The following is a 72,089-nucleotide window of genomic DNA, read 5'->3' as shown; positions in this document are numbered from 1 at the left end:
CCAAAAGGACCATGCACAACCGGGTCAAATACTTGCCTAATATAGTTGCAGCCTTAGACACTATTCCAACAGTACTTTGGATAGGAAAAGTACGAGTGGTGGATGTCAACTATTGGATGGGAAGTTGGTGAGTTGGCAATCAAAGAAACAAACTTGTGTGGCTATATCAACCGCTGAGGCAGAATACATTGTTGGTGCTGCTTGCACTTCGCAAATTATTTGGATTCAGAGTCAACTTTGTGACTATGCAATAAACATGAAAAAGATTCCTTTGTATTGTGATTCGCAAGGTGCAATTCGCATTTGTCATAATCCAGTACAACATTCAAAGACAAAACACATTGCTTTTCGATATCATTTTATCAAAGATCATGTGGAAGATGGGAATATTGAAATTCATTTTGTTAAAACAACTGAGCAACTTGCTGATATTTTTACAAAACCTCTTGATGAAAAATCATTTGTTAGAATTTTAGCAAGTTTGGGGATGATTAATGCGAATTCAATTTCAACAACACACGCCTAAAAGTCTTGTTCAGCAGTTATGAGTCAAATTTGTTCAGAGGTTACTGTTCATTCAGAGGCTTCGCATGGCTTCGCATCCACATCTTTTCGCATCTGAGATCATAACAACTAAGGTAAGGTTTACGACTAATTTTTTTTTTTTAACTTTTGAAAAATCAAAAATCCAAAAAGATTTTATTTTGTTATGTTTTTCATTTTGAAAAATTAAAAATCCAAAAAGATTTTTTTTTTTTTTTGTTTTGTTCTTTAATTTTGAAAAATTCAAAAATCACAAAAATATTTTTGTTTTCTTTGTTCTTTAAACTTTGTGTGCTGAGAATTTAATACAAGGCTAAAATGTGAAGAGGTCATACTTATGTGTTTCTACGGGAAGGTATCAAATTTTTTTAAAAAAACAAAAAAAAAAAAAAAAAAACCCTTGTTAGGATGTCCCTAGAAGCATGCTGCTGTATGTAGACCAAAAGCCTCAACATGACTCTATGTGTGTAAAGAAAGCCTTAATGAAATTATCACATGAAAATTTCTTCCCAAAAAGGCTTATATTCGCATAAGTCAACAGAGCTACCTTACTCTTCTCAAATGAGTTAAGAGTTTTCTATTTTGTCCATTATAACAGAGCTACACTTCGATTCTTATCCAATCTTTTTATACCAAACAATTCTTACACTCCAAATTTTTGAAGAGATTTGTCCTTGAGGTCTTTGATCAAACCAATCAAAACCTAGACAGATCACAAGTCTGTGTTTCTAATCTAACATCATGAGTCTGTGATGGAAGTGAAACCCAAAAATCATAAACCTTAAGGAATTGTCGGGGAACTTTGTTCGAGATTTTTACGAAACCTTTGTTTCAGTATCAAAAATTTCGAAACTTCAAATCATATTCAATTCGCATGTGTGGTCTTGATCAAATATTCACAACCAAGAATGTTTGTTACCCAACAAGATCCAGAACAAATTTTCTTTTGAATATGATTTCAGTGTAAGTTTCATTCGCAAATCCTTGTCATGATAAATATTTTCACAAGCCAACTTGTCACTGACTACACTGGTCAAACAAGTAATTTCATTTACAATTTCTCACCTTATGTTAAGGCTGATATGTAATGAAATTTCAAACCAATCCACAATGTCTTTTCAAAAGAAGCCCTTCGATACTTCTCTACAAGTATTTGATTGTAAATCACGGGATACTACACAGGCTGTTGATTATCTCTCTTGATGATTAACGAAGCAACCTTTGCCTGGGGTTTTACTGCATTCATGTCAAATTAAATTTTTGACATCACAACATTCCAAATTTTTTTGTTTCTCATCTTATTTTGTTGACACAATGCACACACGAAATCCTTTCAGTTCTGAGTAAAACCAACTCAGACTGATGATTTCGCAAATCTGGCATATGACTTCACTTTATATCCCAAAAGTGAAAGAGCCTTGACTCCATGCGAAGGGTTTTAACGGTTCAGATTCTATAACGGGAAACTTGACAGGCTGTATACTCAAAATGGTTGATATTCTATCCGGTTTTCAAGGAGATGGGACAGTTACTTTTTGAAGCATGGTTCTCTTTTGCAGTCATGATCCGATTTTCAAGGTGCCACATCGGATAACATTAAATGTATCCCGCTTTAATTTCAAATCAATTTGAGTAACCTATAAAAGGGGGATCAAGAACACTATATACGGTTACGCAAACAGAACTCTCACAAATATTCAAAGTCTAAACCTTGATCAAAACTTCATCTTTTTCAAACCCTAACAATGGCAGCCACTCAATCCAACACTGATGAAGTTCTTTCTCAATCCCTGATGAAAATCCAAAGTACAAACTATCAAGTTGATCCAAATGTATCTTGTATCCTGAAGAATTGAAGATGCTTATCGTTGCCTTGAAACGATCACCTCTGTCAACTACCATGTTCAGTTCCTTCTCTGTTCCAATGATATGGTTATCCTTGGCAGCTTCAACGGCATCATACAATCACACAGCGGATGTGATAACCTTCAATTTAACCAACAACAAACGGGTTAAACTGTCCAAGAAGATGTTTGTTGAAATCTTGCAGATTCCAAACAACCCTCCGTTTGTCAAACATGTCAACTCGCAAATCATTCACATGTTCAACGAGATGGGTCATCAACCAGAGCTTGAGAAAATCAGTGACTTTAGAAAGTCTGGGTTGCCGTGTATCTGGAATTTCTTATTTGGAATTTTTCTAAGATGTCTTACAGGAGGATCCGTTGGACTGGATAGAGGAAGAATGGAAGTATATGCCATGGTTATGGGCATATACTATGATATAAACGTAGATTATGCAACCCAGTTATGGAAGGAATTTGTTAAAAGTCTCGAAAACACAAATTCAGAAAAGGGGATCTCCTGTGCAAGATATTGGAGCTTGATTTTGGAGAAGATCTATGTAAAAGAATCAATTCCAGTAATGGAGGATGTTGAAGTTGTAGAATTTTCTTTGTATCAGTTTCCAAAGACAGTAGAAGATGATGAACCCATCTTTACTCATGTGGCTCGCATTCTAGATGCGATGCTTCGCAAAGTGTCTCAAACTCACAAAGTTTTGGTGAGATATTTGCGAACTGTTGATCCATCAGAGCAGACTGGAGTATTACTGGATGTTGCTGCTCCGTCAAAGAAGAAGAAGATTATAAAGAAGGATGCGAAAGGTTCTTCTCCACAAAAAGTTCAAGACGAAGATATTCAGATTGAAGAAACTTCATCGAAATCAAAGAAAGACATAATACCTTCCAATTCTGGGGTATTGAAGAAAATTTGCAAGGCTAAAGTGAGTAGTAAAGGCGTTACTATTCGCAGTACTCCAGCTCCGGTTTCTCCAGGCAAGAAAAGACAAAGAGCTGAAGATGTTGCCAAAAACATGCAATGTACACTTGTCAAAAAAAGGAAGATGGTGATTCGTAATGAGTCATCTGATGAAGAAATTGTACCAGAAACTCCACCAGTCACATCTACGGTAAATGTTTCATTACCGATCATTCAAACTTCGCAAATTTCTACCACTTTACGACTTTCCAAACCACTCGAAATAGTCACTACCAAATCAGTTTCTGAGGAGGCACCTATTTCTGATACGGTTGTCAACGTATCTAATACGGGGGCACCTATCCTGAGTGTTGCAACCACAATCCCAATCTCCTTACCAATTTCATTACCAGTTGTTTCAATTCCAGTTACCACTTTATCCACCACTTCCTCAATTTTTGATCATGCTCTTCAAAACCCATTCACAACACTTTTTCCATCTCAATCACCCGAAAATCCTCAACCTTCGCAACCTTTATCTGATAATGAAACTAAAGGAGGTGACTTTGGAGGGATCATTGAAGATGTTCGTTTTGATTCAGAGGAGGAGGATATTCCTGATTATATGCTTATGATAGGAAAACAATTTAAAATCCTGAATCAGAAATTAAATGCTATTATTCAGTCACAAGCTGATTCTGGCAGGATGTCCTCTATTTCTGCTATAAAGGTTGATGTAATGATCAAAGGGGCTGAGAAGCGGATTATGGAGAAGGTTGATCAATCCGATAAAAATAATGAGCTTCGCATTCAAGCACAAGGGAGCAATTTTTCTTCAGCAGTCAAGGATTTGAAAGCTGTTGCAAAAGAACGTCATGTTCTTTTTGTACATGATGTGAAGAAAGTTCGCAAAGATGTCAACTATAAGATTCAAGAGTTGAAATCTGAACTTGCGAAGGAGCTTCAGGATATTCATTCACAAAATGCTGAAGTTCAAAAACAGATTGTGGAGGTTTCTTCACGAGTACAAAAGTTTGTTGATATTCCTGTTCGTGAAGCTCATACTGAAGAAACAAAGGAAAAACTTGATCAGCTAACCATGTTGGTGTCTGAGCTTAAAGTGATGGTTTCGCAATCTTCAACAACACAAATTCTCACTCCTGAGTTCTTGTCTCTAAAGATTAATACTTTAGAACAAGCAATTCAGAAAGCTCTTGCTCCACTCGCAAATTTTACTTCTTTACTACCAAGGAGTGTCCCACCTGCTTTCATAGGGGTGCAAGGGGGAGAGAAAAAATCAAGTAAAGAAGAAGATGCAAAGACAGTTGGGAAAGTTATATCTACTCAACTTATAACTACTCTTCCCATACTTACGAAGCCAATTTCCTCAACCACAGTAACCACAAAAACGATTGCCAAAGGAATCGTTATTGGAGAAAAAGAAGGAGGTTCAAGTTCAAAACCTCAAACAGATACGGTGGGAAAAGGAAAAGGGATTTTATATGAAAAATCAAAGGAGGAGAAGAAAGCTGAGGCTGAAGCGGAGTTGGAAAGAATGAGGCAAGTTCAGAGCATTATGAGGCAGAGAGCAAGTGATCCTCCCACAATGAACAAAGGAGATCCTGCAAAGCTTTACTCTTATGAAACAATAGAGTCAAAAGTTGTAGGAAGGGAGATGTACGAATTTGAGAAGAAGCCGAAGAGGAGTTATGATATTGCGAACTCAGATAATTGTCAGCTGGATTTTCCAATAAATGAAATGCTGTACATTACTGCTCAGTACAAGATAAGTTTGAAGTTTGATAATCCTGATGATTATACTCACATGAAAATCAGATTTCATGCTGTCTTGGGGAAGAATCCAGATGAATTTTGGTCTTTAATGAAGATCAAAAAGGTGCTAACAATCAAGAAAGACGTATTGTTTGAAGATATGCTTCAAAAATTTCGTTATTTTGTTATCAGAGCAGACAACAAGCAGTATGACTTCACGGTAGCTGACTTTCCATTGTTGAACTTCAATGATTTAATTCAAGTGGCTCTGATCTTGAAGCATATGGAAGAAAATAATCTCAAAGGCTCTGAGACTGAAGTGTTCAAGGTAGGCTTCGCACATGTGAAGACATTCATCGACAACTACTTCGATTGTTTGGCCCTTACAGATGATGAACTGGCTAATGTGCTAGGAAGAGAAGTAAAAGTTCCTTGGGAAGAAACTTTAACCCAATCAGCTTTGTCGAAATATGTAGTTGGAGAAATATGCCTAAAACCGTTCGGCATGGTGTTTTCTGGAAGAGACACAAAAGGGAAACCCAAGAAAGTCTTGTTCAAAGTCTCAGAGATTGAAAGATATAATTCTTCACAATATACGCACTTTATTGTCCGTATGAATAATTACAAAAAGAATAATGAAGGAGACAAGAAAGATCTCAAGAAGGTGATCTCCTGGTACAGAGAAGTGCGAAGGACAATCCACTCTGCTGTTCAAAAGCTTATGGGATGAATAGCGTCGACTGTTTACAAAGGGGGAGAATGTAGATGTAAAATTGTAAAAGTTGAATAAAGTGTATTGTATTGTTTCGCATTTTATGTTATTTTACTAAGTCATCTGTTTCGCGAAGTGAAAATGTCTAGACTTAGTATATTTTTTGTACACTCATGTTCCCTATAAATAGAGACTGAGGTTAGAAGTAGAAAGAGACTTTTACGTAACAGATATCTCTTTTCTGCTTATTTTGTAATCAGACTTTTACTAACATGGTGGAACGGCCATGTTAACTATCTGACTTTGGTGGTGGCGTATTCCATCCGCTGGGAACAGTTAAAGGACATGCTGATGAAAGAGTATTGTCCTCGAGGTGAAGTACAGAAACTCGAACACGAATTCTGGGGTCTACAAATGGTTGGATCCGACATCACAACCTATACAAATAGGTTCTGTGATCTGGCAAACCTATCCCCTGATATGGTTGCTTAAGGGAGCAAGAAGATAGAGAGATATATCTGGGGACTATCGCCCCAGATCCAGGCAAGTGTGTTAGCTTCCAGGCCTATTACTTTCGATAGCGCCAAGGAACTGGCACAATCTCTCATAGATCACATGAAACCTCAGAACCCAACAATCCCTGCACCCGTACCACAAAAGTCCAACCCCGACCACAACATGAAGGGGTGGAATAAGAGGAAAAGAGGGGCTTCGCAAGATCCTCCAAGAAACAACAACTTGTGGCGATCAATGCTGCCATAGTGACTCCCGTTGTCCCTACAAACCCTTTACCAGCAAAAACATATGCTGGAATGCTCCCGAAGTGCACCAAGTGTAATTTCCACCACCACGGACCTTGCAAGGAGATGCAGTGCTCTAACTGCAACAGGAAGGGGCACACAGTCCGTTTCTGCAAAACTCCAAAAGCTCAGGCCGCCCAAGTTCCTAATGTCGGTATGGGCCAAACTTGCTACGGTTGTGGCGAAGTGGGCCACTACAAGAGGAACTACCCTAAGGCGGGGATGGCTGGAGGAGTAGGAAGAGTTATGGCCCAAGGCCACAAGGAAGCGGTAGCTGATCCTGCAATAGTTAATGGTACGTTTCTCCTCGATAACTCATATGCTTGCATACTATCCGATAGTGGAGCAGAGAAAAGTTTCGTAAGTCACAAATTTGCACACCTGCTTAAACAAAAACCATGTGCGTTAGATAGTTCATTCACGGTAGAAATGGCTAACGGGAAAACAGAGAGTACTAACTGCATATACGTAGGTTGTAACTTAACTTTAGATGGCCATACTTTCAAGATAGATCTCATGCCAGTCCTAATTAAATGTTTCGACGTTATCATCAGCATGGATTGGTTGAGTCTTCTTCGCGCCGACATCCTGTGCTTTGAAAAAGCAGTTCGTCTTAACCTTCCTAACAACGAAACCTTAGTTATCTATGGCGACAAACCTAGTATGAGCCTTCGCATCATTTCGTGCATTCAAGCCCGGAAGTGCTTGCGAAAGGAATATCATGCATTTCTCGCACACGTCGTCGATACAAGTCAAGAAATGAAAGACATTCAGAACATCCCAGAAGTACGCGACTTTCCCGACATCTTCCCAGAAGAACTTCCTGGTTTACCACCACAACGCCAAGTCGATTTCAGAATCGACTTAGTGCTAGGAGCTACCCCCGTAGCCAAATCTCCTTATCGTCTGGCACCGGCCGAGATGTAGGAACTTTCCAGTCAACTTAACGAACTTCTCAAGAAGGGATTCATTCGACCAAGCTTCTCACCATGGGGAGCACCGGTCTTGTTCGTCAAGAAGAAAGATGGATCGTTTCGCATGTGCATCGACTATAGAGAACTCAACAAACTTACCATTAAAAATCGTTATCCTTTGCCCGCATTGACGATTTATTTGATCAACTTCAAGGAGCCATCTACTTCTCGAAGATAGATCTACGATCCGGATATCACCAACTACGAGTGTCAGAGGAGGATGTTCCCAGGACAGCCTTCCGAACTCGTTATGGATACTACGAGTTTGTGGTGATGCCGTTTGGATTGACCAACGCACCTGCAGTATTCATGGATCTAATGAATAGGGTGTGTCATCCTTACTTGGATTAGTTCGTCATCGTCTTCATTGATGACATACTCATCTACTCTCGAAGTAAGGAGGAACATAGTCAACACCTCCGTAGAATCTTAGAAACATTACGGTCGGAGAAGCTCTATGCAAAGTTCTCCAAGTGTGAATTTTGGATTCGGCGAGTCGAATTCTTGGGACATGTTGTTAGCGAAGAATGAATACACGTGGACCCTTCCAAAATTAAGGCCATCGAGAACTGGTCAACACTGAAGACACCTACAGAAATTCGTCAATTTCTAGGTCTAGTTGGCTACTATCACAGGTTCATTCAAAACTTCTCCAGCATAGCGAAACCTCTTACAACCCTGACCCAGAAAGGCGTGGCCTTTGACTGGGAAGAGAAACAGGAAAGAGCATTCCAAACGCTCAAACGAGCCTTGTGCACCGCACCGATACTATCCCTCCCCGAAGGGATAGAAGACTTAATTGTCTATTGCGATGCATCCAATCAAGGACTCGGATATGTTCTGATGCAGCGAGGTAAAGTCATAGCCTATGCCTCGAGACAGCTGAAGACAGATGAAGTTAACTACACCACCCATGATCTTGAACTAGGAGCAGTCGTATTTGTTCTGAAGATCTGGACACACTACCTGTATGGTACTAAAAGCATGATCTTTACAGACCACAAGAGTCTACAACACATCTTCGACCAGAAAGAGCTCAACATGAGACAACGACGGTGGGTAGAGCTACTCAGTGATTACGAGTGTGAAATTCGTTATCATCCAGGTAAAGCCAATGTAGTAGCCGACGCCCTGAGTCGGAAAGAATATACTGGTCGTAGAGTCAAATCTTTGACTCTAACTATCCATTCACACTTGTCCACGTAAATTAGGGAGGCTCAGCTCGACGCGTTGAAACCTGAAAACATGGCTGGTGAATCCCTTAGAGGGATGGATAAGAACTTGGAAGTCAAGGGTGGCGGAGCCTTATACCTCATGGATCGAATCTGGACACTGAAAGATGGTGGCTTCAGAGAGTTGGTCATGACGGAAGCTCACAACACTCGTTATTCCATCCACCCGGGTTCGGATAAGATGTATCTGGATCTTAAAAAGTTATACTGGTGGCCTAACATGAAAGCAGATATTGCTACCTTCGTGAGTAAATGCCTTACTTACGCAAAGGTCAAGGTCGAATACCAGAAACCCTCCGGTCTTCTACAGCAACTGGAGATACCAGAATGGAAGTGGGAGCGGATCACTATGGACTTCATAACCAAGTTGCCCAAGACGACGGGTGGACTTGATTCCATATAGGTCATCATCGATAGACTGACCAACTCTGCACACTTCTTGCCAATCAAAGAAACAGACAAGATGGAGAAACTTACAAGAACTTACATTAGGGAGATTGTAAGACTGCACAGTGTTCCGTTATCTATTATCTCGAACAGAGATAGTAAATTCACTTCGAGGTTCTGGCAGTCATTACAAAGTTCCCTAGGAAGTAGGCTGGACATGAGTATAGCCTACCATCCACAGACCGACGGGCAAAGTGAGAGAACTATCCAGACCTTAGAAGATATGTTGCATGCCTGTGTGATTGACTTTGGAAAAGCTTGGGATACCCATTTACCCCTCGTCGAATTTCCCTACAAAAACAGTTATCACACGAGCATAAAGGCAGCTCCATTCGAGGCCCTCTATGGCCGAAAGTGCAGATCCCCTCTATGCTGGGCTGAGGTGGGTGATACCCAGTTAGCTAAGGGACGAGTTCCCGAGAGCACTCTCACGGGTCCGGAGATCATTCGGGAAACGATAGAGAAGATCGTTCAAATTCATGAACGATTGAAAGCCTCTAGAGACCAACACAAAAGCTACGCTGACAAGCGAAGGAAACCATTGGAATTCCAGGTGGGCGACCGAGTCCTACTGAAGGTCTCACCCTGGAAGGGCTTGATACGCTTCGGAAAGCGTGGGAAGCTCAATCCAAGATACATAGGGCCTTTCGAGATTCTCGCGAGAATCGGCCCTATAGCTTACAAACTCAATCTACCGCACGAACTCAGTAATGTACATCCTACCTTCCACGTCTCGAACTTGTAAAAGTGTCTGTCCGACGAGACTCTTGTTATTCCACTCGACGAGATCGAGATCAACGAGAGCCTCAACTTCGTGGAGGAACCAGTAGAGATCATGGACCGAGAGGTCAAGCAAACAAAGCAGAGCCGTATCCCAATAGTGAAGGTTCGCTGGAACGCAAGGCGTGGACCTGAATTCACTTGGGAACGAGAGGATCAGATGAAACTGAAATACCCTCATCTTTTCGCTTAGTTATTTGTAATTTCTTATTTGCTTAAATTCTAATTTCGGGACGAAATTCCTTCTAACGGGGGGATGATGTGACAACCCAGAATTTTCATTATGTACAAACAATATCAATTCAATAGAAGTTATAACAGTCACAGTTAATTTTCAGACTTTTTCGTGTAAGTTTGAGTAATTCAGGGTTTACACTTCAGGAGATATCAGGAGAGTGGATGCACTAGGGTTTAGTGCAAAACTGTTATTCCAACACTCTGTTATATGAGAAATCATTTCAGGAATAAAAATATTTTCTGCCAAAAATATCTCAAGACTATAAATAGAATTCTGAACCAAATTCATTCATTATTCGCATTTCCAACTAGAGAAAAGCCATTTTCTCTCTCACGGATCTTTAGGTTTTTATACCAAAACGTGAGTAACTCTTTCTAGTAGTGTTAGAAAGCTTATTATGTGTTTATAACATGATTTAGATGGCTAAATCACTAGATTTAGGAGTTTACTCCCCAAGGTGTTCTTGGGCGGTAAACTCCCGAAACAATGTCGATACCTTCCCTTATGATATGATACTACCTTGGACTCATATATAGGTGTGTTAGGGACATTAAAACAACCAAGAATCATCAATTTTTGGGTGTTCATGGCCCAAGAAGATCTTGGACCGTGAACTCCAAAATCATGGACAAAAGGGTGCTTTTAAGGCACCTAAAGCCTTAGACATTTACTAGAAATTGTTTCCACTTAAATGAAGGACCAAAACACATCAAAATCACCCCTCAAAGTGAGTTCACGGCCCTAATAAGGTTCTTGGGCTGTGAACATCAAACAAAGGCACCAAAGTGTGCCTAAGGCCTTCATATGCTTAGGATAAAAGTCTAAGACCTATACCACATGTACACGAGACTTGAAAGCATCAAAAACACCATTCCAAGGAAGTTTACGACAGTAAACTCCAAAGGAATTGGCCTTAGGGCCGTAAACTCCTCTAAGGAGTGTTTCTAGGCCTTAAACCCTTCCAAGGATTTAACCACCAAGTTGGAATAATTCTAGGAATCATTTAGAACATCAAAACACAAAATACCACCAAGTTTGGGAGTTTACAACCGTAAACTCCATGTGTGAGGATATACGGAGAGTAAACTCATATATGGGGTCCTTTGGAACCCTAAACCTAAGTACCTTGTCCCACAATAGCTTAGATGCAATCCTTAGGGCTTAAAACACTTATATAAAGTGTTTATTATATTCAAGGATGTCTTAACATTATCAATTAGTAATTTAAGACTAATTGAGTGCATATATGTGTGATTATATGTTCATTAGGATCGTAGTGTGTGTACAAGTCCTCACTTGACACCTAAAAAACCTACACCGTCCAGTTCATCCAAACCACCATCTATAGGTGAGTTCATACCCCTAAATGAATATTTTAAATGTTTTTAAATGCTTTAATGGGGAGGGGGGAATACAAGTAGAAAACAGTATGTTACTAAATCACTCATATGTATTTTATAACTGTGTTTTCATCCAGCAGATTTCACATACTTCAAAATGTGATGCATGAAATGGTTTTCTATCTTAAAATACTTTGAAGAACAAAAGTATTAGTTTTGAAATGTTTATAGAAATGACATCAAGTCACTATTAATTATTGTTCAAAACTCTTAGATATCTTGCAAAACCATTACGTTTACCTTCTTGAACAACCAATTACCTTTCAGTTAATTATCATAGGGATAGTTAGAAGATACAAAACATTATTCCTATTACAAGGAATCACACAAGAGTCAGTTCATTCATGATTCTATAGCAGTACATTACATGATACATGAGTACACTTACATATGCTTACATGATACATGAACACATTTACCTAGCCTTACATGATGCATGAGTACGTTTACATAGATACAATTATCTGAATACGCTTACATGAATACCGTACGTGAGTACTGTTACATAGATACATTATCCTGTATTCACTTACCTGGATACTTGTACCTAGAGTTACGAGGAAGATTTATTCGTACATTCTATGTAAATTTTCCTGCCTATCCCTGTTCGACGGGATGTCTAGCCGGGACTAACCATTCCAGAACCTAGCTGTTAGCACCACTGGGTGATGAACATCTACGGATGTCTAAGGTTATCACTTATAATAGATAGATTGATATCGGAACTAACCATTCCTCCATCCTGCTGTTGCAACAGAGAATGAGATGAAAATCTTCAGATGATCATTAGTTTACCACTTATATTAGGAGTCGGCTACGTGACTAACCCTTCCTCCAACCTGCTGCTGCTACAAAGGACAATTGGACCATCTTCGGAGGTTCATTAGGTTATACATATCGCTTACTGCAATGGCGTGTTAGTCCTGGTATCCAGGGATAACACTTACATGGTTATATTTTTCCTATTTACTTTATTTTGTGATATATTCACAAAAACGATGAGTTAGACTAATTACTATATGTGGTAGTCAAAAAGAAGGAAAAACTATCATTTTACTTACAAAACATCCGAGTCTTGGTGGAAGACTACATTTCATACTAGTAGGAAATAAGGGATTTCTTAGGGTTTTTCATACTTATATCAACTGTCTTACTTAAAGGATTTACATGACATTCATAACAGCTTTACAAAGCAAGGCAATGACACTTAAATACTTATGAATTCACCAACTTTAAAGTTGATACTCTCTTTCAAAATAACTTGTATTCTCTGGTCATCAGTACACAGGTATGGTGGCCAGGTTTTGAGAAGACGGAGCAGACAAGTCTTGTCTTTTATTTTGATTATATATTTTTGGTGTCTTATTACAATGAAAGAACACATGTATTAAAACTTTACTTATAATGCAATGGATGATGTTGTTGCTTGTTTACTATTTTACACTGTTGTGATACTGTACATGACGTCCTCCACCCCTGAACGTTTCCGCCGTTCGTGGTTTTGGGGTGTGACAAATACCACCCATGGGGGTTTACGACCGTAAACCCAATAGGAAATGGTCTTTGGACCGTAAACTCCAATTAGGAGTGAATTGGTGCCCTAACTTCTTCCATAGGCTTATACTTCAAGTAGAAAAGCTTCTAGGGACTTTTAAGACTTTAACCAACAAATGGTCAAAAGTGTATGAGCTTACGGCCGTAAACTCAAGGGTTTACAACCGTAAACTCTTTAGTTAGTGACCACAAAACCGTAAACTCTCTAATGGAGTTTTCTTGAACCCAAAGCATACTAGCCTTTCCCTACAACACTTAGAAGCAATCTATGGGACTTTTAACACTTGTATGAGGTGTTTAGCATGTCCTAGTGTGTCTTAAACTTTTTTATTAGTTGTTTAAATACTAATTGGATACATATATGTGATATTATATGTTAACTAGGATCATAGAGGGTGTTCAAGTCTTCACTTGACACCTAGCAATCCTACAGCTTCAGTTCATCCAAACCACCAACTACAGGTGAGTTCATACCCCTTAAATTTACCTTTTAAATGTTTTTAAATGTTTATAAATGCTTTATGGGGGGATACAAGTTGAATCATGTTTAGTTAATATATCAATCACATGTGATTAATAATTAACATGCAAATGGCTTTACTTTACGTTAACTGTTTTACCAATCAGATTTCTTCAAATGTTTATCTTAAACGTTTTTAGGTGTTTAAAACACTTCATTAAACTGTTTATTAAACACCGTATGTTCATTTCAAAACCCTGTTACATTTGTGTTTCAAAAAAAGGTTCCTTTATACTTAAACTGTTTTTTCAAACAAATACTTTCAAAACATTTTATAAACTGACATCAAGTCGATCTTTTCTTAGGTATTAATCTTTTTCAAAGGTTCTATAAAACTCCTTATATGCTTTTATATTATCAATTGCATGCCTGTATATGTATAGTTATATAAGTAATGTTTAAAGGACTTAGGATGGCTAACCCGCTTTATTTCCTTTTCCCCGTTGGGATGTGGTCTGGTAGGGTATCGGGTATCTGTCTGAATGTCGTTTAACTATCAGTTATATATCATGTATACATATAGAGACATAAAAGTTTACCTCAGTCAGTTCAGTACCTTTGGGTAGCAAAGGTATACTTCAGGTTATACACGTACATGGTTAGTAACTATTATAGGTATAGTTAGGAGATACCACTTACCATTCCAAGTACATCGAATCACACAAGAGTCAGTTCATTCATGAGTCTATACTAGTACATTACATGTTACATGAGTACGTTTACATAGATACGCTTACATGAGTACGTTTACATAGATACACTTACATGAGTACGTTCACATAGATACGCTTACATGAGTACATTTTCATAGATAATATATGATGAGTTACTATTACATATTATATGTATAGATACTATTATATAATACTCATTCTTATCTTTATTTTGTGATTCAATCACATAATCGACGAGATAGATTGGACTTAATATCCTAGTACCAAAGGATACTTTGCGGGATTAACCATTCCTAGAACCACTGTTAGCTACAGAGGTAAATGCACATCTACAGATGTCTACGGTTGATACCATTATAGGTATACTTTAAGGGACTAACTATTCCTACACCCAGCTGTTAGCTACATAGGTAAATGTACATCTACGGATGTCTTCAGTTAACACTGTTAGTTATCCTAGTACAAAAGGATAATACTTATGTTATTTATATTATTATTACCTTTATCTTGTGAGTCATTCACATAATCGACGAGGTGAATTATATTTATGTATCCTAGTTCCAAAGGATACAATTCCTTATATTAATAATAATAGTCGTACAGTCGGGTCTTGGTAGAAGACTACTTTCAAAACAGTCGGGTCTTGGTAGAAGACTACTTTTAAAATAGTCTAGTCTTGGTAGAAGACTACTTTCAAAACAGTCAGGTCTTGGTAGAAGACTACTTTCAAAACAGTCGGGTCCTGGTCTTGGTAGAAGGCTACTTTCAAAGCAGTCGGGTCTTGGTAGAAGACTACTTTCAAAACAATCGGGTCTTGCTAGAAGATTACTTTCAAAACAGTCGGGTCTTGGTAGAAGGCTGCTTTCAAAGCAGTTAGGAATCATAGGGATTTCTAGGGTTTATCAAACGCTTTCACTTACTTTCAAACATTTCCACACTTATACAAATTTTCTTTCAGAACAATGTCAAGTCTTTCATTTCAAGTTTTACAAATCTAAGACACATTAATACTTATGAATTCACCAGCTTTTTTTGGCTGATACTCGCTTTCAAAATAACTTGTATTCTCAGGTCACAAATAGAAAAGTACGACGACCAGGTTTTGTGAAGACGGAGCAGTCCAGACTCGTCTTATTTTCTGATTATTCATTTTATTGTTGTATATTATGAAAGAACATACTTGTAATTAAAATTATACTATTAATGCAATGGATGATGTTGTTGCTTGTTTACTACTTTACATTGTTGTGGTACATTACATGATGTCCTCCGCCCCAGAATGTTTCCGCCGTTTTTGGTTTTGGGGTGTGACAAATGAGTATGGTATGTTCATAACTTCTCCTAGTGAATCAGTGGCCTCTGTAACAAATCGCTACTGGATTCCGGTGAACAACATAACAACCCATGGCATAACAAGAACTCCAATTTATTATAATTTGAAGTGTATCAACAACCTTTGAAAAGTCTAGGGTAATCTTAAGTAATGTTTTCAAAGTAATAGTTCTCTCAATAAGTTAACCATCTTCCTACTTTTTGATGAACTTCAAGTACATGAATCAAACATTTCTGAAACTCTTCATGAATTGTCTTGAGGACCACTGGATCTTATGAGCACCGTTAGCACACCACCTCCAAACTATGCTCCTTCGGATCCATCTCTTTCGAATTATCTTTTCAAAGAGAACTATAGTCCTAAATTTGCAGCAGATGAACTGTGGATTCAAAAAACCCTCATCAAATAAATAACTACCCTTTCCTAAAACCACCTGAAAAAACCCTCATCCTATCAAACAAGTTATCCGAACAATCCACCTTAGGTTTCCCATTCTAACCCTTTTGCAGATAAACCCAAGATTGTGTGTAAAAAATGTGGGCTAAAAATCACTACATAATGGATTCCCAAGTCAATCCTCCTTCGAACCTATAGTTAAGGATTCTGCTTACTATGCTAGAAAGGCTCAAGAGCTAGCCGATAGTAAGAAGGAATTCATTGCAACTATCTCAAGCAATGTTGATGGATAGTAGTCGTCTCGTGACGAAAAACAATATGGCGATGAAAGGAATTTGTGTCTTAAGGCTCAACATGATTTGGAATGTGATGAAGGGGATTGGTCATCCGGCTATGATGATGATGATTTTGTTGAATAAATACTATTACATGGCCACAAATGACCCACCTAGCCGAAGCATCATCCAATGGGTACGAGATATAACCTAAGGCGATCATTTTGATATTATTGTTTATGAACCTTACTTGACGAAAATTCAGGTAGATGTGACAATTGTCCTGGAAAATTCTAAAAGTGTCACAGATGACAGATACAAGATGAACAATGAAATAATTAGACATAGATTATGTTTTCAAGACTGCAAGCTTAAGATAGAATCCTTATATAAAAAACTTGTAATAGCTAAGGAAGAACGTATTATCTTAAGTGACAAATGTGCACTTTATGTTAGTGAAAGAAATGTTCTTGTTGGTGATAATATGCGTTTTAATGTCTCTATTGATAAATTGCATAATTCCATTAATATGATTGAGTCCCATGAATATATGACTCACCATTTACATCATTCTTCGTCGAAAAGACCCTCCCTCGAATCTGAGTTTCCAAACCAATTGTCACTCCTATAAAGCATCTTTATAACTTGACTTATATGGGTGACATTCCAAATCATACTTATTCAGACACCCCTATCTCTCCATTGTTATCTGTGCGGGAATCATCTAAGAACTTGCAATATTTGGTCTCTAACTTCACACTTATCACTATTTCAAGGGATCTCCAGAGGCACATGAGGTACAAGAGTTTACTTTCCAAAATCTTGTCCTCTCAACAACTATGTCATTGAGTAAATCATCCCTAAGATCATTGGACTCCAATGTGATAAGTTAAGGTCCCATTTGAGCAACGATCTATACTGATTATGAAAAAGAGTCTATCCATGAAAGTGTTAAAGAATTCTCCTTAGAATCATCTATTCCGAACTCTAATGTTGTTTTTAAAATCTACCTTAGTTATGATTAAAAATTTCTTTGACAAACCCATTGTAGGACAATCATCCAAGTCCATTGTTCTCAATAAAAAGAAAAAACCCTAGCTAAAAAAGAAGGATATTGTTCATCCAAAAATTGAAGCAAGAAAGGCCCTAGAGTCTGAAACTAGATCCAGAAATGACTCTAGATTCCTTGAAAATAGTAAGAAGATTGGGTCCTCAATAGTAGTGAGATCGACCACTAGGAATCACAATACATTTTCTCCTACCAAGATGTTAAAAATAACTTTTGTTGTTAATACATCTGCATGGACTAGTCATAGCTAGAAAAAGCCTCAAAAGCTTATGGCTGCTTCTATCATTCCAAATTCCGATTATGATCACTCTCCTTGGGCATCATCATTTTTTAGATCTCTGACTGTCACTCGCTCTCCTCGAAAATCATTATTTCCAAAATAATCATCAGTTAATTCCTCAATGCAATTGACATCTCAGAAATTTACTACCACATCTGAACAAAAAATTTACAAGAATGGACCCTCATCTAACTCGAAAGTTTCTCTAATTGTCCAAGTAAAAGTAAAAATGTTAGATTATTAGATAAAAAGCCTTTGATGAAATCCACTCCGATTTATGAATAGAGAGTCAAAGAAATAGTTAGTCCACTAAAGGTTGAATACAATGTTTGGACAAATGAAAAGACTCTTGACTTTTGTATATTTCGAAAAGAACATCAGAAAAATGCTATCCAAAAGTCCCATTATTCCGAAATACTTCACTAAGTCCAATGCCAAACTTAAGGACCATGTTGCTAACAAGGAGCTTAAGAACTCCAAATCACTCTGATTGTATGCATGCTTTATGTGCAGAGGAAAAAGAAAAGTATGTTATATTAACAGTACTTTTTCCATGCACATGACAGGAAAGATAAACTTCTTGCATGAATATAAGCTTTCTCCAAAAGGTGGTTATGTTACTTTCAGAAAATAACTCAAAAGGCATCATCTGAGGTTATGGTATCCTCACCAATAGAAATTTTCTTATTTCAGATGTGGCCTATGTTGTTGGACGAAAATACAATCTCGTCAGTGTGGCCCAACTCAGCGATGCACATCACCATGTTGAATTTTGCAACAAGCACAGTTGCATCATGACTGAATATCGATCAAAATGTCTTATTAAGTCCGATTGGAACAAGAGCATGTATCATATGGATATCAACCTCATTTTTGGAAAACCTTAAATGTGCTTTCTAGACAAAGCAGTTTCTGATGTCAGCTAGCTATGGAATGGATGACTTGCTCATTCAAACTTATGATATATGAATTATCTTGTAGCGGTGAAATGGTATGAGGTCTACCTCTCCTCAAATTCAAAAGCGAGCACGTGTATGCTGCATGTGATTGTGGGAAGCAATCAAAGAAATGTCATCTTATGCTTATTGAAAAATCAATTTCTGAACCTCTTGAACTTATGTATATCGACCCTTGTGTTCCTTCAGTTGTTGAGACTATTCCCTATAAAAAGTATATTTTGGTGTTTGTTGATGATTATACTCGGTTCTCTTGGGTCATCTTTCTTTAATTAAAGTCTAACACCACATCCAAGCCTATCAACTTCATTAAGGGAATCAATATATTGACCAAACTTCCATTCGGAAGAGTTCAGAGTGACAACGCAAGAAACTCATTAATGCTACTTTTGAGAAGTTATTCAATGACATATGTATTCATCACAACCTCTCTGCTCCCTACACTCCACATCAAAATGGTGTTGTCAAACAAAGAAATAGAACTATGTTCGATGCTATTCAATTTATGTTAAACTTTGCCAATTTACATCTTTATCATTAGGTTGAAGTTGTCAGTACTAGTTTCTTCACTCAAAATCGAAGCATCATCAATCATCATCTCAACAAACTCCTTATGAAGCCATGCCCAGTAGAAAACCTAGCATTACTTTTTAGACGTTTTTGGTTGCATGTGTTTTATTAAGAACAACATAGACCAACTGGCCAAATTTCAACCAAAAGCCAATAAAGCAATCTTCTTGGGTTATTCTACAAAATCTAAGGATGCTAGAGTTCTAAATCCATGCACAAGGGTGATCAAAGAAATGTTTGACATTACATTTGTTGATAACTTTGTTTTCCAATCAGAACCGGTTCATATCACAATGCACGTCATGGAGTTTGATGCTCCACCTCCTGATTCTTCAAATCGGCAAATCATCTATGAAGTTGATTTTCAAAGTCTTTTTGGTGATCCAGAAACCACTTTAAATTCTGAGATTTTTCATCAATGGGATCTTGCAACATTTCTGGTCCACCACCATCCATTTTAATCTGAAGTGTACTCCTATTAGGTTGAAGGGGTGAATGGTAATTCAAGTAGTCCAACCTTCAAGTCAAATAATGATTGGTTCCAAGATTCCGTAGATAAATTTCTAGATGTGGATGTCATTCCTAACAACAATGATGTTGATCTAAACTTCTTTGATTTTCTGAACAATGATGATGAGATATCTACTTTATAAGTTCAGGGGGAGCATCATCCGATTATTGAAGAAATTCAAGGTGAGCAATATAACCCTGTAATTGATGTCAGATCATCTACTGATGAACAACTTCCAAGACTTCACATCTGGAAAATAGGATCATCCCCTTAATCAAGTTATTGGTAATCCGAACACAAGAGTACACATAAGATCCATAGTTGATATTCAAAATGAATGTAATCATGAAACTTTTATCTCTCTTACTAAACGAAAGTACATCAAGGAGGCTTTGGGTCATTTAGATTAGGTAATTATCATGAAACAAGAGTTAGCAAAGTTCAAACGAAATAAATTTTGGACTTTGGTTCTCCCTCCATCGAATTATCCCGTGGTTAGTACAAGATAGGTTTTCTGAAACAAGCTAGACGACACTAGGGTAATCATACACAACAAAGCAAGACTTGTGGCTAAAGGATTCACCTAAATTGAAGGTGTGGTTCATGATGAAACCTTTGCTACTGTTTCTCGAATTGAAGCCATTCAGATCTTCTTCGCCTATGCTTCACTCCAGGCCTTCAAAGTATATCATATAGACATTAAAAGTGCCTTTATGAATGGAGAACTTAAAGAAGATGTTTATCTTCATTAGCTACATGGGTTTTCAATCTTGCTTTCCCTAATGACTAATTTAAAGGTCAAAAAGTTATGTATATTCTTAAACATGCATCTTGAGCATGGTATAATACTCTTGCATGTTTTCTCAAGTGTTTAGGATTTGAATATGGAATTTTAGATCCAACTTTTTCTAGAATATTATGTGAGAAGCATCTTATGATGGTTCAAATATATGTGGACGAAATTATCTATAGGTCGACAGACTCAACAATGGTTCAAATTTTTTCCAAGTTGATGGTGAGAAAATTTTGGATGAATATGAATCGAGAGCTAACATTTTTTATCGGAATACATGCAAAACAAACCAACCGATGCATATTCATTCATCAACATAAATATGTTTCGAGCTCTTGAAGAAATACTACATGGATACATCTACCTCTGCCAATGTGACAACACGAAAATTTTTTGCTTTAAAGACCCAGTCAATCAACTCGAATGAGTGTCAAACTCATTTCTGCTATCATTTAGCCTTGTTTAGAGTCCATTTAAAGGTCCAAAGGTCATTACATTCAAGCATTGAGCATAGGAATGGATTGCGTACACTTATAGCACCAAAATCGAGCCTTACACTCCAACATAAGGAGTGTACGGCCGCACACATGGGTGTGCGGCCGCACACCCACTCTCCTGGCAGCACACTCACGTGTATAAGTATAGATCTAAGCCTCCTTTAATCCCTTTTGACACTCCCAAGCCTAGAACTCAATTTCTCTCTCAACTATCATCTGATTTTCAACTTAGATCTTCAAGAATGTAAGTGTTCTTCCCTTGATTTGTTGTTAATCTTCTTAAACTGGTTACATCCTTTGATTTCATCCATTTGAAATCATGTTTTGGCTAGATCTTCAAATCTTCAACCATTTCACCAAGAACACACACTTGTTCTTGGTGATTTTGAGCCTTCTTGAGCCTCCAGATCGTAAGTACTCCTTCCCAATATATGAATCTTTTTTAGAACACTAGTTTAAGATCTTAAAAATGCCCAGAACTCATGAACAAAAGGTGTGTGCGGCCGCACACCCATGTGTGGCCGTACACCCCTCAAAACACCCCTAAAGGACCTCCAAAGTGCCTTTCTAGCTTCACTACATGTTGAACAATCGTCCCACAAGCCTCCCTACCATTTGGAAAACGTTTTTTGAACTCTTTACCATGAGTGTGTGGACGCACACTCCCTGGCCGCACACCCATGGCCGCACACTCCTCAAAGTGGCCATACACTCCCTTTTAGTGAATCACATGTGATTCCAACACTTGCTCAAAGTGTTTCCTAGTCCCATAAGGTGTTTCATTACATTTGGTTTCTTCCAAACACTATATTTATGTCATTATATGCCATTATATGGCATTTAGGACTTGTTAAGTCTCGGGACTTCATTCGTGGAACTTCTCATCCTTACACGCACACCCATTTGAATCACCCACATCAGGTGAGTTCATACCCCGTAATGAATCTTTTAACTGTTTTAAATGCTTTTAAGGGGGGGAATACAAGTTGAACACAATGATAATTGTGTAATTATTTGTTACAAACATCTTTCAAAATGTTACTTATGTCTTCTATAAGTGGTCAAAACATTTCAAAAGCTATTTTGCAGTTATGTTGCTTTATAGTTTAACAAAACTCCATTTTTAAAAGCACAAGCATAACTTGGTAGTAAAATGAGTCTTTCAGTAACAGTTCAAGTAGAATACTAGTAAACTATAATGGGTATAGTTTAGGGATTCAGAACATACTAGATACAATACACGATAACAAAGAGCACATACTATACGCTAGTACATACTATTCATACATACTACATACTATACAACAGAACATACTAAGACACTATAACAAGAGAAGATACTAAAGTACTATAATAGAACAAACATACTAAGTTGCTATAGCATGGAACACTTACAGGGTCTAACCATACCAATGAATCACTAACGCATTGTTCTATATAAAGGGTGATAGTTATATTGGGTATACATGATCACATAATTTTAATGTGGATATTCACGGCTTGTAATTGATTACAGAGGTCGCGTGTGGGTCCCAGAATCTTTTGACAGGGAGAGCGTTTAGTATGGGATCTAGCCATCACATTATACCTTAATAATCAACTTAAGGCAATTAGTACAATAGTAGTTACTATATATACAATACTACAGTACATACATTTTACAAACGACAACAGAACAGTCGGGTCTAGTACATTCAGTAGAAAGGGGACCCTAATGCTAACCTTATGATTCCTTAATGTATAAATCAAAGGATAGATATATTAATAGGATTCGATAGGTAATAAGATGTGTGCTTTCCGCTTCATTTCCTATTCCTTGTTTCGTTGTGGGCTTAGATCACATTCACCCAACTTATTATCTATTCGGTTTTAGTTATATATATGTTCCATAAACATTAAGTCATCATAAGGGGTACCAGGTATCGGTCAAGTCATAGGACACTAATTCAATGCCCAGTTTTCTAGCACAAAGCATACTTTTCAAACATAACTTTCGGTACTCAAAGCTAGAAACTCACCAGTAAAGGGTTTAATCCATTTTATTAAACCAGTGTAGACTTAAAGGACTTTAGGTGATTGACTCTATAATACCTTAGTTTATACATCATGGTTATATATCATTAATACCCAACAGGAAGTTGGATGTGTGCTTTCCGCCTTATTTCCTGTTCCTTGTTTGGTTGTGGGATTAGGGCAGATTCATCCAATCAACTATTTATTCGATATTAGATTATATATAGCCAGTATAAACTAAGTGATTATAGAAGTAGTCACTATGGTCATTATTTATTATAAGAAATAAGGGTTTCTTAAAGGATTTTTTCATTAAATATAAAGGAACTATTACAATTAACTCCATGAGTAACAAGTGAATACACTAGGGTTATATACAATAAGGACCTAACAAATAGTGGGATGTGTGCTATCCGCCTTACTTCTTGTTTCTTGTTTGGTTGTGGGCTTAGGGCAGATGCGCACAGTCGATTGTTTGTTTACTCTAAGTTTTATATAACTTGTATTCACTTAGTAATCATAGAAAGGATTGTAGAATCACTTTTACATTTCTTTCATTAAAGTAGGAAATATAGGATTTTCTAGAGGAACATGCGAACTTTTCTAAAACAGAACTTATAACTTACTACATTTCAACTACATTTTTCAACCACTTTCTACAACATACTTACATCACTAAAATCTTATGAACTCACCAGCTTAATTGCTGATAAACTCTTTCAAATAACTTGTATTCTCAGGAAACTAGTAAATAGGTACTCGCACTGGGAATTCAAAAGATGGAGCAGTATAGCTTCAAGTCTTGTTTTGTTATTTGCTTATGTACTTTATGTTTTGTGAACACATACTTTGTAAACACTTTCTTTCTAATGAAATGGTTGTTCATTACTTGCTTACTATGATACATGTCTTGTGATACTAAACATGACGTCCTCCACCCCCGAACGTTTCTGCCGTTCCGGTTTTGGGGTGTGACAGCTAAGGTTCCAATACGTTTCAAACACAAAATGTATGATGATCCATCTAGTGAACCTGTTGATAAAAAAACTATCGAGAAATGATAGGATTGCTTCTCTATCATATGGCTAGTTGACTAGACATAATGTTTTCTACTTTCCCATGTGCTCGGTTCCAAGCTTCTCCGAAGATGTATCATCCACTTGCTATTATGGAAATTTTCAGATATCTCAAAGGAACCAACAACCTCAAAATTTGGTACCGAACAAAAAATGTTTTTGTTTGCATGCTTATTGTGAAGCAAACTATAGCGGTCTCCAACCTGACAGAAAGAGTACTTTTGGAGGTTTTCAGTTTCTCGAAAGGAGACTTGTTTGTTAGGCTCAAAGAAGTAGAACTACATTGCCTTGTCTATGGCCAAAGCATAATACATAGTTGATGCAAGTTGTACATATCAAGTTTTGTGGATGAAATCACAACTATTAGATTACGGTTATCGGTTCAAGCAAATTCTAATCTATTATGATTGAAAAAGTGCTATTGTGACTTCTCAAAATCCAATTCGACACTCCATTAAGAAGCATAACTTCCCATACCATTTTATTAAAGACAACGTACTTAATTGAAACATCAAGTTCATTTTTGTTCCATTTGACGATGAGATCATAGATGTATTTACTAAGGCATTAGACGAAACCAAATATTAACTATTTCTTGAGCAAAATGGAAATGATCATCCCCGATCCTCAAGTTTTCAAGGAAGTTTGTACTCTCTGATGCTTGCTTCTTATTTATAGCCATAGAAATGTAATAAAACTACTTTAATTGTCATGTCTTGTACTTTTCTTTGAGTGTACACAAAGGAACTAGGGGCTTAAAAGAAAAAACGTGGGCAATGGGGAAAAATGAGCTGGTTATTTGGTGCTTATGAGTCTAGTGGGTCCTACATTGGGTTGTATGCTCATTAAATGCTCAAAAACACCCATAATCGGGTGTCTTGGGATCCGAATGTTGAGAACTTTTTTTGAAAGTACTGTTAGATAGAGTTTATTTCAAGGATTCCAGAACATTAAACAGACTAATTTTTTGGAGTTACCGAACTCCGAAAAATTGCGCTTGAAGTTGTGCGTTTGAATAGTCGTAAAGTCCGTTTTTCGCGACTTTTGTAAATATTTTTGTTAAAAATATTTCGAGTGTGAAATTAAATAATAGACTATAACCTGAGTCCAAAAACGTTCTCGAAAATCCCGTCGACAATACATGAGTGCCTAAACGGATCGATTTGGTTTACGCGATTAAAGAAAAAAAACAGTGTTTTACTGTCTGTTTTCTTAAAATTGTCGTATCTTTTGCATACGAACTCCGTTTTGGATGTTTTGTATGTTTTTGGAAACAAGGGAACGTGTACTACAGTATTTTCGTGTTTGTTTTTCTTAAAACTGCATAATGCAAAATTTCAGTTTTTCAAATGCATTAATTAGCATTGTTGTTTAAACGGTTTGATTCGTTTACACATTTGGAAGTAAGGTATCATCTAACATCATATAATAATTGAAATAAAATTATTTATTTTACTTTAGATGCACTAAAACTCAATAAGTCATATTATCACGATATTCACAGTTAAATGGTCAGTTATAATTTTTGCCCTAAATTTCGGGATGTCACACAAGTGACTATGTGGTCAACACGAAGAAAATTAAATTATATTTTGATTCTCAAAGCGCAACTCACATTTGTCATAATCTAGTTCAAAATTCAAAAACAAAACATATTGTTCTTCGTTACCACTTCATCAAGGATCACGTTGAAAATGAGAACATTGAAGTCCATTTGTTAAAACAACTGGTCAGCTTGCTGATATTTTCATAAAACCTTTAGATGAAAAATCATTTTTAAGGATTTTAAATGGATTGAGGAGGATGGAAGCATGTTATATTCCACATTCTACATAATTTTCTTGATTTTGACATGGAAATGTGCTTTACCCTACTTTCGATTGTTAGATTAACTTTCGATTAGTTGGCATACCTTTCGAGTGTTTTACTCACTTTCGTTTCTTGTTTCACTTATGTTCAGAGGTTATTGTTCATGTTAAGCATTCTACTAACTTTGCATTCGATTTCTTTATGAATCATTTGAGCTCACAATTTGAATATACAGGAAGACTTTCAACGCAAAACTCATCTTTGGAGAATGAAAAGCTTTGCAAAGTCATTTTGGGAAAGACAAAGCTCTTGGTAATGTTTTTGTTTATTTTAATTTTGCTTTATAAAAATCAAAAACCAAAAAGATTTTCTCATTTTTGTTTTTGCTTTATAAAAATCAAAAATCCAAAAAGACTTTCTCATTTTTATTTTTGCTTTATAAAACTCAAAAATCCAAAAAGATTTCTTATTTTTGTCTTTTCTTTATTAAAACAAAATTTTTAAAATATTTGTGTTTACATTTTATTTTAGGAAACTCATTGTTACAATGTGTTGCACTTTCACATGCCAAATGAGCACATTCAAATGGAACACACATGACTCGAAACGGTATAACTAGTTAAGCATCCCTAGAAGCATGTTGCAGCATGTTGTCTTCAAGCCTCATGGACTCTTTGTGTTCGAAGTATTAATGAAAATTTTCACACACAAGTCTCTTCCCAATCAGGCTGTATTCACAATAGTCGATGGACTACCATTCTCTTCTCATGATGAGTAAAGAGATTTCTGCTGAGTCAAAATATTTTTCAGATGTACAAAGAGTTCTTGTCACCAATCTTTTTCACCCAAAATTTCTTTCACGTTCACACACAATGACATATACCCAAGACATCTCTAGTCAAAACCAACCAGGATATAGGTGTGTCAAAAAATCTATGTTTATGATCGTAAATCATTTTTCCGTGATGAAGGTGAAACATAACTAGACTAAACCTTATGAATTGACGATGAATATTTGTGTTCAAGATTTTAACGAAACTCTTATTTCAATGTACCGCTTTCGATGTTCAAAATTTCATTTTCATTCTCATTGCATGATTTTAATAAAATGCACTAATCCCTAGTCACTTTTGCCAAGTAGATCCAACGTGCAATTATTTTTTGAAACAACATTTTCATATGAACATTTTTCTCCATCTTTTATTACTTCATATTCTTCATAACCTACTTGTTTTTTACTACACTGGTCATCCAAGTGTCTTTACATAAGTATTCACACTTATGTTAATTTATGAATTTATGTGAAAATGAAGGCAACTTTGAACCTAATGCAAAAGAAGCCCTCTGATACTCATCAACGAGTTTTCGATTGTAATTCATGGGAAACTACACAAGCAATTCATCATCTCCCTTGATGTCGAATGAAGAGATCCTGGCCTAGGATTAAGTTGCTTTCATATCAAAGGATTTTTGATATCACAATAACCAATTTTTTTTAATTTGCTTCTATCTATTTTTTTGGCACACTTGAGCACTAAAATCCTTAAGGATATGAGTATTACCAACTCTATCTTAGATTTTGCAAAGTATGGCATATGATTTCGCTTAACATTCCCATAAATGAATGAGCCTAGCCTCCATGTCAAATGATGGTCGTCTCTTGGTAACGAAACTTATGATGGTTCTTATGCAGATGGGAGAAGCAAAAGATCTTGTGGATGTGACAATTCAAGATTTTCACTGGAATTTAGGCGAAAAGTGATCATCACTTTTACACATGGCAGTTTTTTATGGTGACGGTTAAATAACCAATATTTCACGTGGCATTATTTCATTGGGCAATGGTTTGTATTCAAAATTCATGGTAGTTATTTAAAGAGAAGGTTCCTTCTAATTTCAATTTTATGCTCTCTGAAATATCTCAAGAACCCTAACTCCCATCACCAATTTTCTCTCTAAAATTCTCTATGATTAAATCAAATGGCTGCTACACAACACAATGTTGATCAAGTTGCCACCAATGACGATGAGATTTCATAACCATTGATGAAGATTTTGCACACAAATCTTCGTCCTATTCCATCTCTCGACGTGTATCCAAATGAACTGTAAATGCTCATTCAAACTCTGAACAATTTTGCTCTTTTATTTGCACTGTCTGCATCATTTGCATTCTGATGCAATGGTTATCACTTGTTTGTTTAACTGTTGTATATAACAAGACGACCAAAGTTGTTACATTCCAGATGTTATCTTCCAAAACGAAGAAATTTACCAAGAAGCAGTTCTCATAAATTTTTCCCTAACCAACCATGACACTTAACAGTATCACATAGTCTACAGGCAAGACCCTACCAATCTAGCATACCATGACAATAAATATCCTACCTAAACTACACACGCATAACAAGGAGTTATCCTAGTCAACTATCATACTTGTACACTAATAATACCTCTATCCTACCATGAAAAGGATGTACAATGGCATATGCGGCATACTAAGAAACTCACTTAAATCGTAGAATCGGAGAAGCACAACTTCACTCTCACTCCTTGTACAGATCAATCCCGCATACCAACTAACACCAGAGAAAGATAAATCCTTAATCCTCAACTGAAAACCCTCAAGGTTGACCTATGGCCAAACTGGTCAACATTTAATGGTTAACGGTGAACAAATGTCCATGGTCAACCAAGTTAGTGGTCACCACAATGTTGAGAGCTCTTAGTTATGTCATGGTTTCTGCCAGAAATGTTATTTTCCTCATTAAGAACTTAATTCGTTAAATCCTTTTCTCAAACTTTCTAAAAGGATTCCTTGTCCTCAAATAAACCATAAAAATCCTTACTTGATGGACATGCATGTCCAATCCATTTCTCTCCCAAAACTAGGTCAAAATGGTATGAAATTGAGTCAAAACTCCATGCATGTCACTAAACAACCTGAAACTCTTGATCTAAAACATATGATGACATGGGAACCTCAAGGAGTGATAAAGCTGCCAACTTTATCAAAACCATTCATTCATGGCAACATAACATGAAGGAAAATGATCCCAAAGCCTAGATCTACAAAGGATGAACCATGAAGGTGAGAACTTAGGAACTTACAAAAGTCTAGAAGATACACAATCATATGGAGATTATTTGCTAGTTGATCCTTTACTTAACAAAGCCTTCCTTCAACCTTCTAATGGCCAAAACACCAATAAACAGATCAAAAGACATGTTGAGAGGCTAGGGTTTCGAAATGGGGAAATAGAGGCTGAAAGAGATGACCTAATCCTAGAGTTAAAGTCCTTAAATATAGGAGAAACCCTAAAAATCTAGGGCTTAGGCTACAACAACCACCATGTCGTGGCCTTCCTCTTGCCACATTGTGGTGTCCATCCGAACACTTTTTCATTTAAGTGTCATGCCACATCGTGCTCATAAACACACCACATCATGGCATAAGGTTTTCCCTAAAAAGCTTATCACCCCTTTAATTCTTCAACTGAACCATTTTGGAAAATGAGTGTTACATAATCTCATACTATATGCAACTAACTAACAAGTCTACCTACCTAGCAGCATATCTCAACATAAGCACATCATATCCTATAGAGGATACATACTATAATATATGGTATACTGAGAAAACTAACTTCAGCTAACCAAGAAAGCTCAACGACAGACCTTAGAAACAGAACAGCTCACACAAGCTACCTAATGCCACATCGAGACCAATCCTTAGTTAAATACTCAATTCTACCAGATTTTGACCAAAAGTCAAATTGGTCAAAAAAATCAATAGTCAACGGTCAAAGTCAACTGTGACCACTGCTCCGCGTCCAATCCCCTTGAACGTGTCGTGGTCACTAATGGACAAAACAGATGCATGAATCACAGTCCATCGTACCGTAGCTAGCACCCCGCCGTGTCTTGGTGAATGTCCATGACTACTTACTCCAATCAGCTCTTAAGCCTTAACTCCAGATCTCAAAATCTCATATATGGATCTCGATGATATCTTAATGGATAAAGTTTCCAACTCTATCCAATAAAACATCCCAAATTAACTAGATCTACAACCCTAGTTTCTTAGAAGTCCAAAATCCCACTTCCTTCATGTATGGAGTAAAGAGAGCCCTTGTATGCACTCCAACTTTATCCATTAAGATATCCCAAATCAACTAGATCTAAAACCCTAGTTTCTTATAAGTCTAATATCCCACTTTCTTCATGTATGAAGTAAAGAGAGCCCTTATATGCACTCTCTACTCCATCAACACAAAAGATATGAAGTAGAACATCACCCATACATCATGAAGTTGTCAAACACCATAGATCAAGCCATCCAAGGGACTAAAACAACAAATAATAAAACAAAACACCAAAAATTCTTAGACCCAATGGCAAAATACAAAAAAGAAAGGAACTTTGTGACTTACAAAGGTCCAAAAAGTAGATGAAGGTTAATCTCTTCAGTTACAAAGCTTCAACACCAAGTCTTTGGAGAATACCACACTCAAAAGCCACAAAACACTATAAAAATGGATGAGATGAGAGAGGAGGAGCTCAATCTAGGAAAGGGAGGATAGGGTTTGCTTGCAAGGAGTTGTTGATGTGATGGACGATTCAATATGACCCAAAACACATAGGTAGGGTGACACGCCTAATGATGGCAGGTAACATCTCGTGTAAGGATAGCGAAGCCTCCACGAAAATCCAATCATGGGATTGAGCCTCCTGAAAACATGGTGCATAACCCACATCCGATCCCAAATTATGAGAACTAGCAATAGGATCCTCATTCCTAAAAGATTCAAGGGATCCACAAGCTTTGGGCTCCGATGAGCCCCCAACTGCCTTGCTACAATCTCGGTCTAAAAGGCCCCAATACGACCATCCAAGAGCTCCAAAATCCTTCCTTGACAGAACCAAAGATCACAGGAGTCCATTCCAAAATGTTGCATGTAATCTCCGACGAGATGAACTCCCACGTCCGCTCAACGATCAGCTCTGTACCTACACCTGAGCCGGAACCAGAACCTGAACCCCCTTCCTGAGTGCTCAACACCATACTAAAAACAACATGCAAAAGATCAGAACATACCCAAGAATCCTCATCCCACAGGCATCCTAGATTCTCCAAGACTCTCCCCGATTCTAGTATGGATTTGTGCTTTTAGTAGTACGGACCCAATACTACTTTCCACACCCATCCATACTTTCCTCAAGAATCATCCTGAATCCTCCAAGTCACCTTCTCAAACTAATACTCTATGAACTCGCTATACAACACAACAAATCCCACTAAAACAATACCTAGACTCTCCTAGGTTCCTGACCTCACCCTGCCATCAGCTACTGAAGAACTCCCCATAATGTTAGTTGCCCACCTCATGAATATAATCACATGCAACAAAGCTTAGATAACCCTTCGAGTAAGAATCATCTTTCCAATGGTTAGACTCAAATGAGAGCTGTGTAGTAGGGTCAAATCCATCACTATGAGATTATTCAACCTTTGTCACATGTGACTTAACAAATTCACTTAGCAGCCAACTCTCACTATATAAGAGTCCCACAAAGCACAAAGAAAGCATCATTCATTCAATAACATTCCAACCCATATGATAATCAAGAACATCCAATGTCACACACCACAAATCATGCTAGGAACTTTCACTCTTGTTACCGATTGCCTTACACGTACAAAATATACTCAATCTAGCATCCTATGCTTCTTAAGCTACAAGGCATCACATATTAGGCCAAACTATCACTGACTACTCAGAACTAGCATGCAAGGCTACAAGCTCATACAATAGGCATACAAGGCATCTCTCCTAGCATTATATCATGCAAACATTGAGCATATCCTTAGCCCTAAATAGCATGCCATTCAGAAATTCATAAATCAAATCAAATGAGATAACATGTATGGGTATTTTGGGAAAAACTTACTCGAGCTCGACTGATTGCACACACGGCACCCTTTCTTATCATAGAAAACTCTTTACTTAAAAATACTTTTCTGTTTGAAAACTTTACCAAATCCTCAGTTTGAGTTCTGACACACCCGAGAGTATGTCTGAATCCCTCAAACCAAGGCTCTAATACCAACTTGAAACGTCCCAATAATAAGACCCAAAAGTTTCATTTTTAAATTAATAAAACCAGTATCCCCAAAACATCATCATATAAATCCAAATAAAACAAATGTATCGATCATCATGTCACATCAGAGTAGATTAAGAAAATACAGAACGAGGTGGTGTGTGCTCTGCAATAATCCTGAACTCTTCCCTTTGAAAACAGAAGTACCTGAAAAATAAACTGAAAACCATAAGCACAAAGCTTAATGAGTTCCCGAAAATACCACATACCATACATAATAAATCACATACTGGGCCTCCACCCTCCATCGGTCCCCGCCTGGTATCGAGTCCCACTAGGCTTCGGGCCCCGCCTGGCATCGAGCTCCGCTCGGTATATATATATATATATATATATATATATATATATATATATATATATATATATATATATATGTTATTCTTAGGCCCCGCCTGACAGCCACGCCCACTATTCACATAGACATATATCACATAATCCTACTAATTCATACAATTATCATAAAACAATAGCATACGATACAGTCATTGGGCCTCGCCCGACAACGATCCCTGCCTGGTATACATAGCAGCACATATCCAATGTAAGGGTCACGCAGACTCCTAGCATCCTAACATAAATAACAAGGGCTGACATTGGTTCCTTAGACTCACTAAACCCAGTGAGGAAACTCTCCTCGCACTACCAAATCACACTAACAAATCCCTGGCTGCTGTTCCGAAAATTCCCCTAGCTATCAATAGAAAATAAAATCAAATTAATAATTGGATTCCAATCTATAACCATCTGTCCATAATTAGGGTAAACGACCATTTTACCCCTTCACCTAGTTTGTACCAAGACCTAGGCCCGAACCTCTAATCCAAAAGGCCCAATCACCAAATAATCATACAAGGCCCAGACATGGCCCAATTTTCCAAATTGGGCCCAAATCCTTTCCATGGCCTTAACCCAAGGCCTAAAAATCTACGGTTCAAACTCCACAACGGGTTCTCATGTCGTGTGGGTCAACTCGACCCGGTCCTAACTCAATGAGTCAACTCAATCTATCGAAAAGATTACAAACTCCTTCACATCCTGACCCATCCTTGAGTCACGTTGTAGCACCTGGTTCCCGGTATGTAAATCTTATTGAGAATTTTCCTTCTTTTTACCCTTGGACTCGGTGAGTCATAGGTCCAAATCGCCGAGTAAGGACGGGACCCGGGACATGTTTAAGTTGGCGACTCGGCGAGTCCATATTCCGGACTCGGCGAGTCACCGCTGTTGGATGAAACCCTAATTTTTAGGGGTTGCACCCTATTTAAACGACGTTTTATGCCTCATATCAGCCCCCATCGCGTCCAGAACATTCCCTCTCAAAGCTCTAACCCCTCTTTTAGTAATTTGGGTGATTTTGGTGCATTTCTTTGAAGTTTGGGAGAGAAAAAGAAGGTAGATCAAGAAGAGAGGAAAAAGATCCAGAATCTTTGTGCCATCTCAGAACTTCTAGAGGTATTGGACTTGAAACCCTCTCTGTCCCTTCATTATTATCTTGTTGAAGAGCTTGTGATAGCCATTTCTAGGCTTCTTCTAGTCTTGACCTTTGTGTAATGAGCTTATAGTGTTGAGAGACTTCGGATCTAGGCATGTTTGGGCTCTAAGGGCTCGGATCTGTAGCCTTTATGGACCCTCATTGCTTGATGACCTTGGATCTACCATTTTAAGTACATTTTGAACCCTAAAATCCGTATTGGTGAATATCTACACATAAAGTTGGAATGGCATGGACTGGAATCGAGCAAATTTGTGTAGTTAGTGGGTGCATGGCAACGACTCGGCGAGTCGTTCATGTGACTCGGCGAGTCTCTTCGCGAGTCTCCGAGTTTGTCCCCTTTTTGTAATGTCGAGTGAACAGTGAGTCACGGGGTGTGACTCAATGAGTCGGAAGCTGAACTCATCTATGGGGAAACTCGGCGAGTCAATGCCCTGACTCGGCGAGTTCAAGGCAATCTCCTTAGATCAAGAACAGACTTGGCGAGCTGTTCATACAACTCGGCGAGTCTTAGCATAAGTGTTCATCGGATGAAGATGAACTCAACGAGTTGTTCATACAACTCGGCGAGTAGGATGAAGGACTTGAATATCAGTTTTGAAGGAGAACTCGTCGAGTCGTCGCCTAACTCGACGAGTAGAAACGGGATTCAGGACAGTCGTTTGGGGAGGGACTTGACGAGTTGGAAAGCCAACTCGGCGAGTCGAGTTAACTGAAAGTTGACTCTGACTTTGACTTAGGGCATGATCAGGGGTAAAATGGTCATTTTACCCAAAGGACAGTTAGCAGTGTTTGATTGAGTATGTTGTGGGAATTGCAGCCGGAGGATTTCCGGAGCAGCAGCAGCAGCAGTAGACAGTCAGTTCCCGATCAGATCAGCAGCTACTTCGAGGTGAGTTACCTTCCAGTAGCGGTGGGTCTACGGCCACAATGCCGGCCCATCAGTAGGAGTTATATGTAGATGACTGTCTCCGTGATATTCGTCTAGGGATTACTACTACCTGTGTTATGTTTACGTGCTAGTATGTTATGATGCTATGTGCTAGTGACAATAGAGGGGAGATAGTCCCCGAGGTAACCGGTCGGTAGGGCCGAAGGGGTAGTTATACCCATCCATGTTAGATAGATCTGATATTGTGATACATGTTATGTGGTAGTAGTGGAGGGGAGGAATAGTTCCCCAGTATCCGGTCAAGAGGACCGAAGGGGAGGCCAGCACCCAGATATGCTAGGCAATATCCGGTCGAGAGGACCGAACGGGAGGCCAGCACCCAGATATGCTAGGCAATATCCGGTCGAGAGGGATGAAGGGGTAGGTCGGGTACCCAGATATGCCTGACTATATATGTATGTTATGAGATTATATGGTATGTGGTACAGTGGGGGAAACTCACTAAGCTTCGTGCTTACGGTTTTCAGTTTTGGTTTCAGGTACCTCCTCAGCTAGGGGAAAGGAGCCTGCGCGGTAGCAGCATGTCACACACACACTCTCTGGTTTCCGCATTTACGAGATTCTCTGGGACTTATACTCTGATATTTTGATTGGTTGTATGATTTGGCTTTTAGACATGGTTTACGTTGCGTTATGGTTTGATCAAACAATGTTTTAAATTATTAATGTTTTCTAAAGTAATGTTTTAAAACGAAATTTTTGGACGTGAAAATTGGGTCGTTACAAGTTGGTATCAGAGCCCTGGTTTGAGGGATTCGGAAACACCTTCGGGGGTGTCTGAACTCAAATCGAGGGATTAAAGGATTTTCTAAAAGAAAATGTTTTCTAAAAACTGCGAAAAGAGTTTCGAGAAAGAACGAAGTGTGTGATGTGCGCGACCGGCCGAGCTCAAGTAAGTATTCCCCAAAGTACCCATACGAGTTTATGTTATGTTTATTAGGTTTTGTAGAACAGCATGCTAGAATAGGACTAAGGATCTAGGAGCGATGCCTTATGTGCCTGCTTTGTGTGTTTCAGTAGTATGAGAATTGCATGCTAGTTATTGAGTAGACAGCAAGTAGGATAGCCTGATTAGGTTATGCCTGATAGTATGAGCTTAGCACTTTATGCTAGTATAGTTCTTGTAAGTAGATAGAGTTGATTGAGATTGTTACCTTGTTTGAATGTTGCTTGCTTCGTGCTATGTGGGACTCTGAATAATGGGAGTTAGCCTTTAGGCGAATACGTCACGTCCCATGTGATCAGGGTTGAATAATCTTAGAGTACCGGGTTTGATCCTACTGTGCAGCTCTTGTTTGAGTCCAACCGTTGTAGGGACGAGTCGGGTACTCGAAGGATTATCTGAGCCTCGTCACGTGTGATGTTATTCGAGTAATGGCTAATAGGCATTACAAGGAGGCCTGCAGCAGCTGAGGACTGGATCGAGTAGAGTCGTAGATTTCCCTAGGGAGAGCCTAGGATGAGTATAGCAGTGATCAGCATTAGTGAAAGGGATCTAGTGGAGTCGAGGCATTCCTTGAAGAAGGTACGGATAGATGTGGAAGGTAGTATGGGCCCGTACTACTGAAAGCAGAGGATCCGTACCCGAACCAAGGAAGGCCAAGATAAGACCAGGGAACTTGTAAGTAGTTGTGATCCCTCAGGAAGTATCAGTATCTCTAATGGTTGTTGTGATGTATTGCAGAATGGTGGTACTTCGATCGAGGCCGGTAGATGGCAGTTCAGGAGAGGGGTCAGGTTCGGGATCAGGTTCCGAGCCGGTAGATGAGGGACTACGCGAGTTCATCGCGTCAGAGATCACCAGAGGCATCCTTGAGTCGACCCCCATCCTCTTTGGGTCGATCAAGGAAGGAATCATGGAGTTGATGGAGGATCGCCTTCGGGCATTCAGGAGTGATATGGCATCTAGCCAGTCGGGATCTCGCACACTGTCCTTCAAGGACTTCAGGGGCAGTGGTGCGCCGGATTTCCATGGGGTGAAAGACCCCATTGCTGCCAGGCGATGGATTGCAGACATCGAGTCTGCACAGTTGACTAGCTTCTGCCCCGAGGGGTCGAAGGTGAGGTATGCAGCGGGGTGTTTACGGGACCGAGCCCGGGATTGGTGGGAGTCAGTGGGTGACTCGTTGGGAGCTTTCAGCTATCGAGGCTATGACCTGGTCGGACTTTGTGACCAGGTTCAGGGCAGAGTTTGCGCCGGCTGTCGAGCTTCAGCAGCTGGCCAGGGAGTTTCTAGACATGAGACAGACGACGGAAACTGTGGCGGAGATCATTGCCAAGTTCCGGGAGAGGGCTTTGTTAGTGCCCCAGTATGCTGGTGACGAGGATATGAGGAGGACCCGTTATCATGATATGATACGAGATGACATCCGGGAGCATGTTAGCTTTTCGGCTTGCCCTGCCTTGGACTCTATGATTTCCAGGGCGAGGGAGAGGGAGATAGATTTGGAGCACATCCGGAAACAGAAATCAGAGGAGGGTCAGACAGGAGGGGCTTCGGGGAAGAAGCCCAAGGGATCAGATGTGGGGCCGAAAGGCCAACAGGGACGGGGACGCTGCAGGAAATGCGGCAAGACGCACGAGGGAGCGTGCCGGTTGGGATCATCAGGTTGCTACAAGTGCAGCAAGCCTGGGCACATCAGCAGGGATTGCACTGCTCCGGCAGCAGTTATTCAGACATCAGAGTTGCTGTGTTTCCACTGCAACCAGAGGGGCCACAAGAAGGCCAATTGCCCCCAATTGACAATTTCAGCATCGGTGAAAGCGCCAGCTCCAGCGACCCTGCGGATCACGGATGGCCGGCAGGGCAAGGCAGAGGCTCCAGTGGTGAGGAGCCGAGCATTTCAGCTGACTACCGAGGAGGCACGCGCCGCACCCGATGTGGTGACGGGTATGATTCTTTCCCTCTATTTTATTTTTATGATGTTATGATATTGATATGTGCTCCGTATGTATATGTATGCATTAGGATCGTTTCATGTGAACGGCATCCCAGTTCAGGTGTTGTTCGACTCGGGTGCATCCCGATCATTTGTTTCCCTTGCGCTTAGCAAGAAGTTTCATGAGACTTCGGGCGAGTTAGATTGCCCTTTAGAGGTAGAGATTGCTGATGATCGATCGGTGCGAGCATCGATGGTGTTTCGAGATTGCGTTTTGCGTTTGTTTGAGGAGCGCTACTTGGTAGACTTGGTTCCAATTCCGTTGCGCGGGAACAAGGTGATTATAGGCATGGATTGGTTGAGCCCTAATGGGGCGGTGATAGATTGCGCGCAGCAACTAGTGCGGGTCAGGACCCCAAGCGGGGGAGAGTTAGTGACTCATGGCGAGAGGCCGTAGTGTGGACCCGCAGTATGTTCAGCAGCAAGGGTGAGACGCTACCTTCAGCAGGGATGCGTAGGATATGTCGCCTACGTGGTGGATACCCGGGAGGCGGGTAAGGCGACAGTGAGCGAGGTTCCGATGGTGCGAGAATTCGCAGATGTTTTTCTAGAGGAGCTTCCTGGGATACCTCCAAAGCGACAGGTTGATTTTAGGATTGACCTCGTTCCTGGTGCGGCTCTGATAGCCAAGGCACCGTATCGGTTGGCTCCCCCTGAGATGCAGGAGTTGTCTACACAGCTGCAGGAGCTGTTAGACAAGGGATTCATTCAACCGAGTAGTTCACCCTGGGGAGCCCCAATCCTGTTTGTAAAGAAGTAGGATGGGTCGCACCGGATGTGCATAGACTATCGGGAGCTGAATAAGGTAATGGTGAAGAACCGTTACCCACTCCCGAGGATTGATGATCTCTTTGACCAGCTTCGGGGAGCGTCTTGGTTTTCCAAGATCGATTTGCGTTTAGGATACCATCAGATGAGGGTCAGGGAGGAGGATACGCAGAAGACCGCGTTTCGGACGCGCTATGGCCATTATGAGTTCGTGGTGATGCCGTTTGGACTCACCAATGCTCCTGCCGCGTTCATGGACCTCATGAACCGCGTATGCAAACCGATGTAGGATCGGTCTGTGATAGTCTTTATCGATGACATCTTGGTTTATTCCAAGACTCAGGAGGAGCATGAGGAGCATCTGAGAGAGGTGTTGGAGACCCTGAGGAGGGAGAGCATGTATGCCAAGTTCTCCAAGTGTGAGTTTTGGTTGCGCGAGGTGCAATTTCTCGGACACCTTCTCAACCAGAACGGGATTCTGGTTGATCCGGCTAAGGTCAAGGCCGTGATGAGATGGGAGGTTCCGAAGTCTCCATCTGAGATTCGGAGTTTCCTGGGATTAGCAGGCTACTATCGGAGATTTATTCAGGATTTCTCCAAGATAGTCGTACCCCTGACGCGGCTGACGAAGAAAGCCGTGGTCTTTCGATGGGGACCCGAGCAGCAGGCTGCATTTGAGACGCTGAGACAGAGACTGTGCGAGGCGTCGATCTTAGCCCTGCCGGAGGGCGTAGAGGATTTTGTGGTATACTGCGACGTGTCCATTTTAGGGTTGGGCGCAGTACTGATGTAGAGGGGGCTTGTCATTGCCTACGCTTCGAGGCAGCTCAAGCCTCACGAGGCGAACTACCTGACGCATGATTTGGATTTGGGGGCGGTGGTTTTTGCCCTCAAGATTTGGCGGCATTACCTCTACGGGGTTCGATGTACCATCTACACAGACAACAAGAGTTTGAGGTACCTCATAGATCAGCCGAATCTGAATATGAGGCAGCGTCGGTGGTTAGATGTGGTAAAGGATTATGATTGCGAGATCCTTTACAACCCGGGGAAGGCCAACGTGGTGGCCGATGCGCTTAGCCGCAAGGCGGCACCGATCAGGGATATGTGCATGAGGATGACCGTAGTGACTCCCTTGTTGGAGCAGATTCGGGAGGCCCAACAGTAGGCTATCAAGGAGGAACATCGGAAGAGTGAGCGTGTGGTGGGTCAGGTTTCCTCCTTTGATTATGATAGCCGAGGACTGTTGACACTACATCGTAGGGTGTGGGTGCCATATCACGGAGGCGTGCGCCGGATTTTGATGGAGGAGGCGCATAAGTCTCGATTCTCCATTCATCCCGGGGCGACGAAGATGTATAGGGATCTTCGTCTGGACTATTGGTGGCCCTGCATGAAGCGGGATGTGGCATGGTACGTTGAGCGGTGCTTGACCTGCAGGAAGGTCAAGGCCGAACATCAGAGACCGCATGGCAAGATGCAGCCATTGGACATTCCACTGTGGAAATGGGAAGATATCATGATGGATTTTATCACGAAGCTTCCCAGGATCGCGCGTGGAATGGATTCGATTTGGGTCACCGTGGATCGATTGACCAAGAGTGCTCACTTTATTCTGATTCAGGAGAGCATATCGGCCGAGAAATTGGCCGACATCTATATCAGGGAGATCGTGGCGCGGCACGGGGTGCCAGTATTGGTGATCTCGGACAGGGATGTGCGTTTTACTTCCAGATTTTGGAAGAGATTTCATGACGAGTTGGGCACTCGCTTGCATTTTAGCACTGCCTTTCACCCGTAGACGGATGGTCAAAGCGAGCGGACCATCCATACTTTGGAGGATATGTTGCGGGCATGCGTGTTGGATTTCGGTGGTAGCTGGGATACCTATCTTCCCCTGGCCGAGTTCTCATACAACAACAGCTACCACGCGAGTATTGACCGTCCCCCATTTGAGATGTTGTACGGTCGGAGGTGCAGGACCCCGATATGCTGGGAGGTTGGCCAGAGAGTCATGGGGAGCACCGAAGTGGTGCTCAAGACGACCGAGAGGATCCAGCAGGTCCAGAGCAGGCTTCAGACTGCTCAAAGTCGGCAAAAAAGTTATGCCGACAAGCGTCGATCCGACTTGGAATTCCAAGTCGGGGATATGGTTCTCCTGAAGGTGTCGCCTTGGAAAGGCGTCATTCGATTCAGGAAGCGGGGCAAGTTGAGCCCGAGATTCATCGGACCGTTCAGGGTTATAGCCCGGGTGGGCAAGGTAGTGTATAGACTGGATCTGCCAGTCGAGCTCAGCCAAATCCACAGCACTTTCCATGTTTCCCAGCTGCGGAAGTGCCTAGTGGACGATTCAGCAGTAGTGCCTTTGGAGGATATTCAGGTTGATGACAGCCTGAATTACATTGAGTGCCCAGTCGCAATCCTTGACAGGAAGTCGAAGGATTTGAGAAACAAGAGGGTGGAGCTAGTGAAGGTGCAATGGCAGCACCGCAAGGGTTCGGAGTGGACTTGGGAGCTGGTGGACGAGATGATGGAGCATTATCCCGAGCTGTTTCAGGATCGAGCAGCAGACTTCGAGGACAAAGTCTAAAATAAGTGGGGGAGATTTGTAACACCTGGTTCCCGGTATGTAAATCTTATTGAGAATTTTCCTTCTTTTTACCCTTGGACTCGGCGAGTCATAGGTCCGACTCGCCGAGTAAGGACGGGACCCGGGACATGTTTAAGTTGGCGACTCGGCGAGTCCATATTCCGGACTCGGCGAGTCACCGCTGTTGCATGAAACCCTAATTTTCAGGGGTTGCACCCTATTTAAACGACGTTTTGTGCCTCATATCAGCCCCCATCGCGTCCAGAACATTCCCTCTCGAAGCTCTAACCCCTTTTTTAGTAATTTGGGTGATTTTGGTGCATTTCTTTGAAGTTTTGGAGAGAACAGGAAGGTAGATCAAGAGGAGAGGAAGAAGATCCAGAATCTTTGTGCCATCTCAGAACTTCTAGAGGTATTGGACTCGAAACCCTCTCTGTCCCTTCATTATTATCTTGTTGAAGAGCTTGTGATAGCCATTTCTAGGCTTCTTCTAGTCTTGACCTTTGTGTAATGAGCTTATAGTGTTGAGAGACTTCGGATCTAGGCATGTTTGGGCTCTAAGGGCTCGGATCTATAGCCTTTATGGACCCTCATTGCTTGAAGACCTTGGATGTACCATTTTAAGTACATTTTGAACCCTAAAATCCGTATTGGTGAATATCTACACGTAAAGTTGGAAACTTTACGTGTGATTCGTGTTCTAGGAGTCCAGATCTGTGAATGGCATGGACTAGAATCGAGCAAATATGTGTATTTAGTGGGTGCATGGCAACGACTCGGTGAGTCGTTCATGTAACTCGACGAGTCTGTTCGCGAGTCTCCGAGTTTGTCCCCTTTTTGTAATGTCGAGTGAACAGTGAGTCACGGGGTGTGACTCGGTGAGTCGGAAGCTGAACTCATCTATGGGGAAACTCGGCGAGTCAATGCCCTGACTCAGCGAGTTCAAGGCAATCTCCTTAGATCAAGAACAAACTCGGCGAGCTGTTCATACAACTCGACGAGTCTTAGCATAAGTGTTCATCGGATGAAGATGAACTCGACGAGTTGTTCATACAACTCGGCGAGTAGGATGAAGGACTTGAATATCAGTTTTGAAGGAGAACTCGTCGAGTCGTCGCCTAACTTGACGAGTAGAAACGGGATTCAGGACAGTCGTTTGGGGAGGGACTCGACGAGTTGGAAAGCCAACTCAGCGAGTCGGGTCAACTGAAAGTTGACTCTGACTTTGACTTAGGGCATGATCAGGGGTAAAATGGTCATTTTACCCAAAGGATAGTTAGAAGTGTTTGATTGAGTATGTTGTGGGAATTGCAGCCGGAGGATTTCCAGAGCAGCGGCAGCAGCAGTAGACAGTCAGTTCCCGATCAGATCAGCAGCTACTTCGAGGTGAGTTACCTTCCAGTAGCGGTGGGTCTACGGCCACAATGCCGGCCCATCAGTAGGAGTTATATGTAGATGACTGTCTCCGTGATATTCGTCTAGGGATTACTACTACCTGTGTTATGTTTACGTGCTAGTATGTTATGATGCTATGTGCTAGTGACAATAGAGGGGAGATAGTCCCCGAGGTAACCGGTCGGTAGGGCCGAAGGGGTAGTTATACCCATCCATGTTAGATAGATCTGATATTGTGATACATGTTATGTGGTAGTAGTGGAGGGGAGGAATAGTTCCCCAGTATCCGGTCGAGAGGACCGAAGGGGAGGCCAGCACCCAGATATGCTAGGCAATATCCGGTCGAGAGGGCCGAAGGGGTAGGTCGGGTACCCAGATATGCCTGACTATATATGTATGTTATGAGATTATATGGTATGTGGTACAGTGGGGGAAACTCACTAAGCTTCGTGCTTACGGTTTTCAGTTTTGGTTTCAGGTACCTCCTCAGCTAGGGGAAAGGAGCCGGCGCGGTAGCAGCATGTCACACACACACTCTCTGGTTTCCGCATTTACGAGATTCTCTGGGACTTATACTCTGATATTTTGATTGGTTGTATGATTTGGCTTTTAGACATGGTTTACGTTGCGTTATGGTTTGATCAAACAATATTTTAAATTATTAATGTTTTCTAAAGTAATGTTTTAAAACGAAATTTTTGGACGTGAAAATTGGGTCGTTACACACGTCGTGGCCTAGTCCACACAAAATAGACGGGGTGACCAACATCCTCACAACACAAAGGTCCTACACCTCACGTAGTGAGATATGAACAGACCGGCTTAGGACATTAAGCTCTTAATCCTTTCAGCCATAGCTTGGGACTTTGCAGGGGATCTTCCTTTACCCAAAAGATGATAAAAATCGAAGCTTTTCAGTCCTTCATGTCCAATGCATGAATCAAACTCGTACTAGACCAAAAGTGGGAAAAATGAGATCTAGACTCAAACTTGGAGTCTCAAACTTCACCAAAACTCAGATCCAAAGACTATAATGAAGTGAATGAGTCAATGATACATAAAGTTGTCAACTTTATGGACCCTTTGCAAGCAATCCTACCCAAACATGCAAAAAGGAGCTTATAACTTAGACTTAGAAATTTGAGCTCATAAAGATTGGATCTGGGATACTTACAATGGTGCAAAACATGCACAAGACGATGGCGATGAAACCTCCTTGTTGAACCAACACTTTAGAACATTTTCCTCTTCTTCTTCTAGCCACCAAAACACTAAAATGGATCCAAAATCACCAAGATGGATTAAGGTAAAGGTTTTCTGGGTTAAGGAAGGTGGAGGCTGAGAAATGAACCCTAAAACCGAGATAAAGGGGCTTAAATACGTGGGAAACCCTAAAACTTTGCGGGCTTGGGTTGTAGTGCTCCTCACGTCATGAGCTCTTATTGCTCACGTCATGAGCTCAGTCTTGGATGAAATCTTCATGCAACCCTCCTCATGTCGTGAGCCTCCATGCCTCACGTCGTGAGGGCCCCTTTTTCACTAAATTCTAACCTTTTGACCCTCTGAAACCCAAATTCAATTCATGTAAGGAAAGAGATGTTACAATCCTTCTATCAAGGGTTCTCACACGGTAAAAGCAAGATAAAAACCATTTAGAAAGCTAATTAGTTATCTTTAAAGATCTCCATACTTGAAAAGAATGTTAGAAACTTTAGGAATGTGTCTGAAGCATTTTGAAGGCTAAAGGTATTTTGGTCATAAAATAAAAATACATGAAAAAGAGATTTAGACTTAACGTGATGAGATTTTGTTGCTTTTTGGATGAACACAGCGTTTTGGTCAAACTCAACTATATTGTTACGGATTTTATAAAAAATGATTATTTGGTTGAACTAAAAATACTCTCTTTATTAGTTGAACTAAGAGTACCATTCATTAAATGTTGTTGCATGATTTGATTTGCTATAGGTTTTCGTTCATGAAATGTTGTGCATCATTTGATTGGCTACAGGTTTTTGCCGACCACCATAAAAATTGAGTTTGATTTACTACAAATTTTTATTATCTGTAAATTATTGCAAGTACTTAGACATTATAACCACAGGGTATTAAGTACATTGCCGGTTACAAACTGGTAATAGCAGTAAAATATTTTGAATAGATGTCATTATGGTTAAAAGTTTAAGAACATTGATGTTATTAATAAATTTAAAGTATATGTTTGTATCGGAAAAAAAAAAGATAACTATCTTGTTATTTTTTGCAATCTCATTAAAGTAAAAGGATAGATTGTGTAAATTATATGTATTTAATTGTTTACAACAATAGCACAAAAATGCAAATTGTTAATTTTAGTATTAAAATTGTTTAAATACCAATAATTTAGTTTTAAACATAGTTTAACTTTTTTTTAGTTTTTATTGTTATTTACATAAAAAATAAATAAATAAATAAATAAAATAAATAAAAAACCCTTAAGATTTTTAACTTTTTTCACAGGTTCTAAATGGCAACACGTATAATGAGGAAGTTGTCATGATGAAGTTGTCAAATCTTAACTTGGATGCTCCTGGTGCAATGTTCAATATTGAGTTACTAACCTTGGTTGCAAAATTTGAGGGGAGATTGTCAAAGTTGGTTGCTATAGATGGAATTGAGGGTGCACTTTTAATAGATGCCATATTTCTAGATCCAATAGAGAAGAAAATGCAAAATATAGCACTTTACTTTTGTTTGTTTCTCAAATTCGCATCTTATTTTACTTATTATAAATCTTTTACCCGTGTTTTCCAATGGTTGTAACCTAATAGTTTAAGAAAACACTAATGTGGTTTTGTACTTTAAATGGTTCTACAGTTGAAGAGAAGCACAACAAAGATACTCATAAAACGTGAGTGTGTTTTTATCTACCTCAGGTAATGTTCTTTGGTATGTGGTCTCAAAGGAAGGAATCTAATCCATGGGATCCTTGCAAGGTTGAAGATATAAAATCATGTCTAATGCCTAAAACCATCTCAGATGTTAGGATTTTTCATGCCTTATCTTTTTTCTATACTGAAAATTTTAGCAGAATTGTTGATCTTCTTACTAATTGCAAGAAGAAAGAGAACTTTCTAATGGTCAAAGGATGTCTAACTTTTATCCTCTAAAACCACCAGATCAAAAGCAAGTAAAAGATTCAGGTAAAAAAATGTGCAGTTTTGTACAATCCAAATTAAACTTATAATAATATCAGTATATCATTGTAAAGGTCAGAGGAAGCTTTGTGTTACAAAAAATGATTAAGAATGTAAAGGCACAAATAAGCTGCAATATACATATACTAGTTGAACTTGAAGTACACTCGTTGAATCAACTAACTGAAAGAACATTTAATCGTTTGAGCTTTTCTAAAGCTGTTGAAAAACCAGCTGTCAAATTCCATAATATCGATATCATGAGCCCTACAAAGCAACAACTTTCATCAGTTTGTACTAATGAAAAGAAATTAAAATATGATATATTTTATTTAAGCCATAGATCAATGTTATAAGCTAGTAGCAATTCCCATCCACCAAATCCTTATGATATGCACCCTATAAACTTCTATTAACTGCACAGGTATTAAGAAATGACATTTGGAGTTGGAAAAAATTCAGTAACAAGCATGGTCCATCCCAAAGTTAAAACTATCATTAACCAATTAATTATGACAAAATTCATGTGTTCTTTTTCATTTCTTGTATTAATAAGTAGTACACATAAATCAATCTAAATTTTGGTTCCCAACACATCTTTTTCATTACTTTTTTAGAAATTATAATGAGAAAATAGATTAAAATGATTATAAAAATAAGTAAAAAGAAAGGAAAGTAAGAAACGTACTTGATATCTGAGTGCAGTTTCAAGGGCTCTCACAATCTCCTTCATTAGTGGGCGTTCTTCTCGTTCTTTGTTCAAACATTGATAAGCAATTGTTTTAAACGCCTTCAATGAACTAGGATTTATTTGATCCCTTATACTGCCATAAATAATTTCATCTAGGTTATTTTGTTCATAACACTTTTGCACCAAAAATGGTAAAGCTTGATGCTTATCATTAACGTTGTGCATACTCAACCTCCCACATAATACTTCAAACAAAACCACACCGAAGGAATAAACATCTGACTCCTCTGTTAGAAACCCCGTCTTTTCATATAGGGGATCACAATACCCATATGTCCCAAGAACATTCAAGACAACAAAAGGGTATTGTTGGCTAGTAGGACCAAATTCGGATAGACCAAAATCTGTGATCTTAGCATTCCAGTTTTCATCTAATAAGATGTTGGAGCTTTTAATATCCCGATGAATAACTTTTTGGTGGGTCCTAGGAGGATTGTGAAGGTACACTAGTCCACGAGCCACCCCAATGCATATCTTAAGGCGGGTAACCCATGTTAAATCTTTGTTAAGATACAAGTCGAGACTTCTCTTTGATGCATACTCATACACAAGAATCTTCTCGCCTCTTTCATCACAAAACCCTAGGAGGGAAACAATATTTTCATGCTTGTAAAGGGAAAGCATTATGATCTCCTTCCAAAACTCTGGATCTCCTTGTCCAAGTGTACTTCCGAAACGTTTAAAAGCAAACGTGGTATGCCTCTCCAAATGGATAAGTTGTCCCTTATACACTTTCCCAAATCCGCCTACCCCGATGCAATTGTGTTCAGCAAAATCATTGGTTGCTAATTTTATAGCCTCAAGTTGTATTTCGAGGTGTTTAAACTTATTTTTGATAGGCATCCTTTTAGGGTGTGATGAAACCGTTAACAAGCATGGATCATTCTGTTACATTGAATGAAAACATGATAATATCAAATCACAAAACGAATGATGTGCTAATCGTATCTAAAGTTATTACTTGTTAACCGTTCACTTCAATATAAATTTTGGTCACAACACATCTTTCTACCATTCCAATGAAAAAATAGACTAAGATAATTATAAAAAGTATGGTTGTTCAAAAAAAAATTATAAAAAGTATGAGTGAATCGATGAATCAGACGTACCTGATATTCAAGTGCAGTTTCTAGCGTTATTAGGATCTCGTTTATTGATGGACGTTTGTCACGGTCTCTCTTCAAACATTGATAAGCAATTGTTGAAAACACCTTTAAAGAATTAGTGTTTATTTCATCCTTTATATCACCAAAAATAATTTCATTTAGGTTGTTCTGCTTGTAATGCTTTCGTACCAACTCAGTAAAAGATTGAGATTTCTCATAGTTGTCAGTACACAACCGCCCACACAAAACTTCAAATAACACCACACCAAAAGAGTAAACATCAGATTCCTTTGTTAATAACCCTGTCTCCACATACAGCGGGTCCCAATACCCAAACGTGCCGACAGGATTGGAGAAAATAAGCGAGTATTGCAGGTTAGCAGGGCAAAATTTGGATAAACCAAAATCTGCAATCATAGCATTCCAATTTTCATCTAATAGGATATTGGAACTCTTGATATCGCGATGCAATACTCTTTGTTGTGTCCCAGCAGACTCAGAATCATGAAGGTACGATAGTCCGCGAGCCGCCCCAATGCATATCTTAAGGCGTCTAACCCATGTTAGATCGTGGCTGTTTAGATACAAGTCAAGACCTCTCTTAGATGCATATTCGTACACAAGGATCTTCTTGTCATCATCATCACAGAACCCTAAAAGAGACACAATATTTTCATGCTTGTAAAGAGAAAGCATAAGGATCTCATTCCAAAACTCACGATTCCCTTGCCCAAATGCCCGATCTAAACATTTTAAAGCAACCACTGTATGACCCTCCAAATGGCCGAGTTCTCCCCTGTAAACTTTCCCAAATCCTCCTCTTCCGATGCAATGGTCTTCAGCAAAGTTGTTGGTTGAAGATTTTATTGCTTGTAGTTGTATTTTGAGGTGTTCAAACCGTTTTAGATCAGACATGTTTTAGTAATCGATCAAAAACAGAGAACAAAAGTGAGACCCAAATATTACTTCGTAAAATCTACAGGCTGAATGAAGATTCACGTTGGATCATCATCTAGTAACAGTTTGCATCATAAATCCTAAGCAAGACACTACCAAAACAAAGTAGCAATATCACAAGCAGAAAATATATTTAAACCTAAATGGAACCTCCGTTAAATTCTATTTCTCAAAACTCGATCCTAATAATATCAAACAGAATTCGGAGATGCTTACCGAAATCTAAATTGACATGAAGCAAAATCAAGAACAAAATAGTCTATCTTTGAAATCCCAACTTCATTTTCTCTTGATAAGTGAAATTTTCTATTCAAAAGACAATCGTACCTATCAAATGGTGCTGATTTGGATCGGTAAATTTGGACTTGAGTTCAGATTTACGAAATTAAAGAGTTAGAAATCAAACAATAAACTGCAAATTGCGAATGTTTGCGAGGCTAGAGACGAATGTAGAAAATCGCAGTGGACATAGTCAACTCTCTCCCTCTCCCCCTAACACAATTTATGGTCTTTGTTGCATTTGTCGGCTTGCAAAACCTGTATTTCTTTTTGTCAAGCCACCTTTTTTTTGTTCGGAATTCAAATTTAGGATTTTGTTTCTGCAAGGTTTATAAAAACTTGTTTATATTTTGGTTCAATCGTTTAAAATTTCACTTTTTTTTCTTAATTTAACTATTGAATGGGTAAATATTTGCAAAACAACCTTTGTAATTGGTTAACGTCGGTTTTAATGATTTAAATGCAAAATAAATAAATAAATAAATAAATCATAAATGACTTTTTTATTAATAAGGTTAAAACTTAAAAATATTTTTTGAGATTTTCTTTTTATATATACTAAATTTATTTTTAGAAATCTTATATTTATTTATTAAAAAACATAAAATAAAGATACCATCAACATTGATTCACTAAAAAAACTAATATTTCTTATTAAAAAAACACAATAATAATATTTCTAAGGCACATAGTGTGTATAATGGAACTCTAATTAGGAATAACAACATCCGACAAACTTTATCTATGAGGTGTCATCTGATTGTGAAAGGATCATCGATACGTTGTAATTTTATGGTAAACGTTTTCCATCCAATATCTAAAAATTCAACAATGAAGTAACATTTGGCCTACAAATGTATTTTTTTCGACAAATCAACAAAGTCCTCTTCGTTTATATAATATATAGATGACATCTTTAGGGTTGCCGTAAAGATATTTAAAAAATTCCAAAAATGATATATATTATCATTATTGTGTTTTTTAATAAAAAAAATTATCTATATATTGAGTTTTTTAACAAATAACTATAAGTTTTATTCAAATAAATATAATATATATAAAAAAAGAAAATGTATAGAAATGCCCTTAAACATTAACCATATTAACGAAAAAAAATCATCCATTATTATTTGTTTTATTTTTTTTTATTTGCAATTTAACCATTAAAATAGACACTAACATGTTATAAGGGTTGTTTTGCAAGTATTTACCTGTTTCAATGGTTAAATTGCAAAATAAACAAATAAATAAATAAATTAGGGGTGACTTTCTTGTTAATAGAGCGAAAATGTAGGGCATGTTAAGCAGATTTCCCTTTGTTTCTTTAACATCAATATTTTATCACTAGAATGATTGTAATAACTTTTTAAAGGTTTTTCCATGAATAGCTAAAAAAAGGGAAATGACCAAAATAACAGTGATTTTTGCAGGCTACCATCTGCGAAAATCTATGTCATTTATGAGAATCTATGTGGATTTTTGCAAATGCAGCATGTGAAAATGTAGTTTTTTTCCTAAATTTGAACATTCATAACTCTTTCAAACAAAGTTTTTTTGGGCTGGATTTTTTTATTGTATTCTTTGTAATAAGGTTTATCCATATACATATCGCACTCCTAATTTGGAGGCATGAAGTCACACTTTTTAAGTCAGAAATAGGTTTATCGGTGAAAAATATGAAAAATGACTTAACAGTTAACCTTCATAACTATTTTATACGATGTCCATTTAAGATGATTTTTCTTTCATTATGTTCTATGTAACAATGAAGATCTATGGCCATATCACACTTAGAAGTATCACGGTTTGGGATGTTTGAGAATTTTCAAATACAAAAAAGATAACATTTATAGACTAGTAGATGCAACAAAGAATTACATGTACAATAAAGATATATAAATATTTAAGTAATAGAGAGAGTAACACCACCAATTCATCGTTTGCTAATTCTTATTGAGGATGGAATAGTAGAGGGTTCATCGTTTCACTTTGATATGAGGATCGATAGCCGGTATAGAGCTCGAAAGCAGCTGGTAGGGATCATAATAAAATTAATAAGATTGTGAATCTTTTGCATGTTAAACGATATCATTGCCAATATTGTGTGACTAGACGGTACACCACTTTTTTGTCATTTCCCAAATCTACAATCCAGTGGATTTTCCAATAAATTACAAAATGTTATAGTTCTTACATATGATTTCTGAATTTATTCAGTGTGACTAGACGGTACACCACTTTTTTGTCATTTCCCAAATCTACAATTCCAGTGGATTTTCCAATAAATTACGAAATACTATAATTCTTACATATGATTTCTGAATTTATTCAGAAGTAATTCACGAGATCATGCACCTCGAGATGTACAAATATAGTTTGTAAAGAATATGTAACTTCAAAGTTGAATATATAGAATTGTCTTGCCTTTCTAGGCTTACCACTTGTGCATACTCCTACAAAACATTCTTAGCATAAGCTGTGAGATCACCAAACAACCTCCTGACAAATTTATATTTATTCTCATTTAACACTTAAAGTAGTTATATGTCCTTAAAGAGAGACAAATACTTTATAAAATTGTATTTACCTTTTACTGAATCGAGTCACAAACACTTGGTGTATCGTTCCATGGACTATAACATCCTAAATTTTGGGCTAGATTTTTTCATGTGTAAATTAGTAAAATAAAATAATTAAATAAAATATAAAAAGAAAATAAAACAAAATAATAACTTTAATAGAAACGTGGTAGATTTAAAATACAAATTTCAATTTACATTTTATTTAGACTTCAAGTGTTGAAAAGAATATAGATGAGAATCTATTTTTGCCTAAAAGTAAACGTGAATAATAATATTGACCTAGTCAATGACCAATTAGTTAAAAAAAAGTGTTATTAGGGTTAACGTATGAAAAGGATAAGTTTCATAAGAGGATTGTCAAATTTTATTAAATATGAGAACAATGAATGTCAAGGGAGATTTTTTCCACTTGTCAAAAGTTAGAGAGTAGTTAGTGGGTCTCACTAATACAAAATTGACTCGTGGTGACGGTATCTAAAAACAAGATGCTGACAGTTTTTATATTTTTTTGTCACTAAAGGTCCTAACTAATTTCAAGGATTATTTTTGTCATATTTAACACAAAATGTGTCGCCATTGCAAATCAAACCTCACACCATATAACCTTAGCAACGGTTTTACATAAGAATAGTGACAGGTATTGTCTCGATCGAAAATTATAGCAAAAATGTCATCATTTATAATACTTTTTATTTGATATGCATATTTACTTTATGACGGTTATTAAAGGAGAACCAAAGACATGTAAGGTGACGAATTTTACTTTTATGTGACTAAATCTTATATTCGAATTAGCTGCATGAAAAATATGTGTCGAAAAGGTAAGATATATAGTGACTGAAATTTATTTGACTTACAAAAGGCTTTATATATATATATATATATATATATATATATATATATATATATATATATATATATATATATATATATATATATATATATATATATATATATATATATATATATATATATATATATATATATATATATATATATATATATATATATATCTTTACTATCTTATAAAAGAAATCCCACTATCTTATAAAAGAAATCCCACTGTTTCTAAAAATAGATTGAATATAATAATATTATTTTTTTAAGACGTTCAAATTATTAAGCTAATAGTACAAGTAGTCATCAATAAAATAATATTAAAATTTAACCTGTGTTTTGAATCCTTATATTTCTCAACAAATTTTATCTCCTTCCCTGAATTTCGGATAATTCAAAATTTGAAACCATTAGAAAATACATGTTGATTTATATATCCCTCCTACAGATGACTCTTTCTTAACAGGTTTTATTTTAATCCTTACTTGTAATTGATTTCTTCATTTTTAACTTTTTGTATTTTTATCTTATAAATATATTGGGTGAAGGCTTTATTATATCAGGTTTGTTCCTAAAAATGTTTTTACTATGTTTCTTTAATGTGTTGGCTTTGCAGGTTCAAAGAACTCAACCAAGAGGGCCAGTTAGAACATTGTATTATCATTAGTTTGTATATCTTGGCATCTTACTTTTGCAATAAAGAACGGTTAAACACAATATTTGACATGATTAAGGTAGTTTGTATATTTTTCATCTTGTTTAGTCTAAAAATGAAACCTTTTTCATCATTGGTCCTTATACTATCAAGTTTCATCACATAGACTTCCTGATTACGGTGATTATTGTCCTTATTATAAGGTTCTATATAGATTTTGTTCAATATTTTAAGGTTTCGAGAACCTAAATCAATATGAATCCTTGAATTACATACCATCATTGAAAATGTTTTAATTTGTGACCAAACTTGGATTAAAATCACAATGAACAAGTTGACACCTGAGTATTTTGGTCTTCTCAAAGGTCTATTTATCGACTTTTGAATCACAACACCTGATATTCTAAAGGTTTATTTTTATAAACTATTATTTATATATTTTAGCATTTTACTTAGTAGGACATTAAATTAATAAAAGAATTAAGGAAAACGGGGAAAAAAAAAGAGGACGATAAACAGTACAAGTGGTTTGGGTATGTATAAATGGAAGTAATAACCATTTAGGGGGTGTTTGGCAAAAAAGTTTATTGTTTATTAGTTTATTAGCTTATAAGTTAATAAGTAAGTGTAGGGTAACTTATGAAAAAAAATGACGTATTAGAGGTTCCCCACCAGAATAATTTATTTTAATCCAAACACTTTTTTAACTTATAGTGATGTGGAACCTAATAAGTTGTTTTAAAAAAAGCTTAGCCAAACACCCCCTTAATATGGTATCGTAATGCTCTTGAAAAATATATGTCATTTAATATTCATTTCTCGAAGTGAACGCAAAATGGCTTTAACTCTAAAGAGATCAAACTATTCGCCGCCCGCCGCTTTGCGCGGGTAGACGGCTAGTATATATATATATATATATATATATATATATATATATATATATATATATATATATATATATATATATATATATATATATATGATCAGTTTCTTTCTGCAAACCAATATTTTCTAAGAACCGCCCTTAAAATGCTAACTCCTTTATGTCATTTTTTTTATACAAAAAAAGTGACTTAATGCTGTAGGTTGGACTTATCTAACAACTTTCGAAAAAAATTATTCAAAAAATATACATATATCAAGAGTGCATATGTGCACCTTTTAGGAATATGTGCAATTTTACATTTTTGCACATATGCACTCTTTTATATATGCATGATTTTTGAATAAATTTTTTTACATGACTTAATGCATTAAGTAGTTGTTTTTTAAATTATCACAATATAGTTCCCATTTTAATAGTTCTTCGCGGGAAAATTAGTTGGGAAAAGATCTTAGCCACACACACGCGTGCGCGCGCACACACACAATATATATATATATATATATATATATATATATATATATATACATATATATATATATATATATATATATATATATATATATATATATATATATATATATTTGGTAATTTTAGTGTCACCAGACATTTAAATGTAACTAAAATTAATATGAGTGCCAGAAGAATTATTAATTATTTTTAATATAAGTTAGGCATTGCGGGGTGCAAGTTTATATAAGACCAGTTTGATTTTAGAATGGCAAGTGGCGAAGGTAAATATGACGACTTTGTCAATTTTGGATTATTGTATTCAAATTTTACTTAATGATCAAGTTATGGTAAAATGGCAGTTTCCACAGTTATCAAAACGACTGAATGATTTCAATTAAACATTAAATGTGTAAAATTAATTCAACTGTAATCCCCATTTTTCATATGCTATATACAAAGTTTATGTGGAAAGAAGAAGGATATGATTTATTAATAAGTTTTGGTTCTCTATTGTCACTGAAATTTCACAATTCTCTAATAATATTGCTTTCGTTTCTATACCTAGAATTGAAGGTTTCCTTGTAGATTATCATATATTTGACTCTATGATACCTAGACATAGGGTTGAAATTTCAATTCAAAAAGTGATCTTACACCATCCACAAGCAATCTGGATTTCCATACCACCATTACCCTATTTGTCTGTGTACACTAGTTTATACTGGCTCTAACAAGAGAATGATATTTACTATTGGTGGTTATGGTTGAGTCAATTAGGGATATGAATTTTAGGTTCTACAAACTGTATAATTTTGAAGGGAATGACTTCAGGTGCTGGCAGAGGAAGATGCACTTTCTGATGACTATGTTGAAGGTGGAGTATGCACTGAGTAACCCCATGTTGGAGGTTATTGAAGATGAGAAATTAGAGTAACCCAGAAGGATGAGTTAGTGGGATAACTGTAACAACGTAAAATTTCAAACAAATTTTCACATTTTTAAAAATCATTTAATTCACAATATTATAAGACACATTGTTTCATATATTCAAACCTAAGTAAAAAATCCCAAGATCATATCATATAAATAAAACTCCGCGTCTGTCTACTGATCATGACGGTGCCTTCCCGCGATCCTCACTAGTACCTAAAACACATAACACAAAATACTGTAAGCACGAGGCTTAATGAGTTCCCCAAAATACCACGCATAGCACATACTAGCCACTCGAGACTATAACTCTGTGGGCCCTTGGGCCCTAACTCTGTGGACCTTCTGGTCCTAACTCTGTGAACCTTCCGGTTCTAACTCTGATATACCCTGATATACACCTGGCATAAATCACATAGAAATAATGCAATGCAACACATCACATATAAAGCATACAATAACTCTGTTACATAACTCTAATTACCACTCAAGGTAAAATACAATGAGAAGACTCACCTCGGATGTCTCGGAAATATCTCGCTCGCGTAACACTGATCTAGCCTCAGCCTACACACGAAAACGATCATCTCAATTAATAACGGCTCTCCAGGTTAGACTAAATCCTCACACGTCCTTTAAGAAGGCTAAAAGGCCATTTTACCCTTCAAATAGTGCACAAGTCCAATTGTTAACCAAACCCTAATAGTCAACAAAAGTCAACGATCAACCCTTTGACCAGACTCGCCGAGTGCACAATTATGACTCGGCGAGTTCATTCATGAACTCAAGTCCTCAAAACCCCCATTGACTCACCGAGTTACTTCCCTAACTCAGCGAGTCACCAACTGTGCGATTCATGGGGAAAAACTATCCTACTCACCGAGTCTGTTCTTGGACTCGGCAAGTTCATGCCATGCTCAAACTCAAATGACCTCCTGAGGTCAGATTCGTTCTTCTAACCCATAGATCTGGCCTCCTTAATCAATATAAACACGTAAATTTGGATCTTGATTCCCATGCAAGGACCTAATGGCTCTATTTGAAGAAATGGCCTCAATATACCACCATAAGCTCATAACTCCCAATGACACCCAAAAAGATCAAGGAGTTAAGGTCTCTGGACCTCTTTGGATCCAGATCCAAATTATAAACACAACAAGGGACCAATTGATCTTCAATTCATACTCTAAAGGGGCTAGAAACTCTAATTCTCAAAGATTAACACCAAAGTTGAAGAAGGATCGAATATATACCAAAGCTGAAGAAGGATCGACTATATACCTCAATATGAAGTCCCTAGGCTCTGAAATCCATAGAATATCACCCTCTTCAGTCCCCTCTTGCCTTGGTCACCTTCTTCTTGCAAAAACACCCACACAAAGATCAAAAATGACCTCTTCTTCCTCACAAACGCTCTAGATCTCTTAGGGTTTCACTTAGGGGTCTGGTAGCCGCAAATGGTGGCTATAAGCCCCTTTAAATAGGTCCCAAACCCTGGGAATTAGGGCTTCATTAAACAACACGGACTCGCCGAGTCCACTAGTCGACTTGCCGAGTTCGGTCATTAACCCGTATAGAATTCGCGATCCTACTCGGCGAGTTTAAGCGTCAACTCGCCGAGTCCCTCCAAAATCTCCAAAATAAATGAATAATAATGTACCTGGAAATCTGGATGTTACAATAACCATTACTATTTATGCATATTCTTTATTTCATATCTACCAAACTATCAAAAGGTCAAAGGATTTATAGGACACCCTTGAATCAAAATACATTGTTGAAGATGCTTCTAGCAAAAAGTTTCTAGTTAGCAATTTTTATAATTATAAGTTGATTGGTTCAAGGTTTGTCATGAAACAATACAATGAAATCCTTTGAAGCTTTGGTCAATTCAAACTTCACAACATAATAATGGATGAATCTATTGTTATGTCAAGTGTATGTAATTCTTTATATGATATCTAGCAAACCATCGAAAGTGCGAAGGAATTATGGGATACCATTGAATCAAAATACATCATTGAAGATTATTCTAGCAAAAAGTTTATGGTAAGTGATCTTAATAATTATAAGATGATTGATTCAAGGTCTATCATAGACTTGGATCAATTCAAACTTCTTAACACAAACATGGATGCATCCATTGTTGTGTCAAATGTGATTGACAAATTACGGCCACCTTGGAAAGATTTCAACCATAACCTAAAACATCAAAATGAGGAATTATCATATATTCAATTTGGTATTCATTGTCACATTAAAGAGTTTCTTTAGGCACAACAAAATGATAAAAATAAAGGGAAATTTGAATATGGACAACCATATGTTAATATAGTTGCAAACAATTATATAAACTCCAGTTATAGGACACGACAAGAAACGTAAGCAAGATGTTCCCAATAAATCCAACAAAAAGAAAAAGGAGTTTGTGTGTTGGTGATGCAACAATGTGGAACATTGCAAGTGAGAGTGTCGTGAGAAACTAAGCAACAATGGTTCTGGAGGATGTGGAAGTGAAAATAGATCTAAGAACCAAGTTAAACGAGTTTGTTCTTGACTAACTTAGATATATCTTTCTAGATTTATGTTTCACTAATTCTTGAATCCTTCTATGTACATGATGATGATGATTGTTCGTAGTGGATTGACTCTGGGGCAACAAGACATGTTTCCAAGGATAAACGATGGTTTGAAACATTAACACCATTTGATAATGGTTCCCTGCTCAAAATGGGAGATACGTCGAGTATACCAAATTTGTAATGTGGGATTTGTTAGTCTTGTTACTTTTGAAAATTTTGTCACACTTTTTGATGTTTTGTTTTTCTTAAGGTTCGAAAGAATCTTGTAAGGTGATGTTGTTTGAATTAAGATGGTTATAAACAAGTTTATGAATCAGATAGGGATATCCTATCTTTATGTGACATGATTGTTGGTTTTGAATATTTGAATAATAGAATGTTACATGTAAATTTTATTTACAAGTTTTAATGTGTTACATAATTGTTCTTTTATGTCACCATCTTCGTCTAAAATATATGATTATATGATTTAGCGTGTTGGATTGGATCATGTCAATTTTTGAAGGATGCATGGTTTTCAAAGGATGGATTGATTCCATCCTTTGATATAAACATAGAAAAGTGTAAAACATGAATGCTTACAAAAGTTAAAAAAACAACCTCTTCCTAATGTTAATAAAAAACTCAGCTATTTTAGAACTTGTGCACAATGACTTTTGTTATTTCCTCTCCACTCCTTCCTTGGTTAATAAAAAGTTTTTTGTCACATTTATTGATGCTTGCATTTGGTTTTGCTATGTATACTTGATACATGCTAAAAAGAAGCTTTGGAGAAGTTTAAAATATACAAAACCAAAGTGGAATTGCAATTGGGTAATTCAGTTAAATGTCTGAGAACTAATAGGGGCGGGTAATATATGGATCCTCACTATTTTCAATCAATTATTATCATCAATGAAACCAAAAAACTATACACACCTCAACAAAACAGATTATTCAAACACAAAAATAGAGTTCTAAAAGATATGGTAAACTCGATGTTTTCTTACTTAGGATCGAGTGAGGGGATTTCGGAGAGGCCATGTTAACGGTCTGCTATTTATTAAATAGGGTTCCAAATAAAAGGAACCAAATACCCCCCATACGAACTTTGGCTCAAGAAAAAAGCGAGTTTGAGCTATTTTCAGGTTTGGGGTTGTTAGACTGCTGCAAAAACTACTTGAACCCAAAAGTAAAACTTTTGGTGAACACGGAATTGATTGTATATTTATTGGATATATGGAAAATTTCAATGCACGTAGGTTCTATGTAATAAAATCTGGTGATTCGGTTCCAATTAACTCCGTTATCGAGTCACGAGATGCAATTTTTGTTGACATACATTTTCATTGGTACAATGGCTAAAGGATTTGACTTTTAGTACCAATGAAGTAAAAAATCCAAAAAGTTTAGATGGTGTTGATGTACCAAAACACATAGATTCGTAAAAGGAAAAGTGGCCGAATTGCCAATAATTTCGATTCTGGTTTCCAACTATATTTAGTGAACAATTCAAGGGATTAAATTGATCTTCAACACTCTTATGGTTTTAGCATTGAAGATTATCCAAATATTTTTCAAGAGGCCATAGAGTCTCAAGATGTTGTGTTTTGGATGGAAGCAATTGATGATGAGATGTCGCTAATTCTTGAGAATAAGACCTGGGTGTTATAAAATTTGCATCCATGTTCTAAACCACTTGGTTGAAAATGGATTTTCAAAAGGAGAATGAATGTTGATGTGACAACTCATAAGTTAAAATCTTGGTTAGTCATTCAAGGGTATAGACAAAAACCCGATGACGAATATTTTGACATATATGCTTCGGTACCACATGTTTCCACTATTAGATTACTGATTGTCTTGGCGAGCATTCACAATTTGGTTATTCATCAAATGTATGTTAAAACAGTCTTTTTAAATGGTGATCTTGATAGAAAAGTTTATATGAAAAGACTGGAAGATTTTGTTATGCCCATTAATGACCATAAGATGTCTAAACTTTCCAAATCTTTGTATGGGCTAAAACAAGTGCCCAAACAATGGCACCAAAAGTTGATAAGGTCATTTTGCTTTGTGTTTTTACCTTAAACCAACGTGACAAATGTGTTTATAATATATTTGATGTTGCCAGTGGTGCATGATTGATCATTTGCTTCTATGTAGATGACATGGTGATTTTTAGGACTAATCAAAATCAGTAGATGAAACTAAGAAATTATTGGCATTTAAGTTTTCCATGAAGACATGGGAGAGGATGATGTAATCCTTGTAATGAGCATTAAACAGTTAACAAAGGTATTATATCAAAAGTCATTATTTTGAGAAAACTCTAAAAATATTTAATTTTAGTGATTGTTCTCTCGTGAGCACTTGTATAGATCATAGAGTAAAAAAGATTCCAAATTTGTTGCTTTAGTTACTACTAGAAAAGAAACTAAATGTATAAAGAATTTGATTTATGAGATTTTATTAAGAATAAAGCTGATTACACTTATTTCTATTCACCATGATAATGTCACCACTTTAGCTAAGGCATATAATCAGGTTTATATTGGAAAGTATGGACATCTAGGGCTCCCACCGGAACCATAGATACTCGCTACCCATTTGTCATCTCTTAACTCAGAACTCAAAATAATTTGGAATTAAGAACATCATACTCGGATACCTCGGTACACCATCACAGAATTTCATGATGTTATGCCTCAACCACTGATCTCACACTCACGGCATCATACTCAAATACTGCATTACTCATTCAGAATCTCACAACCGATCTTCCTTTCGCATCACTTGTAACCTCCCTCACGTACAACTCTGCCAGCCTCTCCGAAGAAGAGCTCTCACTGATGGCAAGGAAATGAACGCTCTTCGTTAACCTGTCCACAATCACCCAAATTGCATCGACACCCCTAGCAGTCCTCGGAAATTTGGTGATAAAATCCATGGTAATGTGTTCCTACTTCCACTCGGGAATCTCTAACGGCTGCAACTTACCATGCGGATGCTGGTGCTCGGCCTTAACCTTGCGACAGGTCAAGCACCTCTCTACGAACCATGCGACATCTCTCTTCATATAGGGCCACCAATACTCCTTCTTCAAGTCCAAATACATCTTAGTAGCCCCGGGATGGATCGAGAACCTCGATCGATGCACCTCCTCCATCAAAATGGTACGCGTGCCTCCCACAAACGGTACCCAAATCCGACCCTGAAATGTCATGAGCCCTCGGCTATCGGTAACGAACTCCGATACCTTCCCGATAACCCGCTCTCTCTTACGGTTTTCTGGCCTGACGACCTCAGCCTGGGCCCCACGAATGGTGTCCAACACTAGTGTCGTCACTGTCAATATCAGACAAACGTCTCGCATCGGGGCGCCCTACGCCCTACGGCTCAGGGCATCGGCTACAACATTAGCTTTGCCCGGTGGTACAGGATCTTGCAGTCGTAATCCTTTACCACATCCAACCATCTCCTCTGGCGCATATTCAGGTTGGGCCGATCCATCAGGTACCTCAAGTTCTTGTGGTCCGTGTATATGGTACATCGAACCCCATATAGATAGTGACGCCAGATCTTGAGGGCGAACACCACCGCCCCCAACTCCAGATCATGGGTGGGATACCTCGACTCATGAGGTTTTAGCTGCCTTGATGCATATGCTATCACATGCCCCCTCTGCATAAGCACTGCTCCCAACCCTGATATCGACGTGTCACAATACACCACGAAGTGCTCCATCCCCTCCGGAAGGGCTAATATCGGGGCTTCGCATAGACTTCGACGAAGTGTCTCGAAGGAGGTCTATTGCTCTAGGCCCCAAGAAAAAGCAACACCCTTCCAGGTCAACTTGGTGAGTGGCACGACGATTTTGGAGAAATCCCTAATAAATTTTCGATAATAACCAGCCAACTCTAGGAAACTCCTGATCTCGGTAGGTGACCTCGGCACCTCCCAACTCATCACTGCCTCAATCTTGGTCGGATCGACCAAGATCCATTTCTGGTTAACGAGGTGCCCTAGGAACTAGACCTCTCGTAACCAGAAATCACACTTGGAGAATTTGGCATAAAGCCTCTCCAATCTCAAAACTCCGAGAATCTCTCTCAAATGCTCCTCATGCTTCTCTCTGGATTTCGAATATACCAATATGTCGTCGATGAACACAATTACCGAGCGATCCAAGATCGGCCTGCACACCTTATTCATGAGATCCATGAACACCGTCGGAGCATTGGTGAGCCCAAAAGGCATCACCACGAACTCGTAATGCCCGTAACGAGTCTTGAACGCTGTCTTCTGGATATCCTCATCTCGCACCCTCACCTGATGATATCCAGACCTCAAATCGATCTTGGAGAACCAAGATTCTCCCTATAACTGATCGAACAAATCGTCGATCTTCGGCAACGGGTAACGGTTCTTGTCTGTCAACTTGTTCAACTCCCGGTAATCAATGCACATCTGGTGTGAACCATCCTTTTTCTTGACAAAAAGGATAGGCGCTCCCCACGGCGAGCTGCTCAGCCGAATAAACCCCTTCCCCAACAGTTCCTGAAGCTACGAGGATAACTTCTGCATCTCTGGAGGCGCAAGGCGATAGGGCGCCTTGGCGATAGGCGCAGCCCCCGGAGTCAAATCGATACAGAACTCTACCCACCTCTCGGGAGGCACACCCGGCAACTCCTCCGAGAAAACATCCGGGAACTCGCGAACTATCGGTACCTCATCGACTGACCTCGGTCTCTCTGAATCAACTCTCATATCTATCACGTAAGCCACAAACCCACTACAACCCTGTTGTAGACTCTGCCTCGCTCTAGCAGCCGAACAAGACGCTGAACCGGTACGGGTACCCTCACCGTACACCGTAAGAACTCCCCCACTAGGGTCTCGTATGGTCACCAGCTGTCGCTTGCAGTCAATAACCGCTCCGATTCTGCTTAACCAATCCATGCCCACGAGCCAATGATCCATGATTCCTTATGTTAGCCTAACAGACGTCCCCCATCGCAATCGGGACCAAATCGATAGGGAACGCAACGCTGAAGATCTCGAGTACACATCCTCGAATCACCTCAGAGGCATACACTGCTCTCTCGTCCGCTATGGAAACTCTCAGAGGTCGACTCAACGCCTCTCAACTAATATTGATGTGCTGACTAAAGGCTAAAGATACAAAAGACCGCCGATAGGGAACTTGTTTGAAGTTGGTTTGGTCATATGGGTTTGATTCAGAACAGTTTGCTCGAAATGTTCATCAAACTCGATGAGTTGTTAATGTAACTCGATGAGCTTGTTGTTCACAATGCCTAGTTTTGCGTAAAAATTTTATTTTTAACTTCTTTTGGTGTTGGTTTGTCTCCTATGTTGTTTGTTTGTGTAGAAAAAGATGAGGAGAGTTGGAAGAGGCCATCAAGTTCCTAGGGACCAAGAGGATTTTCGTTGGTACAACTTTCCACAAGTTGTCTCTCAAAAGAATTTAGCAGAATGGAGGAGCAAATTAGAAAATTTGAAAAAGAAGGAGTTCTATATTGCTAATGAAGTAAGTTGGAGTTGGCTAGAGTAGGTGGGATTAATGGAGGTTATAAACCCATACTTGAAAAAGGTGTTTATGAATAATGAGCTGAGGGTCACATGTATTACTTGGAGGAAGTTGTTTAAAATTCAAGAGCTGGTTTACAAAGAGATGTGCCTGGAGTTTATGCCACTATTCAGTTTTAGGGTGGTGATGATCCCCTTGATACACACATCTTTACTTTCTATTTGGGAGGAGCATATAGGGAGTGTAGTGTTGCTATGTTTGCATGGAGGATGGGTCTCTACAGTAGGTCAGAGGCCATGATGGAAGCTTTTGGTACATTTCTAGAACATTATCATAGGGAGTTTCTGGATGGGTTTATTGGAGCAAACTGGTGGACTACAATTGCCAATGGAGTTCATATTCCATCAGTGACACAAGAAGGTGACATCTGGTCACCAATCCACCGGCTACTTCACCGATTCATTGCATGCTCCATCAATATGAAGAAAGACGATGACAAGGTTCCAAATTTTGATTTATTTTTCTTGTGGAGCATCATCACGCCCAACATATTTTGTAATATACCAACTGTGACATCCCCAAAATTACGGCCAGAAAAGACCGATTTTCATTTATGCTTTTAAAATAATTTCAGACTAAATCCTTTTGATTTGAAAGAGTTGCGGAATTTGTTCCCAAAACAAAACATGATAAAACAATATTTATCAAAGCATTTCATCAAGAGATGCATTGTCATTATAATCAAAACTCGGGATGTCATGTTCCGATACAGACCATAAAGCATAAACGATAAACATTACAAGTCATTTAACAAATATATACATATACAGACTTGTAAACAAAACAACAAGATGATCCATCCATCTTACGCCCTTGCGCCACTTCCTGTAATACAAATAAAACTGAGTGGGTCAGGCTTGGGAGCCTGGTGAGCATATAGGGTTTTCAACCCACAATAAATGAATTATATTTAATTTCACCAACCAACACTATCCAGATTACCCATTCCCGTTATCCTCACTTTACGTCCATAAAACAACATCTATCTCAAGGGACCTAATCTAGGATTTTCATCGGGACAGACATTACTACTAAGGGGTTTCCTCAACAATAAATATCCTAAAGGCAACCATGAGGGGGATAGAGTACACCGGTGAACAAATCGTTCGCAACACCTACAGGTTATGAACCTGCTAGCGTTCCACAGGACTGTCTAGAAAGAGTTCGTGGTCGTTATCCATACTCCGCTGAATAACTAGATCAACAACAACAACAACATCGAGGCCTCTCATCTGTTTATTACACACCAACTATCTACCCATGTTCTACCCAACATATTAGTAGATAAAAATATATATTTTCATACATAGTTTAAAACCTGTATAGCATTCTCATTCAATATATATTCCACATAACAGATGAGGCATACCCACATAACACGTATTTCATAGAAACAAATAAGATCTATGAGATAGGATAAAGTGAATATACATTCACTCATATAACAACAAAATATACACATAACAAGTATATCGTATAAAATACTTCATAGTTATGCTTTAGAAGAAAGTAACTACACACTCACACATATAAACCACAATTTACTTAATACACTCAAACCATACTTGTATTATTATCGTGTTTATGAAAAGTAGTATACACTCACTTGATCAGAAGATGATCGGACAGCACTACGACTTGCAGAAGTAGTAATCCTCAGCAGATCTGGAAGATCTCCACAAAAATCGAACTTCTCGCGGGCAGAGCTTCGACTCGGGAACCGCACTTCTCAGGATCTTCGGGATCTCGGGACTTGCCTCGGGGCTCGAGAATAATACCGGGGCTTCGGGGTATTTTTGGCACGCAAAACGATGCAAAAAAGGGAGAGAGAAGAGAGAAAATTGGCAATTGGGTCGGCTGCCCTCGCATCCTATTTATAGGAGGCTGGAGCCTCGGAGTACGCGGGGCGTACAGGCCTCCGAAATCGTCACTGCATGCGTCATCCGAAGTGTCGACACTCTTCGGAGTACGCGGGGCGTACTTCGGATCGGACTGCTGACTCCCCTTCGGATAATGCCGGATTTAAAGATTTAATTTAAATACAAAATAATTAATAAACTTCGGAAATTCATATCTTCTTCATACGAACTCCGTTTTCGACGTTCTTTATATCCACGCGTAGGTGAGACTACGCTCTACGACTTTCGTTTAGACTCTGTCGGCTAATTTTGACTTTATTTTTATTATTTATTTTTAATAAGCCGCGACAGAAAAACTTCGTTATAAATTTATAACTTCTTCGTTTGACGTCCGTTCTCGCCCAACTTTTTATCACTTCGATACCAACAACGAGACCTTCGATCCTCGTTTAGATTGCTTCGGCTAAAAATCGCTCGATCTCAAATCGAGTATTTCAGGCTGCATACCGCTAAGTCGAAACTTCAATAAATCATAACTTCCTCATATGAAGTCAGATTTGGGCATTCTATATATATTCATAAACCTCGTTTCAACTACTACAACATTATTCAAAGATATCAAGTTTATCTTACACTTGAATTTTGACGCTTATTTTTATTCTTAATTAATCAAACCACATAATTAAGCAATTAAGCACAAAAACACATAATACTCAAATAATACACTTCTATTGTTTCAAAACGGGTTACAAAGGTTAACCTAGACTATTACATTGCTAAAAATGGCAAGCCCGGAAACACAGGCGTTACAAACGCGCCGATTCTCATCCTACATATCCGTATATTTCATGTTGGAAGGATCTTTGGAGAGAGAGAGGCAAGGAGGAGCTGGAGGAAGTGGAGCTAGAGGACAAGAAGATGACGACTAATTATCCTTTTAATTTTATTTGTGTTTAAGTGATTGAGACAATTTTTATTTGTTATGTGTGTTTTGGTTTGTTTATTTTTTTAAAAATTTCTAGTAAGTAGGATAATTTAGGAACTTTAATTTTAATGGTTGTTTTTACTTATTTTATGAAGTTTTTTTTTTTATCTTTGCAGAATTTAGGTTGAGAATATATCGAATGGTTAAAGCGTGAGAGGATAAAGTGAGGGTTCGAATCGTTAACGAGAAGATTAGAAGACTTTGTGCAATATTATTGAGTCCGATGATTATAGTTGATAAAAGGAGTCATGTTACTGAAGTTTTAAAAAGGTGTATTACATTAATACCCTCTTTGACCAAGAAATTAGAACTGAAGCAGAAAGAAGAAAAAATCATGAGATGAACCATAAAATCGTCGTGGTCAAAACCTAAGCTTGGCGAGTTCCTGAGGATAAACGCGATTTCTGTACGAGTTCAAGTTCAACACGATGAGTTTTTCCACTACAACTCAACGTGTTGTTGCTCAGTCAATTCTTTTTTTTTTTTTTTTTTCCGAGTCATCGATTTGATCCTAGTCAAGGCAGGCATTGTCCATATTTCTGAAGTCATTCCAAGTCATTTACAAGAAGCTTTTTCCAGTTGTGTTACGAGCTGTCAACCACATGAGATGTTTGACACCCAAGGTAAGGATAAGCTGTTCCCATGCCAAAGTCAATTGAAGAAGGAGCTATTGAGAAGAAATATCAACATTGCCACTTCTATCCTAGGGGAGTCTGTTCCAATTCTCTCTTTTTACTTTTATGTACTTTAATTATGCATAGCATGCAATGGAGACATTGCATGAAATAAGTGTAAGGTAAGGGGTTGATTACATTAGTTACATTAGAATCCTAAGCGTAAAATTTTAAAATTTTTTTTGCATAAAAACTGCTAGGGTTAATTCAGAAAATTATGGTAAAGCAATTAGGATTCCATGCTCGTATTGTGTTTGATGATTATTTGAGGATCTAAATGTGTAGTTGAGGCAATATACATTATAGTGCATTTGTGGCCTCCTTTATTCTAGTGAAATAATGGGAAAAAAACACAACCTTGCTTAATTTGAGATACACAACATGTTTAGCATCGTGTACTTGAAATGTATCAAGGAAAGCTTAAGTAGTCATTACATATAAGACTAATGCATTTAATTAATAAATGATGAAGTTAAAACCCCTTGCATAAGAATATGTTTTTCTAAGTTTTTAGATTTGAGTGAAAAAAAATGTGTTTGAAAAAAAAAGTTGAAAAGAAAAAAAGAGTGTTGGGTGCAAACGAGATTTTGCTTATTATATTCTACTCACATATAAGGAAATTACTACTATTCATCATTTTATTGTTCAAATATGACAAGATACAAAAGTTGAAGGGGTGAAAATTATCGTTCAACTTTGAGGGGTAAAAGTGACATTGTACAAAGTAAACAGCTGGAAAGTGTCATTCTACAAAGTAAAGGGTGGAAAATGTCTTTCTACAAAATAATAGTGAGGAAATTGCCAATGTATGAAAGTTTAGAGACCAAATTTATCAACATAAGAAATTTTTTTAGCTTAATTATGAAAAAAAAAATCTGGCTAAATTATGAAAGAATAAATTTTTATGGTCAAATTATGAAAACATAAAATTATACTATTCATTATGAGGTCGCTTTTTATTATATACCATGATCTCATAGTTATACAATCTTAATTCTACTCAACATATATGCCAATGCCAATATACACTAAATATGAAAAATGGCTTATATCATGTACTACAAAAAAGATAATATAATAATTTTATCTAAAATCCACAGAATTGTGAATCATTTATTTTTTAGAAACGAATCAACAAAACACAACCAAATCAAAAGGGCAGATGAATGACGATAAAAATATTGAAATCACATTTTGTCATTTGTTAATGAACAGAAATTTCAGAAGCAAATAGGGCATTTGATCAGCCCATTCTCGTTACAGTTCATGCAGCTCTTTGGCAACCCTCTGCCACCAGAATTCACTTTCTTGCTACCGCTACAATTAGGACACACCAGAAACAAATTCCCAGCACATCCTTTGCATGGCCCTTCCAATTTTTTTATTGGTATTCCAGCGAGGAGGGGCCGGAATTTCCCTTGCTCATGCAAATGTAAAACCTCATCGGCTCCTCCGATGTAACTGCCATTGATAAACAGCCTTGGCAGTGCCACTTTCTTGCCCATAATCCGCCATAGTTCATCTCTGAAATCCACGTGCATCGATACATCTCTTTCTTGGTATAAAACCTTAAAACCATTGAGAATAAGTCGAAGACTCGAGCAATCTTGGAATGTCTTTGGGATGGTTTTGACCGTGGTTGTGTACAGAATTATCAAATTGCTCCCCCCGGGTGGACAGATTTTCTCATAATCCAGAAGGGGATTAACAACGACATTTTTTAATGACGCTTCTGGTTCTTGATATAATTGGTCTACGTTGTTCTGTAAAAATATGATTTTCCTCTTTGCTTCTTGAGCTTTAACCTCGAATGCCTCCTGCACAAAAGCAATTCAGGTTTAAACAATGAAACAATCATGCAAAATTAATTATCTTTTATATTGCAAGTAAACATATCCACGCAAAAATTTCATTTTAGAAACTTTAATGGATCTCCGCAGAGGGATAGACAACGAGGATGATAATTGAAAATAATTTTTTATTTTTTTTTAAATAACTATATCATTCACGAAATTTAGTAGGTCATAATTAGGCTGTACTATTTAGATTTCTGATATAATATATACAACCGTAAAAGAATATATATATATATATATATATATATATATATATATATATATATATATATATATATATATATATATATATATATATATATATATATATATATATATATATATATATATATAATCTTTTGTTTCGGACACATCTTTCTCTTTGTAGTTTTCTTCAAATCATACTGAAAAGAACATATTAAGATGATAAAAAAGTGAAAAGAAAGAAATAAAATATTAACAAACTTGATATTGGAGTGCAGTTTTAAGCTTGCTCACGACCGAAGGCATTAACGGACGATGAGTCCGATCTCTTTCCAAACATTGATATGCAAGTGATACGAACATATCAAAAGAATGTTGATCGAATTGTTGCCTTAGCCTAACATCGATAATTGTATGTAGTGTTTGTTGTTTTTGACACTTCTTTACCAACATGGGTAGAATTCGGCGCTCATCCTTATATCTTAAATCAACACAATGCCTTGAGCATAAAACTTCAAATAGTACAACCCCGAAAGAGTAGACGTCCGATTCCTTTGTTAATAACCCTGTCTCTACATACATGGGATCACAATAGCCAATAGTACCTTTGGCATCCGAGAAAATAAACGTGTGTTGTTGGTTAGCAGGGCCATATTTGGATAGACCAAAATCTGCAATTTTGGCATTCCAGTTTTCGTCTAACAAGATGTTGGCACTCTTAATATCACGGTGGAGGACTCTTTGTTGGGTATCTTTGTGATCATGAAGGTACTCCAAGCCACAAGCAACCCCAAGACATATCTTGAGACGTTGAATCCACTTGAGGTTGGGGTCTCGTAGACAAAAATCAAGGCTTTTATTCGATGCATACTCGCACACGATGATCCTTTCTTCATTGTCATAACAAATGCCTAGGAGTGAGATAATATTTTCATGTTTATAACCGGAAAGAAACATGACCTCTCTCCAAAACGAAGCATCTGCCTGATCTATCGAACGATCTAAGCGCTTGACAGCACCCACGGTCTGACCCTTAGAGTGGACGAATACTCCTTTATATACCTTGCCAAAACCACCTTGTGCAACAAAGTTGCGCTCATTAAAGTTGTTGGTGGCATGTTTAATGATTTCAATTGGAATTCTGAGGTGCTCAAACTCTTTCATGAAAAAAGAATTTGTGTTTGTGGTTGACTACAAATGTGAAAGAGAAGTGAAAATTAATTCCCTAGCAATTCTAATCGGATGGATTGTGAAAAGCTATAGATCAAGAAACAAGACTTAAGACCACGGAAGAATTGAAGTTGAAGTGTTTGGAATTAAGAGCGGATTGGCTTCTATTTTTGCTAAGCAAAGCTAGTAATGTATTTTAGAATATATAGAACGTTCTATATGTAAACGTTACATAATAGTCAACTATAGGATATGGTTTATCTCCATACTAGTCGGTTGCAGCTTTGCCAGCGTGCCAAATGTGTATTATAAATCCAGCATGTGCTCTAACAACCTTAGGTTAATTATTATATGGTGATTTATTTATGAAAATGTGTGTCTATCCGAATTCACAAGGGGTTTGTTGGTAAGTCCAAGCACCAACACCGATGAATCCGCCGTTGGTATAGATCTACATCGCTCTCTCAAATATTATGAAATTAGCATGTCACTCTGACAATCATTGGTTAAGTAATAGCATGTACTTGCAAAAGTAGTAAGAATAGTAAGAATTTTTGTTAATTAATATATATCTCTTCAATTATTTTTAAATTAACTATAACTAACTTGCATTAAATTGCCTAAGTCAAACAAATATTTTTCTTATTTTTTTGGACCATAATAGGACTTTTTTAATAAAGTATGGCGAGAGGCTAGGACAATGTAGGGATGTTATTTGGGTCGGAACCGAACCGAACCGACCCAAATCTGAATAACCTGAAAACCGAATATGGGTAATTGCATGAACTGGAAATTGAACCAATTAATCAATACGGGTTGGGTTTGATTCGGGTATTAATCGATTCGTTTTGGGTATTGCAGGAATAACTTGTACAAGATGATTAAGGATCTAATATAACAGAAAAAAAATCGAATAAACCGTATAATGATTCTATAACCCGAATAACATAATAATAATGTACTTTTATACATCAACATAAAACATTGAAAGACTAACATAACACAATAATATATTGAAAGAATAACATTTACAGAGTAGATTAACATAATGTGAATTAATTTATTACTTGAGTTTCTTGAATTGGAGCCCAATTTTCCATGACTAGACAAAGTAGGAATTTGTGAATCCTCAGACACAATAGGAAATGTCGATTTTTGAAAGTTTGAAACAGAGGAAGGATTGACAAAAATGATTTCGAGTTTGGAAATAGATGAGAAGATTGGTCGATTTGAAACGACGAGAATGAGTGTAAGGTTTTTTTTTTCTGTTATGAACTTTGATTTTTGTCGATCAAAGAAAGGGGAAGAGGAATGCTTATTCGGGTTGGATATTTAGAACTGAATAAGCTCTTATTTGGATAACCCGAACCAAATAACCCGAGAATCGAATAAGCATAATATAGATGCCCAAAACCTGAATCGAATTGCCTATTCGGGCCTAATTCAGTTCGATTTGGTTCGGGCTTCGGTTCGGTTCGGATTTTCGGGCCAAATTCTCATCCTTAACCGAACCGAACCGAATTAGGCCCAAAGAATCAATTTGATTCGGGTTTCGGGTATCTATATTATACTTATTCGGTTCGGGTTATCCAAATAAGACCTTATTCGGTTCTAAATGCTCGTTAAGGGAATGATACTAGCAGAGCTTACTTGGCATAATCGGGTTATGGGGTTCGGGTTACCCAAATGTCAACTAAATTATAGGAACAAACCTTAATAGCTGAAGCTGATCAAAGAATCTCGAAGAGACAAATAATAATAGAAACAGATGGGTCATGCATCATTGGTGGAGGATCTAGAGAAAATTCGGTTCAACGTGATCAGTTTAACCACTAGAAATATAACTGGTTCACCATGCATTAAAACTATGTTTTGTATTAACGATTATTTCATATTTGATTCATAACAGATGATGTTTGAAGTTACATACTTGTAGTCACATAACACAATGAAACACCTAATGTTCTATACTAACTAGGTCTATTATTGAGCCAACTACAAATATTGATTACTAAATATAGTTAATCGTTAGGGCCTTAGTTAATTTATAAATAGGCTATTAAGTAGAATCATTGTCAAATACTCGTTCCATTTTTTTTGAACAGTCTAGAATATTTTAATTCAATAGTAGTTCTAATTAATAGGTTTAATTAAAATTATTACTAATATAGACCGATAATTATCATAAATCCTAATTTATTTATAAACGTTAATAGGATAACTAATTGCTACACAATAGTAAAAGGAAACCTACTTAAATATAATCATCTAATGGTCAATTATCTACCACTTAGC

At 37.8% G+C, this 72,089-nt stretch overlaps 2 protein-coding genes across 2 annotated transcripts; both read right to left on the bottom strand.

Moving 5' to 3' along the window:
- Positions 1–45,463: 45,463 nt before the first annotated feature.
- LOC111920608 (probable serine/threonine-protein kinase PBL12) lies at positions 45,464–48,796 on the bottom strand. Its single transcript, XM_023916184.3, has 3 exons — positions 47,323–48,796; positions 46,151–47,098; positions 45,464–45,729 (listed from the first exon to the last, which is right to left on the bottom strand). The coding sequence occupies exons 1-3, from the start codon at positions 48,232–48,234 to the stop codon at positions 45,721–45,723; spliced, it is 1,869 nt and encodes a 622-aa protein (XP_023771952.2). The 5' UTR covers positions 48,235–48,796; the 3' UTR covers positions 45,464–45,720.
- An 18,747-nt stretch (positions 48,797–67,543) lies between these two features.
- Positions 67,544–69,961, bottom strand: LOC111920612 (probable serine/threonine-protein kinase PBL26). The gene is made up of 2 exons (XM_023916188.3): positions 68,886–69,961; positions 67,544–68,402 (listed from the first exon to the last, which is right to left on the bottom strand). The coding sequence occupies exons 1-2, from the start codon at positions 69,786–69,788 to the stop codon at positions 67,806–67,808; spliced, it is 1,500 nt and encodes a 499-aa protein (XP_023771956.2). The 5' UTR covers positions 69,789–69,961; the 3' UTR covers positions 67,544–67,805.
- Between the last annotated feature and the right edge of the window lie 2,128 nt (positions 69,962–72,089).

Source organism: Lactuca sativa, chromosome 5 (assembly GCF_002870075.4).
Source record: "Lactuca sativa cultivar Salinas chromosome 5, Lsat_Salinas_v11, whole genome shotgun sequence".
Taxonomy (NCBI): Eukaryota; Viridiplantae; Streptophyta; class Magnoliopsida; order Asterales; family Asteraceae; genus Lactuca; species Lactuca sativa.
This window is presented reverse-complemented; position numbering and strand designations above follow the sequence as displayed.

Coding starts and splice junctions, on each gene's coding strand:
- LOC111920612 (XM_023916188.3), bottom strand. CDS start 69,788: ATGAAAGAGTTTGAGCACCTCAGAATTCCAATTGAAATCATTAAACAT. Junction 68,403..68,885: donor AAACTGCACTCCAATATCAA/GTTTGTTAATAT, acceptor GCTTTTGTGCAG/GAGGCATTCGAGGTTAAAGC.
- LOC111920608 (XM_023916184.3), bottom strand. CDS start 48,234: ATGTCTGATCTAAAACGGTTTGAACACCTCAAAATACAACTACAAGCA. Junction 47,099..47,322: donor AAACTGCACTTGAATATCAG/GTACGTCTGATT, acceptor TCAATGTAACAG/AATGATCCATGCTTGTTAAC.